Below are 65,979 nucleotides of genomic sequence, written 5' to 3'. Positions count from 1 at the left end.
AAAAAAATGTGATTAAGAATGAATTTAATGATATAATCATATAATAACAAATACTCTAATGACTTATTAATGTTATTATGAAATGACATTAAAGCAAATAAATTATTAAGTAGAAGAGTAAAAACAAATAAAGTCTTTAAATGTGAAGGTTGATATTCCCATCCTACCAAATATCTCACAGGCCCAAAGGTTGTTAACACACAGATATAGGAAGTTTATGTTTTGAACTCATATTGGTATAAATGTATTATGATTGTGAAACAAACACATTTATTAATTACTATTAATATTTTTTGGTTTGGGGTCACTCCTAGCTCAGGAGTTACTCCTGGCTCTGCACTCAGGTTCAGTTCTAGAAGGCTTGGGGGACCTAGGAGATGCCAGGAATCAAATCTGGGTTGGCTGTATGCAAAGCGATTGCCTTGCCCACTGTACTAACCCACAGTTTATTGAAACACACTTATTGAACGCAAACTTTTGTTGCAACAAAGAATGTAAGCCCCCACCACCATGTTATTCCATGGCTATGTCTGGAAATGTTTAAATGTCTTCTTCCAGTTTTTTTTTTTTTTTTTTTGGTTTTTGGGCCACACCCTGTGACGCTCAGGGGTTGCTCCTGGCTTCTTGGGGGACCATATGGGACGCCGGGGGATCGAACCGCGGCCCGTCCTAGGCTAGCGCAGGCAAGGCAGGCACCTTATCTCCAGCGCCACCGCCCGGCCCCCAGTTTTTTTTTTTTTTGGTTTTTGGGTCACACCCAGCGGTGCTCAGGGTTTACTCCTGGCTGTCTGCTCAGAAATAGCTCCTGGCAGGCACGGGGGACCATATGGGACACCGGGATTCGAACCAACCACCTTTGGTCCTGGATCGGCTGCTTGCAAGGCAAACAGCACTGTGCTATCTCTCCGGGCCCCAGTTTTTTTTTTTTTTTAAGATTTTTTTGGGGGCCACACCCGGCGGTGCTCAGGGGTTACTCCTGGCTGTCTGCTCAGAAATAGCTCCTGGCAGGCACTGGGGACCATATGGGACACCGGGTTTCGAACCAACCACTTAGTTCCTGGATCCGCTGCTTGCAAGGCAAACGCCGCTGTGCTATCTCTCCAGGCCCACCATCATATTTCTTAAACTCTGGTGAAAAAAAACCATTAAAAGTAAATGGGGGGGCCGGGCGGTGGCGCTGGAGGTAAGGTGCCTGCCTTGCCTGCGCTAGCCTAGGACGGACCGCGGTTCGATCCCCCGGTGTCCCATATGGTCTCCCAAGAAGCCAGGAGCAACTTCTGAGCGCATAGCCAGGAGTAACCCCTGAGCGTCACAGGGTGTGGCCCAAAAACCAAAAAAAAAAAAAAAAAAAAAAAAAAAAGTAAATGGGGCCAGGGCCAGAGAGATAGCACAGAGATAAGGCATTTGCCTTGCATGCAGAAGGTCAGCAGTTAGAATCCCAGCATTTCATATGGTTCCCAGAGCCTGCCAGGAGCGATTTCTGAGTGTAGAGCCAGGAGGAACCCCTGAGTGCTGCCGGGTGTGACCCGAGAACCAAAAAAAAAAAAAAAAATATATATATATATATATATATATATATATATATATATATATATATATATATATATATATATGGGGCTGGAGCAGTGGCACAAGGGGTAAGGTGTCTGCCTTGCCAGTGCTAGCCTAGGACAGGCCGAGGTTCGATCCCCCGGCATCCCATATGGTCCCCCGAGCCAGGAGCAACTTCTAAGCGCATAGCCAGGAGTAACCCTGAGCGATGCCAGGTGTGGCCCAAAAACCAAAAAACAGACAAAAAACATTTAAAGTGGGGCCGGGCGGTGGCGCTAGAGGTAAGGTGCCTGCCTTGCCTGCGCTAGCCTTGGACGGATCACGGTTGGATCCCCCGGCGTCCCATATGGTCCCATATGTTCCCCCAAGCCAGGAGCGACTTCTGAGCGCATAGCCAGGAGTAACCACTGAGCGTCACCTGGTGTGGCCCAAAAACCAAAAAAAAAAAAAAAAAAAAAAAAAAAAAAAATTTTAAGTATCTAGAGATTGTGTGATGTACTGAACACCTGCATGCAGGGAGGCCTGATTATGGGGGACCAAGGGTGCATCGAACCCCTCCACCCTCCTGGACCCCCTAGCACTGCCAGGAGCCACCAATGATCCCTCCGTGATTATGGGGGCTTCTGAGTGTCTAATGGCTCTGGCTACAGCCCGAAGTTCTTCCTCAGAATGGGGCTCTGGAGGGTTCCAGGCCGAGGCTGCCCAGGGGCTTCTGACAGGGCAGGACGGAGTCTGAGTCCACGGTGAGATCCAGGGTCTGAGTTCACAGCAGCAGCTGAGAAAGACTCTAGTGTGAGCCTGACCAGTGGGCAGGAAGCGAGTCCAGGAGACCGAGGTGGCTTCTGCGCTCCAGGGCTTCTGAGCTAATGGTCGATGACCATGGAATCATCCAGGCAAAGTTCACTGGACAAGGAGCCCCTCCTCCCTTATTCTCTGAAGAAGATTGTCTCTGTCTCTGCTGGGGACGGAAGCCGACTGGCAACATGACTCAGCTCTGCCTGGCTCCCTCCCTCACTGGCTGGGGCCCACGAATGCAAAGGAGAGGAGAGTGTGGTGGTCAGCAAGCCTAGGGCCAGGGCCCGGCCACACAGCAGCCCTGTCGGCTTCTCGCCATCAGACCCCTGGCCGGCCAGTCTGGCCCTTGCTGAGGGGGGCGTCGGAGTCTGCAGATGGAAAATGCTGGAAGGTCACCCTGAGATGAAGGAGGCTGCCTCTGCGTGGTGGTGCAGTGAACGGAGCAGAGCAGAGAGCACCTAGAAAGCTGGTCTAGGGGAAGGCCCTCCTGGGCTCCACCCCCAAGCACTACCCAGGGTCCCTGGGTTGGGAGAGATTCCTGAGAGCAGGGATCATCAGTCATCCCCGAGCGCTGCCAGGGGCAGGAGGAAAGAGCCTCTTAATCAAACCACAGGACCCAGTAGGTGGGAGGTTGGGGGAAGCCCATTGTCTGGGGGACCAGCCAGCTCTGCACACAGCCCCGGGGTCACCATGCTGGGCCCTGCAGTCTTGGGCCTCTTATGTTTTCCCCAAGTAGATGGTGGAAAGCGGAAGCCAGCCCTGGTTGGGACACTGAGAGGCCAGTGTGCCTTGTGGGGCCCTGGGGGGACACTGAGAACCCCAAGTGTCCTTGAAACTAAGGACACTTCCTACCCCCAGGCAGTGACAGGCACTGCCCAACAACACCGAGCTGGGGCCCCTCCTGAGGGAGGAAGGCAAGAAGCCTGGCTTCCCATAATTATGTCCCTGGGACTGGGAGGGGACAAGACTGGTGTGGGAGCAGGAGGGCCACCACCACCACCACCACCACCACCACCACCACCCACCATGGGGTTGCCCAGTCTGAAGCTGCAGAGGCCCCTGTTGGTGCAACTGAGTGACAGCAGTGAAGTGCCTGTAGGCAGGCAGGTCTTGACTCCTTCCCGATTTTCTCCTACCTGGCCTGTGTCTAGGAACCCCCAAAGCCTCTAAGCAAATGCTGGGCATGGGGTCAAAGTCAGGGTTCGCTTTCTTTTTTTTTCGTTTTTTTTTTTTGGGGGGGGCACACTCATTTGATGCTCAGGGATTACTCCTGGCTAAGCGCTCAGAAATTGCCCCTGGCTAGGGGGGACCATATGGGACTCCGGGGGATCGAACCACGGTCCTTCCTTGGCTAGCACTTGTAAGGCTGACACCTTACCTCTAATCTAGCACCACCTCGCCGGCCCCAAGGGTTCGCTCTCTACCCATGCCCACACTAAGCAGCCCACAGCAGAGGGCACTGAACTCACTCTGATGTGCTCTGAACAACATCCTGACACGGGGGTTCCTGCAGGGGTCAGCTGTGTCCAGTGCGCCCTGAGTCCTTCCTGGCCATGTCTGGGCAGTCCCCAAACATGGTTGGGGGAGCGGCTGAGAATGGGGCAGAGGCCAGTGCTGGGGTCAGCAGGAGGAGGGCCAGTGCCGGCTGCAGGTCCTGCTCAGGTGCTGAGCCTCATGTCACCTCTTTTTTTGTTTGTTTGTTTGTTTTTGGTTTTTGGGTCACACCCGGCAGTGCTCAGGGGTCACTCCTGGCTCTGAGCTCAGAAATCACTTCTGGCAGGCTCGGGGGACCATATGGGATGGCGGGATTCAAACCGATGACCTTCTGCATGAAAGGCAAACGCCCTACCTCCATGCTATCTCTCGGGCCCTCATGTCACCCCTTGAAACGTTGGCCAGAACGGTCACAGGGCAGAGAGCTTAAGCTCACAGGCAGGGCAGGCAGGTGGGACACTGTCCCCACATCACACCCGGGCACTGACCCAGCTTCCCTTACGTGAAAGCACCCTCATCTGGGTTCTTGCCCTGTCGCAGCTGCTTTTACCCACGCTGCCAACCCGGGACAAGAGGGGGAACCAGACTTGAAGGTGGGCCAGCAAAGGGCAGGCCTCTGATGTGCCAGGGGGGTGCTACGGGGCAGCACAGGAAGGCAGTGGGCACCATAGCAGAAGCTGGAGGCGGGCAGGTGTGCAGAGACAGAACTTGGTAGCTGAACTGGGTCCATTGAAATGTTATCAGAATTGCCAGATGGGAAAGACGAGACTCACGCCCACGGCCTCCATGCCTGGCTCAGAAGAGAGCTCCATTTTCTTTTTTTACTCCCTCTCTCCCTCCCTCCCTTCCTCCATCCTTCCCTTCTTTACTTTTCTTTCTTTCTTTTTTGTTTTGTTTTTCGGGTCACAGCTGGCAGCGTTCAGGAGTTACTCCTGGCTCTACACTCAGAAATGACTCCTGGTAGGCTCAGGGGACCATATGGGATGCCAGGAATAGAACTGGAGTCTGGGGCCAGAGAGATAGCATGGAGGTAAGGCATTTGCCTTTCATGCAGAAGGTCATTGGTTCTAATCCTGGCATCCCATATGGTTCCCTGAGCCTGCCAGGAGTGATTTCTGAGCATGGAGCCAGGAGTAACCCCTGAGCACTGCCGGGTGTGACCCAAAAACCAAAAACAAACAAACAAACAAACAAAAAACAAAAAAAAACTAGAGTCTGTCTGGAGTTGGCCGTGTGCAAGGCAAATGCCCTACCGCTGTGCTATCTTTCCAGCCTTCCTCCCTCCCTCCCTCCCTCCCTCCCTCCCTCCCTCCCTCCCTCCCTCCCTCCCTCCCTCCCTTCCTTCCTTCCTTCCTTCCTTCCTTCCTTCCTTCCTTCCTTCCTTCCTTCCTTTCCCTCCTTCCTTTCTTTCCCTCCTTCCTTTTCTTCCCCTTCCCTGCCTCCATTCCTTGTGTTCTTTCTCAATTTCTATTTAGGCACTATAAGTTATAACGCTTAATAAAGGTTCAGGCATCGAATGTTCCAGCACCACCTTCACTCCAGGGTGTCAGCGTCCCTCCACCAGTGTCTCAAGGTTCACCCTCAACCCCACGAACCCCTTGGCCAACTCAGTTGTGTAGGTGACTCTCAGGGCCTAATACCAGTGGTCATCTGTCACTCCCCCAGCGTGCTTTTGTATATTCTACGAGTGAGAGATCATCGTGCATCTGTTCACCTGACTTTACTCAGGATAATGCCCTCTAGTTGCAGCCATGTAGCAATGACCTGCATAATTTCTTCTTTTTCTTTTTCTTTTTTGCCACACCTTGCAGTGCTTAGCTGGATCTGTGCCCAGAGACGCTCAAGGGACACTCCCCAGCTTTCTTCTAATGAAAGATGCGGAGCTGAGCTCAGGTCAGCCTTGTGCAAGGCAAGCACCGTACCCACTGTTCTATCTCTCTGACCCTGTTTTCATCTTTTCTTACGGCAGAGTAGTAAGTATTACTTTGCACATACAGATTTCGGTTTCTTTATCCACTATGTCTGGTATTTGGGTTGTTTCCAGACCTCGACTATTGTGAACAATACAATAAATATAAGAATGCAAATATCTAGGGGCCAGAGCCATAGAGCAGCAGTAGGGCATTTGACTTGCACGTGGCTGACCCAGGATGGACCTGGGTTCTTTTTTTTTTTTTTGGGCCACACCCGGCAGTGCTCAGAGGTCACTCCTGGCTGTCTGCTCAGAAATAGCTCCTGGCAGGCACGGGGGACCATATGGGACACCGGGATTCGAACCAACCACCTTTGGTCCTGGATCGGCTGCTTGCATGGCAAACACCGCTGTACTATCTCTCCGGGCCCTGGACCTGGGTTCTATACCGGGCACCCACTACGGTCCCCTGAGCCTGCCAGGAGAGATTTCTGAGTGCATAGCCAGGAGTAATCTCTGCGCATCACCGGGTGTGGCCCCAAAACCAAAAACAAACAAGAAAAAGAATGCAAATATCTTCTAAATACCATTATTTGACTTTTTGAGGGTTTTTTTTTTTTTTTTTTTTGCACTATCTCTCCGGCCCTGTTGTTTGGTTTTGATGTTATCCAAAGTCTACAACCCTGCTTACCCACGTAGCTAGGTAAATGTTGGGCATGGGGTAAAAGTCGGGTAAAATTCTGGTGCTCTGGGCTAGTTATTGCCAGGATCCCTGGAAGGAGGCGTTGAACTTTGCCAGGCCAGATCATGATGGGCCTGGGAAGCAAAGGTGCTTCAGACAGGGACAGCAGACTGGATCTGGGGAGGGGCGCAGGGCAGGCCAGGTGTCCCCTGCACATGGCTGAACTATGGAGCTGCCAGAGAACCAAGAGCACATGTCCTGGCTCAGTCCAGTCTTGCAAAACTCTCTCAGGCCTTTCCCACAGCCTCAGTTACTGCAGCTGTCAGCTGTGTAGTCCTGTCCCTCCTCCATGCATATCTGCACCTCTGCCCCTTTATTCGGGGGAGGGGGTTATACCCAGCAGCGCTCAGGGGTTCCTCCTGGCTCTGTGCTCAGAAATTGCCCCTGGCAGGCTCAGGGGACCATATGGGATGCCGGGATTTGAACCGCCATTTGTCCTGTGTTGGTTGTGTGCAAGGAAAACGCCTTACTGCTGTGCTATCGCTCCAGCCCTGCACCTCTGCCCTTCTGCATGCATCCTTGCAGTCCTTCCCCTCCTTCATGCCCCAGACACCTTGTCCTGATGCTGGGACCCACTCTTTGCACTTTCTTCAAGACCCTCTGCAAAGAAGCTTTCTGACCCAGTCGAATGCCTTTCCATTTCTTTTTTTTTTTTTTTTTTTTTTTGGTTTTTGGGCCACACCCTGTGACGCTCAGGGGTTACTCCTGGCTATGCGCTCAGAAGTTGCTCCTGGCTTCTTGGGGGACCATATGGGACGTCGGGGGATCGAACCGCGGTCCGTCCTAGGCTAGCGCAGGCAAGGCAGGCACCTTACCTCCAGCGCCACCGCCCGGCCCCGCCTCTCCATTTCTTTCTGGAGCATTCTGTTGGGGTTCGGGAGGCACATTTGGCAATGCTCCGAGATCATCACTGGTAGTGCTCAGGGGACCATTTGGGATGCCAGGGATCAAACCTGGGTGGCTGCATGCATGGCAAGCTCCGTTTCCCACAATACTGTCTCTCCAGCCCCTGGAAACCATTCTGTGTGCACTCCCTGGCACCGGACTCAGAGCTGAGAAGGGACTGCCCCCTCCCCAGGATAAGCCGTGGCATGCTGCAGACCCCGAGACCCAAACAGCAATCCAGAGTGAAAGACACAGAGTGAAAGAACCAAGCATGGTTCTGCTGCTGGAGAGACAGTGCAGTGGGCAGGGCCTTGCCTGTGGCCCATCCTGGCTCGAGCTCAAGCTTCCCAGAGTCTCCTGAGCACCACCAGAGTGACCCGAGTGCAGAACCAGGAGAAAGCCCTGAGACTGCTGAACGTGGCCCCCAAAGGAAAATAAATAACTGGAGCCTCCAAACTGGATCACGGTCCCTCTGAGCCCTGCTTGCTTGCTGCGGCCAGTCACCAGCCCTGCACTAGGCCTCCACACAGCCGTGTCCTCATTTTCCTGCTCCCTGGCACATCCCTGTGGCCCTCTTGGGACAGCTCAGGCCTGGCCAGGTCCTCCTTCCTTTGTGTTCTCTGATGCCACCTACCTGACCTCATTTGATCCTGCTGTGTGTGTGTGTGTGTGTGTGTGTGTGTGTGTGTGTGTGTGTGTGCAGCTGCACCTAGGGTCTCATGTCTGCTGGGCCCCTGTGTGTGGACTGAGGGCTGGGGCCCTAAGCCTGGGAGGTGCACAGGTGGGAGGCTGAAGAAGGTGCTATGGGTCTGGAGTCTGGACCCAAAGCTGCAGCTAGAGTCCCATGTCTGCTGGGCCCCTGTGTGTATGGACTGGGGCTGGGGCCCTAAGCCTGGAGGTGCACAGGTGGGAGGCTGAAGGAGGTGCCGCGGGTCTGGACCCAAAGCTGCCCCTTGTCAGGGCCCAAATGCACCGCTGGATCCACGCGGCCTGCAGGGGTCTGGCACTGCCTGGCCGGAGGGTGACGGCTGGTCCGCCCATAGGTGCCCGTTGCAATTGCAGGAGTAATTCCTGAGCGAGCCAGGTGAGTCCCAAAGTAAGGAGGAAGAGGGAGGGAGGGAGGGAGGGCGGGGCGCAGCCACATTTCCCCCACCGCTGCCAGAGGGGCGCGCCTTTGGACCCGGGGATTCCCGGGCCCCGGAACGGAAACGTGGATGACAGCGCCGGGGGCGGGGCGGGAGCGGGGCGCGGCCGCCTATTGGCTGAGCCGGGAGCGAGGGCGGGTCTCCGCCGCCCATTGGCCGAGCCGTAGGGCGCGCTGAAGCCGCTTCCGCCCATACCCGGGCCGGGAGCGGGGGACGGGTCCCCGCCGCCCATTGGCTGAGCCGGGAGCGAGCGCGGGGCGCCGTCGTCTCCCATTGGCGGAGCCGTGCGCGAGGCGGGGCGCGGTCGCTGATTGGCCGGCGCGAGTGTGGGAACGCGCGCCCGGCCGGGTTCACACGCCCCGCTCCGCCCCGCGCGGGGCCTCCCTCCGTGGGGGACCCGTCCGAAGGGAGCCTCGCCGCCTCGCCGCTGCCCGGGGCGCCCGTCAGTGTCCGCCGGGCCCCGACGGCGGGGCGCCCCGGAAGGCGTGAGTCGCGCAAGGTGCTGGGGTGACGGGGGACACTCGGGGTGCACGCGGGGGTGCAGGGGACACGCTGGGAGGAAGAAGGGTGCCCAGACCCCTCAGCCCTGCCCGGCCGTCGAGGCTGGAGGAGGCCGAGGCCGAGCCCCGCAGACGACCGGCCGAGGGCACCTGCAGGTGGCGGGCGCGAGGTCCAGCCGCTCCTCCCCGCCGTCCTGCGCCAGTGCCCGGCCGAGGTGACCCGCTCTGGCCGCCCGCCCTGCCCAGGCCCCGGCAACGGCCCCTCCGAAGGACGCTCCCCAGCCCGACCAGGGCGGGCCCCGCTGCCCGAGCCCAGCCGCAGAGCCAGCGCCTGGCACGCCCTGGAGGCCCTGGCTGCCGCGAACCAGCCGCGCCCCGGACCGCAGCGGGGCTGGGCCCCCTTCGCACTGGCCCTGGCCCTGGCCCGGAGGCCATTTGTTTTAAGAGGCCGCGTGGACAGCTGGCGTGGTCTGGCTGGGTCTGCGGAGAGCGGGACAGAACCGACCGACTCCCCCCTGGTTCCGTCCCGGAGCAAGGATGCCCGCTCTCCCAGTCTCCCACGGCCGGCTCGTGCCAGGCTTGGCCATGGGCTGTGCCGCCCGCCCCGTGTCCCCAGCAGAGCAGGCCCTGGGCTCCGGGGTCTCGCTGGGCTCGTCGCCTCCACTGTCTACCCAGAGGAGAGGCCCGTGTCCAAGCCGGCGGCAAAGGCCTTGAGAGGAGTTTCCTCCACTCCCACCCGGACCAAGTCGGTCTGCAGCTGCCCTGGGCCTAGCGGGACTCACCGCTGTCCTCTTGAGGCTGTGCTCATGGCCTACTCATGTGGTACTCAAAGGGTACTCATGGCTGTACTCACGGTACTCAAGCCGGACTCACAGTGGCTAGCCAGGGGCCGGCTTGGGGAGCCTCTCACCAGGTATGGGAGAGCCGCTATGCCAGGCAGGCCCTGAGCATTCCATGTCCCGAACATCCACTCTGGTGCCGGGCGTGCCCTGGCTGGCGGGACTGGCCGCACCCCAGGTACCTCGACCGACGCAGTGGCGTGAGCCTGTTTCCCCAGCAGAGTCGCTTCCCTGGGCTGATGATTGCCCAGGAGGAGGGTTGGGGGTCCCCTGAGAGGCAGATTCCTGTGTGCCCTGTGCTGGCCCCTGAGCTCCCCCAGGCCTGGCCCTGCAGACCCGCAGCCCAGCCTTCCGGGCAGCACTGCAAGGAGAAGGTGCCCAGATGGATGGGAAAGCGAGGCTGGCAGGGAAGTCTAGACCTACATTTCAGCACTGGCCACCACAAAAAGGGGTCTGCCCCTTTAAGTAAGACTCTAATTGTAGGGCCGGAGAGATGGCACAGCGGTAGAATTTGCCTTGCCTATGGCTGACTCTGGAGGGACCTGGTTCGATTCCTGGCATCCCATATGGTCCCCCATCCTGCCAGGGGCGATTTCTGAGCACAGAGCCAGAAGTGACCCCTGAGCACCACTGGGTGTGGCCCAAAGACCAATAGATCAATCAATCTATAAAATTTAAAAATAAAAACTAATTGTGATTGGCTGGCTGAATCTCTAACCCCCTTCCCCAAGACTTGGGGTAGAGAAGTGTTGACAATTAAAAGAGACAGTTGAAGGAGCAATTGGATGGAACTATTTCTACCCCTGGCTTTGGCTTTTCTCCCTGATTTGGACGGGCCTTCAGCTACCTTCGACTGTTTTCTTTTGCTGTACATTGTATACCTGTTCCTTTTATCTGGTCCTCAATCTGACCTTACCTAATCCCAACCCAGCTCTCTCTCCATTCTCTCTCTCCTGGCCTAGGGGTTTGTCATAGGTCCCTGGGCTTCTCTAATAAAAAAAGATTGAGATATTTTGTCAGGGTTTTGCCTGCAAGGCCTCTGTGGACACCAGCAGCATGGGCCCATCTCTGGTAGCTCGTCTTGGACAGAGAAGGAGCAGGGGGGAGACCTTAGTGTCTTGGTGGGAGGTGCCGGGATTCTGGGGGTGGATGGGAGCCATATTGTACCAGAGAGAGAGGGTGTCCCCTCCTGGGCCCCAGGGAAAACAGCCGTGCCAGCCCCTGCCTCCACTCTTGCAAGCACCTCTGCTTTGTTCCCCAAAGAACAGGGCCCTTGTACACCCTGCCTCAGCCCCCCTGAATTCTCACACACACACACTTTTTTTGGGTCCAGCTGCCTGATGGGACCCACCAAGATCCCTGCAGGAGGTTGCAGAGTGGTATGGGAGGAGTCCCTGGGCTGGGCAGGGCGTGGGGGTGCCCCCCACAGTGTGCTGCTCTCCCCACACTGCCAGCCTGGGTCTCCTGAGCCTCCTCACTGCTGCATTGTGACCCACCCTGTGCTGTCTCCAGGCATTTGGGCGCCTGTATGGGCACCTGGGGTGTAGCTCCTCACCCTCTCACCAGGGAGCGGTCTCTTCCTTTCTGCCCCTCTAGCCCCTCCTCTTGGTCTATTGGCCCTGGGCCAGGCCCTCTCCTTCCCCTCCCCAACTATTTGAACTTGGCATTTAGCTCTTCTCTTCGGAATGAGATGGAACCCTTCTGCTGTGGGGCCTGTGAGTGTTTGTCTGTGTGTTTTTGTTTGTAGTGTGTGTGTGTGGAGGGGCTGCCTTTCACTCCCTTCGCTCCTCTGTGGCCGCCTTCCAACCTGGCACCAGGCAAGGACCCGAGTCAATAAATGTTGGCTGGATTTGCGTACACGGCCAGCTGGCCTGGCCTGTGTCTGTTATCCATCTGTAGGCCTGTGGGACCAAACCGTGACCAAAAATCAGAGGTGTAGGAATCTGGAGAAAGAATCGGTCTTCACGCTGAGGATCCAGCTGTGTGGGACCGGCATGGACTCACGGTCACTTGGGTGGGGTGGGGCTGCCATCCTCACTAGCTCGGTGGCTCCCTGTCCCTCCCTGCTGGCCCTCAGCCCAGAGTCAGTCTAGCCCACAAAGGCCCTGCGAGAGGCGGCTGTGGGACTCAGGCTGTGGCATCTCTTTGCTGGCTGTGGAGAAGCTGCAGGCAGGCCCGAGGCCTCTGCCCACAGCAGTGAAGATGGGCGCAGACACCCTCATTCTCTCTGGAGACCGTGGCTCGGTCACATCCTGCGCATGGAGCCAGACACCCAGAGCCCTTCCTCACAACCGATCGGAGACTTGGCTGTTTTAAGCTGTTGGGTCAGGAGCTGGAGCGATAGGCAGACAGGGCACTTAAAAAAACAAACTAGAGGGGCAGGAGAGATTGCATGGAGGAAAGGCATTTGCCTTTCATGCAGGACAGTGGTTCGAATCCCAGCATCCCATATGGTCCCCTGAGCCTGCCAAGAGCGATTTCTGAGCAGAGAGCCAGGAGTAATCCCTGAGTGCTGCCGGGTGTGACCCCAAAACCAAAAACCAAAAAATAAATAAATAAATAAATAACCTAGAAGATGGGGATGGAGAGATAGCATGGAGGTAAGGTGTTTGCCTTGAATGCAGAAGGTCAGTGGTTCGAATCCCGGTACCCCATATTGTCCCCCGAGCCTGCCAGGGGCGATTTCTGAGCATAGAGCCAGTAGTGACCCCTGAGTGCTGCCGGGTGTGACCCAAAAAACAAACAAACAAAAAAACCTAGAAAGATAAAATTGGGCCCGAGTAATAAGCACAGCGGTAGGGCTTTTGCCTTGCTTGTGGCCGACCTGGGACAGATCCAGGTTCGATCCGCAGCATCTCATATGGTCCTCAGAGCCTGCCAGGAGCAATTTCTGAGGGCAGAGCCAGGAGGAACCCCTGAGCACCTCTGGAAGTGGCCCCAAACAAAACAAACAAAAAAACCCTCAGCACCCCAGGAGTGTAATGCCTGAGTGTAGAGCCAGGAGTAAGTTCTGAGCACGGTTCAACGTGACTCCAAAACCAAAACCAAAAAGTGGAGTTCCAGCCACAGCAAGAGCCGAGAGACTAGCACATGCGAACGAACAGACGATGTAAAGCCCTTGATGTTCCCAGGGGCAGGGAGGGTCTGGGCGGCCAGGAATTGCCCGTGCTGGTAGGGATGAACACTTGGAACCACGTTGGAGACGTCCTGGCAGGTTCGGAGCTAGTTAAGCCACTTTAGCCTCTTTACTCCCTCTTGTTTCCCAGAAATAAAAGCAACGGGCATGTGAAGACTTAAGGCAAAAATTCCCATAGTGGGGACTAGAGCAATAGCACGGCGGTAGGGCGTTTGCCTTGCATGCAGCCGACCCAGGATGGACCTGGGATTGATTCCTGACATCCCAAGGGTTCCGGAGCCTGCCAGGAGTGATTTCTGAGTGCAGAGCCAGGAGGAACTCCTGAGCACCGCTGGGTGTGGCCCAAGAACCAAAAAAAAAATCACCATAGTAACGGTGCGTACAGTAACCCCAAAATTGAGGCCCAGAAGTCCCCTATCCGCTGAACAAACTGGAATAACCAGTAGTGGAATGTTCCACTTTTACATTCTCTGCTTTTCTCAGAGTGGTGATACTGCCCCCAAGGGGCCAAATTGGAGTGGCAGTTGCGGTGGACGACTGGGAGGAGGACAAGGACACTTCTTTTTGTTCACCTAAATGGATTCAGGGCCAGAGAGCACAGTGGGCAGGGTGCTTCTCTTGCACAAAGCTAGTACGGCTTCAGTCCCTGGCATCCCATTCAGTCAGTTCCCTGAGCACTGAAGAGTAATTCCTGAGTGCAGAGCTAGGAGCACTACCGGTGTGGCCCCCAAACCAAAAGTAGAAAGAAAGCAGGTGGATTGGGGAAGATGCTGAGTGGTGGTTTGTGTGCAAGTGAGGGGAGGAAAAGCGTTTGGGAACCTTGGTCTTTACACACAGCAGTTTAGATGAGTTTAAAATAATCATGCCAGGGCCGGAGAGATAGCATGGAGGTAAGGTGTTTGCCTTGCGTGCAGAAGGTTGGTGGTTCGAATCCCGGCATCCTATATGGTCCCCTGAGCCTGCCAGGAGCGATTTCTGAGCTTAGAGCCAGGAGTAACTCCTGAGCGCTGCCGGTGTGAGCCCAAAACAAAACTGGAACTCCAGTGTAATCTTACCTGCTAATAGACCTCCCATTTCTGGGAGGGGTCTTGAAAGGCTATAAAATGTTTTGCCTGAAGGGCAAAAGGGGATTTGCCTGAATGCCAGATGGAGAAGGAGGTGGCTAAGAAACAAGGTACTAGGGCCGGAGAGATAGCGCAGGAGGTCATCGGTTTGAATCCCGGTGTCCCATATGGTCCCCCGTGCCTGCCAGGAGCAATTTCTGAGCCTGGAGCCAGGAATAACCCCTGAGCACTGCGGGCTGAATAAGGATTCAGCATAAATGGTTATGATAGACCAACGTGGTGGCTAGGGCATGAAGAAAGCTGATAGTTCCTGACGCCTGCCTGTGTGTGAGTTTAATACCTGCTGCTCTCCTGAACCCATATACCCGCCACGTGGCCTGGGACTGCAGAGAAAGGTCTCCATCCAAGCTCATCCTAAAGGTTCTCATGCTACATAAAATAAAAATAAAATAATCATGCTGGGAACCGAAGTGATAGCACAGCAGTAGGGCATTTGCCTTGCATGCAGACAACGCAGGACGGATGTAGATTCGATCCCCGGCATCCCACATGGTGCCCCAACCCTGCCTTCTGCCTTCCAAGAGCAATTCTTTTTTTGTTTGTTTGTTTTTGGGCCACACCCTGTGACACTCAGGGGTTACTCTTGGTTCAGCCCTCAGAAATTGCTCCTGGCTTGGGGGACCATATGGGACGCCAGGGGATCGAACCCAAGTTTGTCCTAGGTTAGCGTGAGTAAGGCAAACGCTCTACCACTGTGCCACTGCTCTGGTCCCCTAAGAGCGATTTCTGAGCACAGAGCCAGGAGTAATCCCTGAGCACAGCCCGGTGTGGCTCAAATCCCCCTACCCACAAAAAATCATGCCAAGGGACCAAGGCCAGACTTTTACTGCACAAACCAGTTCTCATGCTTGATTCCATTCATACACTTCAGACAAACTGCCCAGCTGCATGAAGAAAGCCACTTGACTGGCTTTTGCGGTGGATGTCTTGTGAGGAGAGAAGGGGAGGCCAGCCAGGATCACAGGTCAGAGTGACAGGCAGGTTCACTTTAGGGCTCGGTGACAGCTCATGCGTCTGTGTACAGAGAAAACAATTTTGGGAAGGTTGGTTACATGACATCTGGCATTTTCCCACAATTGTGAAGGGGGTGGGTGAGACAAGGCAGTCAGGAAACTCCCAGAATTGTCATGGATGCCTGTACGACCCCAGTGTTTTTGAGGGCACGTCTAGCCCACTTTCCTGTCCTTGCCTGACGGCTGTTTCAAGCTTCCTTTACAGTTTATTTATTTATTTTCTTTTTTTGGTTTTTGGGCCACACCCAGCGGTGCTCAGGGATTACTCCTGGCTATCTGCTTAGAAATCGCTCCTGGCAGGCACGGGAGACCATATGGAACGCCGGGATTCGAACCAACCACCTTAGGTGCTGGGTTGGCTGCTTGCAAGGCAAATGCTGCTGTGCTATCTCTTCTGCCCCGGGAAGGTTGGTTTTATTTTTGGGTCACACCCAGTGGCACTCAGGGGTTACTCCTGGCTCTGTGCTCAGAAATCGCCCCTGGCAGGCTTGGGGAACCTTACGGGATTCTGGGAATTTGAATCACCGTCTATCCTGGATTGGCTGAATGCAAGCAAATGCCCTACGGCTGTGCTATCTCTCTGGCCTGCAGTGGAAACTTAACAGATTTAAGAATACATACATACAGGGGTCCCGGAGTGGTGGTGCTAGCGGTAAGGCATCTGCTTTGCAAGTGTTAGCTAGCCTAGGATGGACCTCGGTTCGATCCACCGACGTCCCATATGGTTCTCCAAGCTAGGAGCGATTTTTGAGGGCATAGTCAGGAGGAACCCCTGAATGTCACCGGGTATGGCTCCCCCCCCCCCGCCCCGCAAAAATAAAAAAGAATACATATAGTATTCATTTTTCCTTTTTTTTTTTTTTTGGCTTTTGGTTTTTGGGTCACACCCGGCAGTGCCCAGGGGTTCCTCCTGGCTCTACGCTCAGAAATTGCTCCTGACAGGCTCGGGGGACCATATGAGATTTGGGATTCGAACCACTGTCCTTTTGCATACAAGGCAAAGCCTTACCTCTATGCTATTTATCTGGGCCTTTTTTCCTTTTTTTTTTAATATCGCTTCTAGGCCAAAAGAAAAAAAATATATAACATCATGTTTTCTTTTTTTTTTTTTTTTTTTTGGTTTTTGGGCCACACCCGGTAACGCTCAGGGGTTACTCCTGGCTATGAGCTCAGAAGTTGCTCCTGGCTTGGGGGACCATATGGGATACCGGGGGATGGAACCGCGGTCCGTCCAAGGCTAGCGCTGGCAAGGCAGGCACCTTACCTTTAGCGCCACCGCCTGGCCCCAACATCATGTTTTCAAGGTTGTTCATAATAGTATCTTTTTCACAAATAAATTTGTTCATGATTGAGTTACAGTTATACAATGTTTAACAACTTTCACCAGTGTGTTTCCTGCCACAAATGTCAACAGTTTCCTTCTTACCCACACTCCCCTGCCTGCTTTCTGTGGCCTCTCTCTCTCTCTTCTCTCTGTCTCTTTGTCTCTCTCTGTCTCTGTCTCTGTCTGTCTCTTCTCCCCCCCCACCAATGGTGCTCAGGGATTACTTCAGGCTCTGCAGTCAGGAATAGTTCCTGTTAGGCTTGGGGGCCGTGTGGGATGCTGGGGATCGAACCTTGGTCGACTGTGTGCAAGGTAAACGCCCTCCCTGCTGTGCTATTATATCACTTTGCCCCCCCCCTCTTTTTTGACTCTGGTTTGCACTATTAATGAAGGGGTGCCAGGCACAGTATTTGACTATCAAAATAAAAAATCCATAATCCATGAAGAGCATTTGAGACAAGCAGGGAAGAACTGCTCATTGAAAAGTTCTCCATAGGGCTTTGGGACCAGTTCCTGGCTCCTGCCTGATAGAGGTCTCATGTCCTCTGGTGGCCATTGCAGGGACAGCACTCTGCTTCTCCTTCGGCCCTTCACCTCATGATCTTCCTTAGGGTGACAGAGACGATCACTTCAGGGAACCATTGGGCAATATCCGCTGACCGAGCTGTCTTCATAGCCACATGGGCTTCCCAAAGCAATGCCAGGCCAGACTCTTCCTCCTGGGTATACAGCCCTTGGTTTCCTTGTGAAAAGCAAAAGAAATCTGGGGCTGGAGCCTGGAATGCCCTGAGCACAGCCTGTTGGTAGGAAGGGAAGGAGGGAGGGAGGGAGGGAAGGAAGGACGGAAGGAAGGAAGGAAGGAAGGAAGGAAGGAAGGAAGGAAGGAAGGAAGGAAGGAAGGAAGGAAGGAGGGAGGGAGGGAGGGAGGGAGGGAGGGAGGGAGGGAGGGAAGGAAGGAAGGAAGGAAGGAAGGAAGGAAGGAAGGAAGGAAGGAAGGAAGGAAGGAAGGAAGGAAGGAAGGATTAGAGTGTTTGCAACATCACTATTTGTTGTTGGTTTTCTTGGTTTTGTTCTGTATTTGGGTCACACTCCTGGCTCTGCGCTCAGAAATCACTCCTGGTAGGCTATGGGATGCTGGGGATCGAACTCGGGTCTGTCCCTGGTTGGCTGTGTGCAAGGCGAATACCCTACTGATGCGGCATCGCTCTGGCCCCAACATCACTATTTGTAACAGCAGCAAACTGGAAAAGGCCTGAAACGAAAATGGGCATGTTTGTGCCAGGCCAGCCTGTGAAATCCTGACCCCTCTTGTGATGAGAAGCAAAGGGAGGCATGACCCTTGGCCCCTGGCTAGTTCTGGCACGGCTCTGGAAAGCTGTGGGTCAGAGATAAGGGTGGGAATTGGGATTAGCACACTCAGAGGACATTGTGTGGGTGAAGGAGATATGGACATCACAACAAGCTGAGAATTCTAGCCCTGTCCCGCCCTGAGGTTTCAGGAAGCTAACAATGGTGTCCTTGGCTGGGGGGAGGGTTCAGCCCCCTGCCCTCTTCCCTCTAGCCGGGTCACCTGCGCACAGGCATGACTAGGTGGTTCCCAAGTTCTGCAAGGCGCAGTAGAAAATTAATGGGAATGGGGGGCATGGGAACCCCAGTCTAGAGGCACCTCAGATACTATTGGCCCAGAGCTGGAGCTGGCGATGCACCGGGAAGTGCCTAGGCCATCTCCTGGACAGTCCTGTCCTGAACTCAGCGAGACACCCAATGGTCTGAGGCTCTCAGGCGGGCGACCCTGACACCTTGGATCTCAGTAGTGGGGTGAGGAGAGAGGCCACCAGGCGTGTCATGGACGAGAGGCGATCCCGGACCCGGGCTCTGGCAGGGACACCACACAGGTGCGGTTGTGGGAATGGTCACACGCGTCTACTGAGCTGAAGCCTGTGTGTGGTTCTCGGCATACAACCCCTCCCTGCTGCCAGCCGTGGGCCTCTGCCTGGCCCACTTCTTCAGGATGGCAGAGGCTGGGCTTATTGCAGTCCTCAGGCAGCAAGGCCTGTTCTCAGCAGCTGAGCTGACAGCTCAAGGCTTGGGCCTGGGGCTGTAGTGATAGCAGAGCAGTAAGGGCGGTTCTCTTGCATGAAGAAGACCCAGGACTATGGTGGTTCGAATCCAGGCATCCCACATGGTCCCCCAAGCTTGCCAGGAGCGATTTCTGAGCACAAAGCCAGAAGTAACCCCTGAGCGCTGCTGGGTGTGACTCAAGAATCAAAATGATAATATAATAATCATAATCAGGGCTTGGACCTAATGGTGCAGAGCCTTGGGGGCCATCAAGACTGCCCTGCAGAGCTCTATGGGTCTCCAGGATCACACCTGGCGGTACATGGGCCCATGTGAAGCAGGTTCAGATGCTGCCCATCGCACCACCCTGCCCTAAGTCCCTGTCCCATGCTGGGTCTCCAGACCTCTTCCAGGCCCTCCACATCTCTTGTGCATGTGCTCTTTGCCACAGCGTCTCTGACTGTCCAGCTCCTTCCGTCCTGGAAGCTCCTCCCGCCTGTGTCACTGCGGTGGCCACCGAGATCCTTTCCTGGCCCTGCGCAGGGGAGCCGAGGTCAGGGCAGATGCTGGGAGCAGCCCACGCTTGCCACCCCCACCTGCACCCCCACCAGCAACAGGGACAGTGGGTTCCTCCCAAGGACCTCCTGGAACCTTCGGAGCCTGGGCTCTGGGACTCCCTCTGCTCTCTTTAGTGCGGGCTCGAGTCCTCGGCCCCACAAGGACCAGCTACGTGGGGGCCCATGGGATGGGGCGTCAGGAGCCCCTCAGATGGGAGTCACGAGGGTCCCCAGCTCGAGACAGGCCCGTGTGCCTCACCTGCTGGCAGGCCCCCTGTAGCTTCTGACGTGCCAGAAAGGCCTTGCCTGGCGGGGCCCCCAAGGCCATCTATTTGTGGCGGGGACACGGTGCTGCAGGGACATGTGACCAGGGGTGTATTTTGAGCGGTGGGCGGAGTCTCTGCGGGAGCTGGCACCATGCTGCTCGGACGGACACCAGCACTGCTGCCCAGCTGGCCACGGAGACACAGGTAGGATGCTGTGATCCCCTCCCCCACCTAAGGGACTCCCGAAGACAGGCAGCCCCATGGGGCACTCCCCAAGGACCATATAAAAGAGGACCAGGTTCGTGGGTCAGGAATTCACGGGGCCCAGTCTCCCCAAGTCCTGGAACTGACAGAGTGAACACCAGCTCAGGGCACTGGTTTCAGCGGCACGGGCGGCTGGACAGGCCTGTTCCAGGCGCCCTGCGTGGCCTACGGGCTGTGGGAGACGAGAGGCTTTTTTCCCTTCTTTGACCTGCTGACCAGCCCCTGGCAGGCCCTGGATGACCTCTGAGCAGCCTCTGGCCAGCATGTTGGTGAACTTAAGGAAACCCAGCTGACAGAGGTCACACCCAAGGCTGGTCATCTGGGCACTGGGGCCCTTCCCCACGGCCAGCAGGGGCGCTGGGCCAAGCCAGATCTGCCTCTGGCCCTGTGAGTTTGGTGAGGGTGGCAGAGAGAGCCGGGAGGGTGGAGCCCACTCAGGCAGCACCCAGCGGTGCTGAGCTGAAGCCCAGTCTGGATCCGGGGAGCCCTTCAGGCCGCCTCGAAAGGGTCAGGGCCTCTGGGGAAGATGATGCCCTCTGGCTCCATGTGCTTCCTTCCAGGCCCAGATGGAGAGCTGGCCTGGGGCCCAGGCGGCAGGACTGCCCCAGAGTGCGGGGTGGGGCGCAGGGAGGCAGGCCCGTGAAAAGCCCCCCTGTGCCAGCTGACCGCCTGTGCTGATGGAAATGGAGAACTTCCAGTACAGCGTCCACCTCAGTGAGCAGGAATGGGCTGAGTTCTCTGCCACGGCCGCCGAGTGTGACCTCTTGCAGGCCAGCCTGGCCTCCGGGGATGACACTGACCCAGGGGACAGCAGCGGCAGCAGCCCCCCCGGGCCCCTGTCCCATCCCAAGGGACAATCTGCTCCGGCAGGAAGGAGGGGCCAGGCTGGCTTCGAGGAAGAGGACAAGGCGGTCACCCGGCAGCTGGTCAGCAGGTCTTGGCATGAGTCTGGCCCGGCCCTCGGGGCCAGTCAGCAGACACCGGGCACGTCCACAGGCTCAGAAGTCTGGCCGTCCCTCGACTCCGGCCAGAGCTCATCCTTCCCCCGGCCTCCTGGAGTCGAGATGCAGCGGCTCCTGCAGGGGCCAGCCCCCCGGGACCCTGTCCCCAGCGCCGCCGAAGAGGCTTCTCAAAGTCTGGAGGCCCCCGCCCGCAACGCTGCCCCTATTGTGGCCCCCAGTAGCCCCGGAGCCACGACCCGCAGCCCCAGCAGGAAGAAACGGCGCTCTGCGGGTGCCAAGGCCGGGGGACGCTCTGGCACCCTGGGCCCCACTCCAGTCCAGGGGGCTGATGCCGGCCCTGGGGGTCCGGGGCCCCAGGGTGAAAAACCCTTGGCTGTGGCTGCAACACGGACCCCAGGGACTAGGCAGGAAGACTCTCGTGGATCCGAGCAGGCGGCTTTGGATCCGCCTGCCTCTGCCTCTGCCTCTCCCACCAAGCAAGGTCAAGACTTGCTCACGATGACCTCTGTGGCTGAGCCTTGCACTGGGTCCTTGCTGGGCCAGGGCGGTTGCCCTGACAGCTTGGGGAATAAGTCAGACCGGCCTCTGTCTACACCCGCTTCCAAGATTCAACCCGACACACCTCTGTCTGCACCCGTCTCTAAGCCTCAGCCTGGTTCTCCTCTGTCTACCCCGGCTTCCAAGCCTCAGCCTGACTCTCCTTTGTCTGCACCTGCCCCCAAGCCTCAGTCAGACTCACCTCTGTCTACATCCACCTCCAAGATTCAATCCAACACGCCTCTGTCTACACTCGCCTCCAAGCCTCAGCCCAATTCTCCTTTGTCTACACCCGCCTCCAAGCCTCCATCGGACTCGCCTCTGTGTACACCTGCATCCAAACCTCAGTCCAACTCGCCTCTGTCTACGCCCGCCTCCAAGCCTCAGCCTGACTCTCCTTTATCTGCACCTGCCCCCAAGCCTCAGTCGGACTCTCCTCTGCCTACATCCACCTCCAAGGTACGACCCAACACGCCTCTGTCTACACCCGCCTCCAAGCCTCATCCTGATTTTCTTTTGCCTCATCCTGATTTTCTTTTGTCTGCACCTGCCTCCAAGCCTCCGTCGGACTCGCCTCTGTGTACACCGGCATCTAAACCTCAGTCCAACTCGCCTTTGTCTACACCCGCCTCCAAGATTCAACCCGACACGCCTCTGTCTATGCCCGCCTCCAAGCCTCAGTCCAACTCTCCTTTGTCTATGCCTGCGATCAAGCCTCAGTCCAACATGCCTCTGTCTACACGTGCCTCTGCATCTCAGAGTGACACGCTTCTGTCTATCCCTGCTTCCAAACCTCAGCCCAGTAATCCTCCGTCTACTCCCACCTCCAAGATTCAGGCCGAAGTGCCTCTGTGGACACCTGTCTCCAAGCCTCAGCCTGACACACCTCTGTCTACACCCACCCCCAAGCCCAGACTGGATCCAGACCTGTGCTCGCTCAGCCCAGCAGGCCAGCCAGAGCTGGGCTCAGCCCCAGTGGAGACGGCGCAGTCCTCCGAGAGCTTGCCCCCACCTGGCCCCACTGCCCCGTCCGGACAGGCTGCTCTGGGTCCGGGGCCTGTGCCCACGCAGGAGCCAGGCCCAAGTCCTGTGGTGGCTCCAGGGTGGTCCCGAGAAGAGCCCACAGGAGGACAATCAGCAGGCAGCCCCGGGCACCCCCCAGTGGGTACCTCAGCTGGCTCTGCCCAAGTCTCCAAGAGGAAGAAAGTGCGATTTTCCATGCCGACCCCCTGCCCTGAGGAGCCAGGGTCAGCAGGGGGCCCAGCAGCCCCCTCTCCTGCCTCAGTCTGGCCCTCAGCCCCCAGGACAGCGGTGGGGGCGGGCCCTGGAGCCTGGGACGCGGTGGCAGTTGGGTCTCGGCCCCCCCAGCCCCGGATCCTTAAGCACCTGCCCCCCCCTGCCCCCTTTGCCACCGCGAGCTACGGGTCTCGGAGCTCCTTTGTGGTGACCCTCCCTGAGGCCTACGAGTTCTTCTTCTGTGACACCATTGAGGAGGAGGACGAAGAGGCCGAGGAGGCCGCGGAGGCCCCAACTGAAGTCCAGTGGCCGGATGTGTGTGAATTCTTCTTCAGGGACAGCCGTGCCCAGAGGCCAGGGCACAGGGCAGGTGTCCAGGGCTCAGGCCCCGAGAAGCAGCAGGAGCCCATCACCATTCCGGAAGCCTACGAGCACTTCCTTGGAGACGGTCAGACAAGCGTGTTGGAGCCGGCTGTCCTTCAGCTGCAGGCCAGGGTCCAAGAGCCGCCCCCCCAGGTTCTGGCCCAGGAAGCGGGGCTGAATGCCCCCCGGGATCAACTGCAACTGGCGCTCAGGCAAGCAGGTGGGTGCTGCGAGGGCCCAGGGCCTGTGAGCCTGGGGACACAGTCTGCGGGCTCAGCCAGGGGCCGCTAGAGGGAGCAAGGAGGGAGGCAGGAAAGAGTGAGGGGGAAAGGCGAGGAAGTAGGGAGGGAGGAAAGGGAAGGAGAAGGAAGGGTAGAAGGAGGAAGGAGGAAAGAGGGAGGGAAGGGAGGAGGGAGAAGTAAAAGGAGGAAGGAGGGAGGAGGATGAAGGGCTCCAGTCATCCAGGAAAGGGCCCAAGTGGCAGTCCAGGCTGTTGCTGTGCCTCAGGGCCTGACTGCGCTGACCACTGCCCTATGCTCAGAGCTCAGCTCCCCAGCCCCTAGCAGGCAGTGTGGGGGCAGCACCTGTTCCCTTCCCCTGGGGTGCAGGTCAGGAATTTCATGGAGTCCACTTGCTATTTCCTCAGAGGATGTTGATAAGCCAACATCAGTGACCAGAGCTCAGAACTCGCTTCTTGTCCTAGGAGAGCCCTGGAGTCCCCTCACTCCGTTCACCGTCAGCCAGAAAGATATGTGTCTGGTGTTTGTCGCCTTCGCCTCCTGGGCTGTGAGGACGTCAGATCTGCACACCCCGGATGCCTGGAAAACAGGTGGGCCCTGGGGGGAACATGTGGGCCGTGGGGACTAGGAAACAGGTGGGTCCTGCGAACTAGCGAACAGGTGGGCCCTGGGGGTTGGGAGACAGGTGGGCCTGATGGGGGACAGGTGGGTTCTGGGGTGGGGCCCAGGTGGGCCAGCAGCCTGAGAAGGGGTGTCAGTCTCCCCCACCTGGGCCGAGCAGCTGAGGGAGCCGGACTCCTCTCCGAGAGGCTCCCCTCAACCACCCTTCTGCTGCGCCAAGCCTGGACCGTAGGGCCGAGGGGCAGGAGGCCAGGGTACCCAGGGTGCCGGGCAGCCAGAGCTCAGGCGCCTCATGTTTCCCACAGTCCTGCTGGCCAACCTCGGCACCATCTCGGCCATCCGCTACTTCCGGCGGCAGGTGAGTCGGGGCCGCCGCAGCCCCCCCGGCAGCCGGAGTCCCAGCCCCAGCTCCTAGGACGGGCCCAGCGGGAGTCGCAGCGCATGGAGCAGCATCTGGTGCCAGGACAAGATTCTGCCCGCCTTGCCAGGCACTTGCTGCCCACGGCCTCTCGGCAGGGAGGACTGACTTGGGACTCAGTTGCGTGTCCAGGCAGTGGCTCAGGCCCCACGTGTGCATCACAGTATGGATGGGGGCAGCGAGAAGCACGTGGAAGGTGAGGAAGGTGCCAGCCAGACCTGTGAGCCTGGGCCAAGCGGGCTTCACACCAGGGAACCATCGTGGCAAACCTCAGCGTCTAAACAGGCCTCCTGGGGTCACTTGGTGAGCTGGGAGGGGGCAGAGCTGGTTTCAGGGCAGCAGAAGCAACAGGGACTGCTGGGCAGGGGCTGAGTGGCTGGACTCACCATCCAGGCCACGGGTTAGGTACTGGCACCGTGTCTGAGGGTCTGAGGCAGTGGCCGCTTCGTGGGGAGCAGTGAGGGTGGAGGAGCCTGTAGTGAGGGTCTGGGACAGAAGCCTGCAGCATCTCCCTGAAGAGAGTGCTAGGTAGGAGGGAGGGAGGCAGGTCAGGACTGGGTGGAGCTTGGGATGTTGGGGATGGCCGGTGGATGGGGCAGAACAGACAGTGACACGTACAATAAACCTTTCTGCGACTTTACTTCTGTTTCCTCTCCACCTGTCCCACACAGGCCACGATGCCCCGCCTGCCCTCAGACCCTTGTACCCCTGTGCTGCTCTCACCCCAGGTGTAGCCCCTCCCCTGCTCCCTCTCCAGCAGTGGTCATGGTCCAGTTCTTCAGGGTGTCCCCCGAGGGCCGCCAGAATCTTGGGTCCTTCCCAAACCTGGGGTCTCCCACTCAGTTCTGACTCCGGGTGGGTGCTGGCAGGCGCAGCCCTCGTGGGGTTCAGATCCAGTGCAGGGGTCCCCCCTCTGTCTCGGGCACGTTGAGCCGGGGCCACTGCTGCCGGGAGGGGGACGGTGCCTTGTCCCAGAGGTGGTGGTCGTGGGTCCTGGAGGGGCGGCCATCTGGGGGAAGCGCAGAGTGAATGTTCATGTACCCACCCTGGGGACCCGTCCCGGCCCCCCGGTGGGCTGGCCACTCACCTGAGGAAGGCAGCGTGGAGGGTGGCAACCCTTCCTTCCCTCGGGGGGAGACCTGGGGAATCCAACCTCAGCCTCAGATAGAGCCCCAGGGTGGGGGATGGGCCAGCTGCCCTTCCTCTTCTCCTGCCCTGCTCCCCACCCACCTCACCCCATGACCACCTCTGCTCCCTTCGGGCCACGCTAATTGGGGTTTTGGGGGGACAGAAACAAGCTGCAACTCACGAGCTTTGGGGAATCTGGATGCGGCGGGACCCGGCCTCGAAGGGAGCCCCGGTGCCGAGGGGCTGCTCGGGACACCAGATTGCCTTTCTTGGAGGGTCCACAGCTGGGATCCGACACAGGCACAGACACGGGAACCGAAGGGAAGGAGCCGGGGGGCTCGGTCCCCAACGAGCTCTGCATGGCGCTGAGGAACTGTCAGGAGAGGACATGAGGGCTGAGGTCCTGCTGGGTTGTGGACCTGGGGCACCCCCAGAGCCTTGAGCCTGCAGCACGCGCCGAGCGATTAAAGTCGGGTGAGCCTGGAATGTGGCCAGACTGACCTCGTCCAGGCCCCGGACGTCTGTGATCTTGTGGTGGGAGGTGGCCGGGGGCGTGTAGGGGTCGGCGTAGAGCGGGGACTGTGGGGTCTCCAGAGAGGGATCCTGGGCCTCGAGGCCACTATCCACGCTCAGCTGTGGACAAGGAAGGACAGGAAGGACACAGGTTCCTGGGGCTCGCTCCTTGGATGGGGCCCTGCGGACGGAGGGCAGGCCAGCTCCCGGGCCCACCTTGGTCAGGTCCAGGTGCAGGGGGCTGACTGGGCCAGACCGCTCTCCCCGGGCCTTGCTCCTGGGGGCGTGAGCGCTGCTGCCCCTTCTCAGTTCCGCCTTGTGCCGGCTGGTGCTGCCCGGCTCCTGGGTGGTCACATCTGAAGGTCTGTCCACGTCTCCACAGTGCCCTTGGCACAGGGAGCTCCCCAACTCCCAGTCTAAGGTCCCTCATGGAGGGGCCCCGCCTGCCCAGCCCTTTCCTTGGCCTCCCTGGTACTCACGGGCAGAGCCTGTGCAGGGCAGCTCACGGGAGGTGGCATTGTGGACTCGGGGAGGGAATGAGTGTGAATGGACGGGGACGCAGGGCGCCCCGAGTCCCAGCTGGTTCTTCCATCTGAGGAGAGTGAGCCTCGGCCACTGCCCCCGACCTGGACAGCGGGTGGCCGTGTGGCCAAGTGAGCAGGACAGTGGCCCCACCCATACGTCCACCCGGGCTCATCCTCTGGTTTCTTTTTGTTTACTTTTGTTTCTGGGGTCACACCTGAAGGTGCTCAGGAGTTACTCCTGGTGGTGCTTGGGGACCCTTTGGGCTGCTGGAGGTCGAACCCAGGTTGGCTGCTTGCAAGGCAAATGCTCTCCCCGCTGTGCTATCACTCTGGCCCCTGAACTGGCCTTCTACCTGCCTAATGGCCCCGTTGTTGGGCTTGGAGCTGTGGGCAGCGTCCCTTCCCCCGCTGGTCCTCACCTGTGGGGGTGCCCGGAGTCCTGAGAAGCTCTGGGAGCCGGTCACGGCCTGCAGACACAGCAGCCAGCGGCTGTAGTCCTCGTAGGTGGCACACAGCACTCGGATGCTGTTGATGAGGTGACCTGACACACGGGCCCCCGTGAGCAGCCTGGCCGGCGGCAGCGTCTCCCCGCAGAGACATCTCCCCACCTCCTCCAGGCTCAGCCTCCCCCGTCCCAGGTCACCTTCGATCAGGAAGGAGCGGATCTGCTTGTCCTTCTCCTCCAGGTTGATGTGGATGGCGCTGAGCGGCAGCTCCCCCTGCCGGACACGGGCAAAGCAGCCCTCGCATGCACGGACGTGTACAGAACGTGTACACACCAGTGCACAGCCCCGTGCAGGGACGTGCACTCACTCATGGGCACACAATACGTGCCCACACACAAACACTCATACTCTTGTGCTCTCACCCACGAACATCCGTGTGCTCACACCTGTGGAAGTGTGTACATGGAGGGCCATACCTATGGACACTTGCAGATGTGCTCCCACCATGGACACACATATGTATGTGCTCCTACCCACACACACGATGTGTACTCACACCCATGAAGACATGCGCTCACATCCACGGACTCACAAACACCTGTGCTTACCAACATGGCACAATGCGACTACGTACATGATACACATATGGACTCACAACTCTAAACATGCATGTATGCATTCACGCCCAATGGACACACACATATTCATATCCACGTGTCACCCCTCCCGAAGCCAAATGCTAAGCTTATCTGAACGGTCAGACACTTCCGCAGCTGGGAGTGGGGGGAACAGACAGAAGTGGCAGCAAGGAGGACGCAGCAGGTAGGGTGGAGACAGGTTGGGTGCAGAGGGGCTGGTTAGCTTAGAGGCCACGTGAGGAATATGTCCATGGCGGTTAGACCCTTGGAATCAAGCTGGGTGACTCCTGAAACTCATCCGCCTGCCTGTGGATCATTTCTTCGCCCTGATGTCTACAGACGCACCAGGCCATAGGGGCTGTAGGGGCCGAGCCGGGAAAGGCTTCACCATCCATCCATCCATCCATCCATCCACCATCCACCTCTAGGACTTTATAATAAATAATTAATACAACATCCATGGCATACACACACATGTGCTCACAACCATGACTACATGTCTCACACCCCTGGACACACATGTGCTCATGCCTACGGACACACATAGCTATGTGCTCACACAAGAACGTGTTCTCACACTCATGAACACATTGCTTATACCCCCAGAACACACAATGTTTCACACCCATGGGCACATATCTATGTGCTCAGACCCTTCTCACATGTACTCAGACCCATAGACACACGTACTCACATCCACGAACACACTCAAGTACTCAAGCCCGTGGGCACACACATGTACTCACATTCACGGACACGCATATACACACATACCTATTCATAAACACGGAGGCACCTATGCGCACAGACTCAGCCAGGACATGCCCCCCAGGGGGGCCCCTATCAGAACAGGGTGGGCAGAGGGCAGCACCCTCAGGGCCATTGTCACTTGGACCGTGTCCCCGATGACTGCCCGGGGGAGGGTCCCCCGAGATGGACCACGTGGGGTTCTTCGAGATGGATCACAGGGAGGCCCCCCAAGACGGGCACCTTCTGCACCGGGGCTGGGAGCTCCTGAGCAGCCAGCGCACCTGGTGGGGGCAGCAGCTCTAGCAGCCGACAGACAGGTTGACAGACAGGTTCCTCCTGACCCGCTGCCCCACCCACCCTTGGGCGTCTCCTCCGTGTGCGACGCGGGGGCCGCCTCACCTTGAAGCAAAGTCCGTCGGGCTCCTCGGAGAAAATAGCTAGAGAGTTGGGGTACAGGAGCAGCAGCCGGTCACACGGTTCCTGGGGTGAAGAACACATGTCCCGGGTCCTGTGCGCCCGTCCTCACCCATGTCCCCATATTTGTCCCCACACCCTCATGCCCCTCCGATGCCTCCGTCCACCCCATGTCTCCCCATTCCCCAAGTGCCCCCGTGTCCCCAGGTCCCTTGTCCCGTGTTCCATTCCCCTCCCCACCCCACCCCACCCCACCCCCGCTGGTCACCTGGGACGGCAGGTGCTGCAGTTTCACCCTGGAGGCACAAATGGCACTGCCCCCGGCGTGGCGTCCAGACAGGGTCCGCATCCTGGTGAGCCTGCGCTGCAGAGTCCAGGGGAGCTCGTCCTCAGGGGGGCCCTGGCAAAGGGGGGTCAGGGGCAGGCGGAGGAGGCTGGGGGCGGAGGCTGGGGGGGCTCCCGGCACTGACCTGCGGGGGTGCCGAGTGGCAGCGCCGCAGGCCTCCCGAGAGGGCCATCTGCTTGTCCAGGTGGTAGAGCCAGCGGCTGAGCTCCTCGTGGCTGGGGCAGAGCACGAGCAGGGGTGCGGGCAGCGGGCCTGCGTAGAGGGCGGCAGGGTCAGTGGGGTCAGCGGCCACTGTATGGCCCAGAGTCCCGTGTCCTGCTGCCCAAGTGCCCATCAGAGGGAAAGCTGCTCGCAGCACACCAGGTCCAGGCAGGGGTCCCCAAGACGGTCCTCGGGTCACATGTGGCCCGACGAAGACATTTGTTTGGCCCTCCTGGTGGTTATGCTGCTGCTGCCTGTCCTGCTTAGCCACTGACTCATCCTGGCCTGCAGTGCTCATAGGGGGGATGGGTGCAACTCCCTCCTCTCTGTCTCTCGACTCCTCTCAGTCTCAGGCAGGCATCTTCAAACTACAGCCCACCGAAAGCAGGCCCGAAGCTCCCAGTGAAATTCTAATAAGTTTGCTGATTTTCTTTTTGTTGTTGTTGTTTTGTTTTTGGGTCGCACCCGGCAGTGCTCAGGGATTATTCCTGGCTCTATGCTCAGAAATCGCCCCTGGCAGGCACAGGGAACCACATGGGATGCCGAGAATCGAACCTGGGTCTGTCCTGGGTCAGCTGTGTGCAAGGCAAATGCTCTACTGCCATGCTACCGCTCCAGCTTTGTTTTTTTGTTTTAAATGTTGCATTTTTTCCCTTTTTGTTTTTCCACTTCAAAACAAGATATGTGGAGTGTGCATAGAAATTTGTCCAGTCTTTTTGTGTGTGTGTGGGGGGTTTGGGGCCACACCCGTTAATGCTCAGGGGTTACTCCTGGCTATGTGCTCAGAAATTGCTCCTGGGACTGGCGAGGTGGCGCTAGAGGTAAGGTGTCTGCCTTGCAAGCGCTAGCCAAGGAAAGGACCATGTTTTGATCCCCCGGCATCCCATATGGTCCCCCCAAGCCAGGGGCAATTTCTGAGCGCGTAACCAGGAGTAGCCCCTGAGCATCAAACGGGTATGGCCCGAAAAACCAAAAAAAAAAAAAAGAAATTGCTCCTGGCTTGGGATGCCAGGGGATGGAACCTAGGTGTCCGTCCTAGGCTAGCACAGGCAAGGTAAACGCCATACTACTCCGTGCCACCACTTTGGCCCCAGTCTTTTATTAATTAAATAAATAACTATAGCTATTTTTAACTATAGTCTGGTCCTCCAAGGGTCTGAGGGACAGTGAACTAGCAGCTCTCGTTTAAAGAAGTTGAGGACCCCTGGTCCAGCGAATCCGCACCTGTGATCTGGAAGGCTGGCTCTCCGGTCCCCTCCAGAGGACTTACGTTCAGCTCCGTCAGCGGTAACAGGCCCTGCGGGCACAGGGCACAGGGCACAGGGGAGGCTGGAGGCCTGGCAGCCGACTCTCCGTCCTCCCTTCTCACCACCCGTGTAGTCCCACCTGGAAAGTGAGGCCTTCGGAACCCACAGCCTGGAAGTACAGGTGCGCGGGGAACAGCTCCAGGTAGCAGTCACTGGCTTCCTGCGGAGAGCAGGCCGCGGTTGGGGGCGGAGGTCACGACAAGCGCCCCCGATGGTCCCAGTGCGGCTCTGTCCCCACCTGGCTGTTCTGGAACCGCAGCTGGACCTTGGCGTAGTGCACGACCTTGCCCAGTGTCCGCACGGGGACCCTCCGCCGGCTCTTCCTGAAGATGCTGAGGAACGGCTGCTCCGAGGTCTCCAGTTGGTTCTGCAGCCCCGGGATGTCCTGGAGGGAGCGAAACTCAGGGGGGGGGCCCTGCATGGGCTCCACTAGTGTCACCTTAGCCACACGTGCAGACTGAAAACACAGCTCTCACACGTGTCCAGACACACGCTCCCTGCATCCTCTGGGAGAACAGTGGGCACAAGGGCTGCCCCACAAGGTGTCAGAGTTGTAGTCCAGACCCGCACTACCTTTTTTTTGTTTATCTGCTTGGTTGTTTTTTGGGTTCTACCTGGTGGTGCGCAGGGGTTACTCCTGGCTCTGTGCTCAGAAATCACTCCTGGCTTGGGGGGATCATATGGGACGCCGGGGGATCGAACCGCGGTCCTTCCTAGGCTAGTGCGGAATGGGCAGATACCTTACCGCTTGCGCCACCGCTTCGGCCCACGCCTCGGCGGCACTTCCTGAGCTGCTGCCCCCCCCCCCCGCCTGGTCCTGGACCTCTGAGACTGACCAGCCAGAGCAGTTTGAGTGGAAGATGCTCAGTGTCCTCAAGAAACAGGCTGAAACCCAGACCCACCATGGACACACTCAACACTGCCTGTCCGGCTGCCAGCATGGCAGGCCTGGTTGGTCACCGCCTGCCCAACATGGCAGGTCTGGGGTGGCCGAGGGGTATTCTACCCACCCCATTGCCAGGGCCCTCCCCTCCCAGCTTGGCTCAGCTGCACGCCGGCATTCTCAACCCTTTGGTCCTTGCAGGGTCCCTGGCCCTCCACGCCACTTCCCTCCTCGGCTCTGGCCCCATCTGCTAGCCTGGCTTGGCCCCTGTGTGGTTCTGCAGGGCAGCACCAGGAGAGTCAGGAGTAACCCCTGAATACCACCAGGTGGCCAAAAAGACCCCCCTCCAATTTTTTTTAAAAAAGGACTGAACTTGGGGCCAGAGAGAGTACAGTGGTAGGGTGTTTGCGTTGTATGCGGCTGACCCAGGATGGATGCGGGTCCAATTCCCTGCATCCCATATGGTCCCCTGAGCCTGCCAGGAGTGATTTCTGAGTGCAGAGGCAGAAGTAACCCCTGAGTGCCTCCGGGTGTGGGCCAAAAACAAACAAAACAAAACAAAATGAAAAAAAGGACTGAGCTTACAGCTTTCAGGGATCCATTGCCTCCGGTTCTGAGTCCCCTGGAGCCCTCCCGAAGTGGGCTCCCATCTGTGGACTGGGCGGCGGTGAGGACAGGCTGAACTGGGAAGGGCCCGTGGGAGCGGCAGAGGCCATGCCTGGCCACTTTAGCTGCCTCTTGGGCAAGTCCAGGAATGTGAGCAGCCTGATCTGAGGCTTCCCTGCCTCTGCTTCTGGGTGGGGCCTCCTGCACCCACACCCAAGTGGCCAGTCACGCCAAGACAGGAAAGAGAAATAGGCCTCAAAACCCTTGGGTGCAACCGGGCTTGAAGCTGCTCTCTGAGAACAAGACACAGAGGGGCTTAAGAGATAGCACAGTGGTAGTGCGTTTGCTTGCACGCGGTCGACCCAGGACCATGGTTCGATTCCTGGCATCCCATATGGTCCCCCAAGCCTACCAGGAGGGATTTTTTTTGTTTGTTTTTGGGTCACAGCAGGCAGCACTCAGGGGTTAGTCCTGGCTCCATACTCAGAAATCGCTCCTTGGCAGACTCAGGGGACCACATGGGATGCCAGGATTCGAACCACAGACCTTCTGCATGAAAAGCAAACGCCTTATCTCCATGCCCCCAGGAGCAATTTCTGAGCACAAAGGCAGGAGTAACCCCTGAGCTCCACTGAGTGTGACTCAAAAACAAAAACAAACAAACAAGAACTGCCCCAGACACTAGAACACAGACCCCCCCCCCTGGAGCTCCAGGAGCGGACCTGGAGGGTCCCTCACTGCAGGGGACCCCGCGGGTGTGGGTCTGGATGGAGGAACCTGGAATCTGAGATGGACAGAGGTGCGCTGACCACTTTCCAGGGAAACAGCTTTTGAAGATGGCGCTGTGTTGATGGTGCCCTGGACCCGGGGTGTGCTGGTAGCTGGCCCCAGTCTCGAAGTTGGCCCTGGAAGGCCTTGACAGACGGGCTCAGAGGACCCTATGAGACGCCCTGTTCTCAAACTCTGCCAGTCACAAACGTTCCTTCCCCCACCAGGGCCTGGAGATAGCACAGTGGGGAGGGTGCTCGTCTTGCGTGCCACAGACCCAGTTCCATCCCCGGCACCCCAAAAGGTGCCTGAGCACTACCGGGAGTTACCCCTGAGTGCAGAGCTAGGAGTAACCCCCAAGCACCTTCAGGAGTGGGCCCCACAAAAAGCATTCTCTCAGAGAACGCTGGGGTGGTAAGAAGTTGGGGCCACTTCTCCAGATATGGGGCTCCCTGCCGAGACTAGGAAGAGGCCTGGCCCCCTGCGCTCCACAGCTGGGCAGGGCGGCTCTGGGGGGGGGGGGGATGTTCTTGCCATGTTGCTGTGGCTGTGGAGGGGTAAAGAGTGAGGGAGAAGTGCTGAGAGGATTCCAAGGGGAAACGGAGGGCCGACATCCATCTGAGTTCACAGACTGATGCAGCCTGACTGACAGGAGGCCCGTGGCTGTTCCTGTGGGGCCTGCCTGGACACGCTGCGATGACCTGGCTCCAGGGCACCACAGGCCCCAGTGTGGACCCCGGGGCACAGGCCCTCCATGGGGACCCTAGGGCACGGCAGCTCCTGCATTCTGTCCCCGCCCATGCCCTGCCAAGCCCTGACTCAGACCTGGGCCAGTTTCGTTCGGATGATGAATTGGGCGGGGCAGTTGCTTCCTCACCTTGGACTAGACTTGAAGCCTGGCAGGGCAGCCCCTGGAGCTGAGTGACACCCCCCTGCCCTGCTCCGCCCCGAGCCCCACTCAGCAAGGACCGGCTCACCGTCCCCGGGATGTAGCAGAAGATCTTGTCGGCGGCTGTGTCCCCGTCGGGGCTGGCCTCCTTGCCCAACAGGCCAGCCAGCTTCCTGGCGCTGTCCTCCCTGGGGACAAGGGAAGGCGCTCAGCCTGGCCCCCAGTGGTAGGGCGAGGATGACCCCCACCTCCCCGCCCCACGCTCCCTCACCTGACTCCCTTCAGGGAGGGCTTCCTGGAGAAGGAGGCCCGGAGCCTCCGAGGGGCCTGAGGGACACAGTGGCTGTTCCCCATGGTTGGAGGTGCAGGCAGCCGCAGAGCAGCTGACGTCTGGGTCCTGCTTTTTGCTGCACCTCCAGCCGGCAGGCAGACAGGCAGGACAGGAGTGCCGTGGTGCTTCAGGGATGGGCACGACGGAGGAGGAGCCAGGGCGGGACTGTGCTCTGGGCCATCCCCACCTGCCTCAGTGCCAGCCGGCCTGTCCTGTCCTACTCGGCTGTGGCTGGTTGCTTCCATACCCCCAGTGAACACACATCCTGTTTCTAGTGACACTCGCCTGAGTCACCTGTGACCTAAGGGCCACGTCTGCTCCTGGCGGTAGGAACAGGCCGGGAGCACAGCACAAGGGGAGCCGGAATCCCCTCCCGGGTCCTCCCCTGCCGGGTTGCTTGGGGTCCCCGAGGCTCAGGAGGCCGGGCAGGGCCTTACCACCACGCTGTGCTCACGGCTGTCCCACGCGGGACCAGCCATGCTCCGACTCCGAGCCGTACCCCAGCCCTTCCCAGCCCGAGTGGGACCCCGAGGGGCGGACGGATGCTGAGCCTCAGGTCCCCACAGCCCAACAAAACACATTTATTGAGTTGGCACATAATGCTGTGTGGGGCCAGGACACGCGGAGGCGCCTGACTGACACAGGACCCGGGGGTGGAGGATGCCAGGGTTGGAAACCGTTCTGCAAGTGGACTCGGGGTGCGTGTGCGCCTGCCGGGGAAGGCGACAGACAGGTGGGCAAAGCGCAGAAAGCCATGACTCCTTCCCAGCAGGCAGCCTGTCCCGGCCAGTCTGAGGAGGGCTGGGCCCTGGCGACACCAGTCTGGCCCGCTGCCCCCTTCCATGCCAGCTTGGTTCCTGGGACCCAGGACCCCTCCCCTGGCGCTTCAGCACTCCTCGGCGTCCGGCGACGACGAAATAAATAACCGCACGTGTCAATAAATAAAGGACACACGAGACACGAACGAGTGGACGCGGAGACATGGACAGACGGCGCAGAGCGTCCCGGGGGGCCACCCTGCAGGCTTAAGGCATGTGGAGGCAGTGGGCGCCCCCCGAGGCCGCGTCATAAGCTGGTGGACGACACGGACAGCGTGGGTGACGAGGGTGGCGGGAAGTTGAGCAGCTCGAGCACGGCCACGCCCACGCTGCTGCGCCTGGTGAACATGCAGGAGGCGGCCACCCACTTGTTGGTCCTGGGGTTGTACTTCTCGATGGAGTTGAGGCTAGAGCTGCCGTCGTTTCCGCCCACTGCATACAGCCATCCATCCATAGCCACCAGGTCGTGGGTGCTCCTGGAGATGGGACAGCCAGTTGGGACCAAGTTGGGGACTGGGCGGCAGGGAGGGAGGGTACGGGTAGTGGGCCAGGCTGGATGCAGCCCAGGGGAACCCAGCCCCACCTGCGGATGTTCATGGGCGCCACACTCTCCCAGGAGCCAGCCTTGGGGCTATATCTCTCCACAGAGTTGAGGCAGCTTGTACCGTCATTACCCCCGGCCACGTAGAGGACCCCCTCCAGCACGGCCACCCCCGCCGAGCTGCGTCGGCTCAGCATGGAGGCCACAGGCGTCCACGCATTCACCTGCAGGGTGGGAGGGATGGAGAGAGAGGGGCCAACATCACCGACATCACTGGGATCCCCGGCTCCGGGACAGACGGGGCTAGTGTGGTGGATGGGGAGGTCTTTAGCCCGAGAGACACTTGGGACAAGCGGAGCAGTTTCCAACCTGGGGCTCGTACTTCTCCACGGTGGCCAGGTGTGATGAGCTGTCATAGCCGCCCACGGCGTACAGGGTCCCATCTGCAGGAGCAACCCACGCGCCTTGTTGTGTGTGAGGTTTTGGGGCGGGCAGGCCGGGGGGGGGGCATGAGGAGAAAGTCCCGGTAACCCACCCAGCGTGGCCACGCGCACGTATCGTCTTCGGGTGCTCATGGCCGCGACGGACGTCCAGGTTCCCGTCAGCGGGTCGTAACGTTCAGCGCTGTGAACACCAGAGTGGCTGCTGACCTGGAGCAATGGCGGGGAGACCCAGAGGCTGGGTCTCAGCCTCCCGCTGGGGGAACGTACATCCTGGGCCAAGCAGTCACACCCTTGGACCCAGTCCCACTAGAACAGTCGGGCACAGGCCAGAGGTGCCCGGACAATTCTGCAGCGAGAAAAACGGGAACTGGAGCGGCTCAGAAGAGTGGCCAAGGGAGCTTCGAGTCCAGTGAGGCCTCCCTGCCACTTCCCTGAGCTGCCAAGTCACCCAAGGATGCCAGCCCCCACCCCACTCCTACCTGTTGAGGCAGGAGGCCCCGTCGTAGCCACCGGCTGCATACAGGAGCCCGTGCAGGGCGGCCACCCCCAGGCAGCTGCGCCTCGTGCCCAGAGACACCTCAGGCTGCCAGGTGTTGGCCACGGGGTCATAGGACTCGACGGTGGCCAGGTCCGAGGTGCCGTCGTAACTGCGAGAGCGTCCACCGGGTCAGGGCTGACCAGAGGGCACACGCGTCCCTGCCCAGGCACACCTCGATGCTGACGCTTACCCGCCCACTGCGTAGAGCCGGTTGCCCACAGCTGCCACGCCCACCCGTGCCCGGCGAGTGGACATGGAGGCTACCACGTGCCAGCGGTCAGTGCGCGTGTCATAGGCTTCACAGTCCCCGTGGATGGCGAACAGGCTGCCTCCACCTGAGGAAGGAGAGGAAGCAAAGGACAGCAGCGAGGAGGAGGGTCAGGGGTCCTGGTGACACAGGAAGTCAGGCATAGGAAGTACAGGAGTGCAGGAAGTGAGAGGGTGCAGAAGTGAGGGTGAGTGGGGTAGGGACAGGAGTCGTGGGATACAGGAAGTGAGGATGGAAGGGTACAGGAAGCAAGAGGGTGAATGCCAGAATCCAGGGGTGAGAGCAGGAAGTGAGGGGTATACAGGAAGAGAGGGAGCAGCAGAAAGTGAACAGGAACTGGGGTGGTACAGGACATGAAGGGATGCAGGAAGTGAGCAGGGTCTGAGTGGTGCGGGAAGTGAGTGGGGACTGGGGTGGTGCAAGAAGTGGGGTGTACAGAAGTGAGGGGATATGGAAGTGAGTGGGAACTTGGGTGATGCTGGAAGTGAGGGGGATGCGGGAATCCCTACCCACAGCGAAGAGCACAGGGCCGGCCCCCTCGCAGCGCCGGGGCCGAGTGCGGCTGGTGCCCAGAACGCCCCTCTGCTCGGGCAGCAGGTGGAACTTGAGGGCCTCGATGAGCAGGTCCTTGCAGTCGGGGTGGTGGCGCACCAGGCTCTCGGCGTCCACGTGGCCCAGCAGGAAGTCCCGGCTGAGCAGGGGCAGCCGCACGCACTTCATCAGCTGGGGGGGACACGCTGCACAGTTAGCCTGGCCGGCGAGCCCAGTGCACGCCTGCTCGCCGGAATCTTCCAGAAACTGGTCCGGGCAGGACCCCCTCAGCCCCTGCGGCCCCGGGGCCCTGCCTCACCCGGGGCACGTACGGCCTCCGCGTGTCCACGTCGTGCTTGACCCAGCTCAGCACGGCCCGGTACACGTCCTCCTCGGAAGGCACGTTCAGGCTGTCACTAGAGACCAGTTCCAGCACCTGGGGGCGGGGACCCTGAGACCTGAGGCCTGGGGAACCAAGTGAGCGGTGCCTGGGAGGGAGAGTCAATGGGGACCCCGGGATCCTAGGAGGAGGGGGTCGCACAGACTCCACAGAACCGAGCCACAGCCCAGCCCTGTCTGGAGGACGTGGCTGCATGGTCACCGGTGGGTCGGGAGCTCAAGGGGTGCAGGGAGTGAGGGTTGGTCATAAGGAAGCAAGCGGACAGGAGGGCCCAGGACGGGCCAGGAATGAGCTGCTGCAGGGAGGGGGACGAGCACGGACAGACTTCGGGCTGACACGACTGAGGCAGGGGTCCGGGCGGGGTGGGGGTCAGGCTGGGGCGGGGTTACCTGCTTCAGCGGCAACAGCATGAACTCCTCGGTCTTGGCCACGTCCACGAAGTGCTGCAGCACGTACCTGTGGGCCGCCTTGAGCAGGTCGCTGCAGGAGTGTGTGTCGGCGAAGCCCCGGATGCCCAGGCAGTTGGAGGGGTCGAGCTGGCTCAGCAGGAACTTGCAGCAGGCATCGCGGACCCCGTTCAGCTGCAGGAGGCTGGCAGCCGGGAGCAGCGTCTGCGGGGGGGCGCGGGGAAGGGAGAGAGGCGCGAGTGGGCTGCCGGGCCGGAGGAGCGGAGCTGCTCCAGAGCCGAGAGCTGACCATCGGGCCCCTCACCTCACCTGCACGTTGCCTTCCCCCACCACGATCTCGGCCGTGTAGGCGAACTGCACCAGCTGGTCCAGGGCCTGAGGGTCGATGTCGTGCAGGGTGATGTGCGTCTGCCGACTCTCGCTCATCTCGTCTGCGGGGAAGAGCAGGTCAGGCCTGCAGCGAGGCGGTCACCGGGCTCCCCCTCTGAGCCACCGGGCCCAACCCCCCACGGGCTGGAAGGCACTTGCTCGTGAACATGGCGTGGAAGTAGGGGCTGCAGGAGGCCAGCACGACCTTGTGGGCCCGGATCTCCTTGGTGGCCACGTGCAGCACGATGTCACACAGCAGCCCGCGCTGACGCATGCGGCTCATGGCCACGAAGGCGTCGTGGTAGTGCCGCTTGGAGTTGTGGGACACGGTGTGGCCCTCCCGGGTCAGCAACTGCATCGTGCCCTCCATGGGGGCCGGGGGCCAGGCCTGCCGGGGCCGGGGACGCTCCGCCTCGGTCCTGCAGAGAGAGGGGGTGCGGGGTCAGTTCTCACGCTTGGAGACTTCCTGTCTGGCTAGCTGGCTCCCTCCTGACACCCTCCCAGCCACCCTCCACCTTCTGCCCAGGGCCGGTGGTGTCCACCCTGGACAGTGCCGTCCTCTTGCCTGGCATCCTCAGCTGACACCGAGCACGGGAGGCGGCCACAAGGGGAGGCGGCAGGCCCGGACCAAGCAGCGTGACCTCAGCTGACCCTGCCCTGATGCCCACCCCCTGTTCTCCAGCGTGACCTCGACTGACCCTGCCCTGACGCCCACCTCTGTGTCTCCAGCATGACCTCGGCTGCCCCTGCTCAGATGCCCACCCCCTGTTCTCCAGAGGCCCAGGATGCTGCCTGCACCCTGGGGGCTCGAGGGGCAGCCGGGCAGCCTGAGCCTGGGCTGGGGCACCTGAGGGTCCTCTGCGGGGTCACCCCGCTCCTCCCGGGGTTCGGGCCCACTCACGCCGGCGGTGGCTGTGGCTGCGGCAGCGGCGGCGGCGGCAGAGGCGCCTCGGACCCAGGCCCAGGGCTGCTGCGCTCCGGGCTCTGCGTCCTGCCAGCCGGGCGCTCGCTGCGCGGCTGCATGAGCTCGGCCACCGGGCCCGCCGCCCAGCCGCGGAGGACGCACGGGCAGTGGGAGCCGCGGGTGGACGGACGGGCCGAGGGACGGCTTGATGGACTGTTGGGGCGGAGGGCGGCGGGAGGACAGCTCGGAGGAGGTGGCAGTCCGTAGCCCTGTGCCCCTCTCTGCAGCGGCCCCTGGAGGTCCCGCAGCAGCAGTTTCTCGGCGCCGCCTGCCCCCGTTTCTCACTCTAGCGCACCCCTGTTTGTCTTGGGGTCCTGGCGAGGCCCTGGGCGGCTGGAGGGGTCCCCACTAAGCCACCTTGCTGCACCTGCTCCACAAAGTCATAAGACCTCTGGTGATGAGCACAGGGAGGTGGCTGGCCTTCCTCGGTGAGCTGGGCAGAGAGGAGGGCACCGAAACTCCCACCCTCTGCGCCCACTGCCAGCAGAGAAAAGGACCATGGACGGTGGACGGTGGACGGGTGTGGTCTGGGCTGAGTCCCGAGGTTGGCGGAGCAGCCAGGGAAAGCACAGAGCTGGTCCTTGGGGGGAACCAGCTTCCGACAGGAGCTTATTCTGTCTACTCCACCACACAGGGCAGTGCCAGGGGCTGCCCAGCGAGGGCAGAGGGCTCCAGGCTCCCTAGTAGTGATCTGCCTAGGCTGGCCCGGCCCTCCAGACAGTGGCTGGGTGTTTGGAGAGTCGCCCTCCTGATACCCTAATTTCTTTGGTTTTCCTGGCTTTGGTTTTGGGGTGAGTGGCAGCGACTCCTCGTTCTGTGCTCAGGGAATACTCCCGATGGTGCTGGGGGGGGGGGGGACCATATGGGATGCTGGGCATAGTACTGTGCAAGGCAAGAGCCCTGACAGTGTACAGTTTCTGCAGTTTGTCCCAGACCTTTGCTGTCTAACGCTGGATGTGCACGGCCATGACACTGTCCTGTCCCCAGACTTTCACTGTCTAAGGCTGGACGTGTATGGTCCCATTTCTGCATTCTGTCCCAGACCTTCACTTGCCTAATGCTGGACGTGTGTGGCCATGCCTCTGTCCTGTCTATGTGGGTTGTCCCCAGCCTTCACTTTCTAATGTTGGATGTGCATGGCCATGATGCTGTCCTGTTTCTGCATTCTGTCCCAGACCTTCGCTGTCTAACTTTGGACATGCATGGCTATGCTGCTGTCCTGCCTCTGTGGCCTGTCCCAACTGTTGAACTGTGCATGCAAACTCTGATGACTCTCTTGCTGGTGCCTGATGGGTGCGGCCTCCCAGCCTTCATCCTTCCCAAGCAGATCCTGTCATCACTGCCTCTTACTCCTGCCACTGTCCCAGAGGACACGGTGGTGCTCATGGCCCAGCACTCTCGCAGGGTTGGAATTTCTGCAGCCCCTTCCTTCCTTCCTTCCTTCCTTCCTTCCTTCCTTCCTTCCTTCCTTCCTTCCTTCCTTCCTTCCTTCCTTCTTTCCTCCCTCCCTCCCTCTCTGTCTCTTGGTCACACCTGGCAGCATTCAGGGGTCACTCCTGGCTTTGCACTGAGAAGTCGCTTCTGGCAGGCTCAGGGAACCACACGGGACACCGGGATTCGAACCACCGTCCTTCTGCATGCCAGGCAAACGCCCTACCTCCACGCTATGTCTCCGGTCCCAGCTTTCTCTTTTTGTTTGTCTGTCTGTTTCAAAATACATCTAATAAAAGTAATTCAGTGTTACCTAGTTTACATGTGCAGAATGTTTACAGATCGCTTCCACAGCGTTTCCTCCATGTTTACTCTTTGCCCTATTTGCCTTTTGGACTCTTTCTTCAGTAGTGAAGTGCTGTCCAGCGTATTCTGCTGCTACAAAACTAACTTCCGCGTTCTCAGGCCTAGTTCGCTTCCTCTCTGTGGCCACAGCAGGGTCAGATTTCTCCTCCACTGCTTCCCTGGACGATCGAGCTCCAACACTCGCCCGCCCGCCCGCCGGCCCGGGCACGCTCGTCGGCGGCGAACCCGAGAGACGACGCGCGCGTGGGCGGGGCCGCCCGGGCGTGGACCGCGCAGGGGCGGGGCGAGAGGCGGGGCCTCCTGGGCGGAAGTGCGGGCGCGCGGGGCCTGCCGGGACCGGAAGCGGGGCGCACGCCGGCCCGGGCGCAAGATGGCGGCCGCGCGGAGCCGGAGCAGGCGAGTGGGCGGCGGGCGGCGGGCGGCGGGCGGCGGGCCGGGGCTGGGGCTGCCCCGGGTCTCCCGCCGCTGAAGCCCGCGGTCTGCACGCAGGCGCCTGGCCGAGCTGTCGGTGGACGAGTTCCTGGCGTCGGGCTTCGACTCCGAGTCGGGGGAAGAGCAAGAACAGGAGCCGGAGCCGGAGCAGGAGCAGGAGCAGGAGCAGCCGCGCATGCGCGTTGGGGCCCGGCCGGCCAGGTGAGCCCGGGGCCGGGGCTCGCCCGGAGACAGGCGCTCAGACAGGCCCCTTCCAGGGGGTGAGGGCGGGGAGGTGGGCCCAACCCCGAGCTGCCGCGCGGAGGCGGCCTGCAGTGCAGGGAGAAGCCTCACCTCGCCTCCTTTCCAACTCCGTCCCTGTCCCTCGGCTGACGGCGCGTCCAGCGGCGTGCACAAAGGCCGTGCCTCTGAGCACCGGGACCAGCTTTCCCGACTCAAGGACAAAGACCCCGAGTTCTACAAGTTCCTGCAAGAGAATGACCAGAGCCTGCTGGACTTCAGCGACTCGGACAGCTCCGACGGGGAAGAGGGGCAGCTCCACACCCTGCCGGACACGCTGGAAGTGAGACCCGAGGGGAGCCCCTCACACACACACACACACACCCCTGTGGTCTCCACTCTGCTCCAGCACTGCTCTCTATCTGGCACAGGAGGCGAGTGAGGAGGAGGAAGAAGATGACAATGAGGATGAGGTCTCTGGAGGCACAAAGAGGAAGACGGAGGACTCTGTTCCCGTGACCCTTGGCATGGTCGAGAGATGGAAGCGGATGGCCAAGGTGAGGGCCTAGGTGGAATCCCATAGTGTGTGTGTGTGTGTGTGTGTGTGTGTGTGTGTGTCGCTCTGGCATTCTTCACTGCTGGTCCCAGAACACGTCTGTGTGTGTGTCTGTTGGTCGCTCTGGCATTCTTCACTGCTGATTCCAGAACCCTGCTCTCCTCTTTCTCAAGACATCAGAACTGATGGTTTCCTCTTCCTCCAGCTTACAGGCATCTCTCGGCCCCAGCTGGGCTCTGGCTTAGAGAGCGTGGCATGTTGGGTCCTTCCTGTCAAGAGTGACAGCCAGGTTCCTGATGCCTGATCTTGTTCTCCACCACGCAGGCTGACTGCCTTTCCCTTCTCTACCCTTTAGCAACACCTCACTCCACGGCTGCTGCACCAGGTCGTGCAGGCATTCCGAGCCGCTGTTGCCACCACCCAAGGAGACCAGGATAGTGCCGAGGCCAACCGGTTTCAGGTCACTGACAGTGCTGGTGAGCCAAAGGCCAGGGATGCGGGGTCAGGCCCTTTGGTTCCAGGTCGCCAATAGTGCGGTGAGGGTGAACCAGGGCCAGGGACCTGGAGCCAGCTTCTTGGTTCCGTCTCCTGCCTCTTATGGCAGCTGCATCCCCTTGTTCTAGTGTTCAATGCGCTGGTCACCTTCTGCGTCAGAGACCTTTTAGCTTGCCTCCAGAAGTTACTCTTCAGGAAAGTCCCAGACAGAGGTGGCAGGTGAGAATGCCGAGTGCTCTCAAGTAGTGTTTGATGAGGGCAGAGCTGGGATTTAGGTCAGTTGAGGTGCCTTGGGATGGTGGGTAAGAGTATACTTGGCCCACCCCCAGCCCTGCACGGTTCCTGATAGCCCTGGGTGTGGCCCCAATCCGTGGACTCAACATCTCTGTTTCTGATTGGGATTCTGCACGGCTCTAGGCTCAGAAGGGCCAATGAGAAAATCAGCTGCTCTGCTGGGGGTGGCCCATTGGAGCCTCTAGTTTGGATCCCGTAGGGGAGGAACCCAGTCTAGATTTACAGGGGTTCTTGCTTGCGTCCTTTAAAGGCAGAGAAATGGGGAGACCCTGGACCTGCCTCCTGCCAACCCACGTTCATGGCACAGGTCCGGGTGGGTGGGTTCTCTGTAGGGCTCCGCCGCCATCCAGCAGCCCACTGTGGGGGAAGCTCCGGCTGGACATCAAGGCTTATCTGAGCTCTGTCCTGCAGGTACAATTCTGCTTTTGGCCTCTGGGGTCCCCTGGGCTACCCTGGGGAGGGGGCTGACCCAGCTGTCAGGGCTCCTGCCCCTTTCTGGGGAGGGGATGGAGGCAACGATGCTGCTGAGGGTCTCCCTCTTCTCACAGTTGGTCAGGGGCCCCGTTTACCTGCTTCTTAGCACCTCACTGTCCTCTGCTTCCCCAGCTGGTGGCGTGTGTGGCTGAGTCCACCGTAGCAGCGGCCATTCTCCGCCATGTCAGCCACTTGGTGCCGTACTTCTTGACCTTCCCCAAGCAGTGTCGCTTGCTGCTCAAGGTGGGCACCCACCACCGCACACAGCACTCCTGACCTGGCCCACCATGGATCAGAGCCGGGACAGCGTCTTGCTCATGTCCCCGGCCTCAGGCAGCCTGGCCCATCCTGCAAGAGGCTGTCGCCACAGCTCCCTCAGTTTGGGCTTGTTTAAGGCCCCATCTGGTGGGGGTGGGGGTTTCTTGGGTCGGTCCTTGGGGGTAGTTCTGGTGGTAGTTGGGGGCTGGGAGGAACCCCACGTGCAGCATTAATGCTTTGCCCCTGTGCCTCCCCAACCCCAGCTTTCTGCAGTCTGGTTTCTGGGGACTGCTCCGAGCACAGGGGAGACCAGGCGTGGGTCCCAATGGGACTCTCAAGCTGAGACTTGGCCCTCTGAGGCGCTTGGGCACCAGGGTGGGAAGTGCAAGCCCAGCCCTGACCCTTGGCCTTTGCAGAGGATGGTGGTTCTGTGGAGCACAGGGGAGGAGACCCTGCGAGTCCTCGCCTTCCTGGTGCTCCTCCGAGTCTGCCGGCACAAGGACACCTTCCTGAGCCCCGTCCTCAAGGTATTAGGCGTTTTTCCAGGCAGCACAGCAGTTGTGCTGGGGTCTGGGTAGGCCTGAGGGTAGTGGGTTGGGGTGGGACCCCTGCTGCCCAGTGTCCTCAGGGCCACCTATGGTCAATCGAGGGCGGCAAGGCCACTGTACTGGCTGCTCTCCTGCCCATCCCATAGCCACCCACACCATTGTTTCCTGCCCCCACTCTGCACCCCTAGCTCTACCCTGGTCAGTGGGTAACACAGCTTCAGGAGAGCAGGGCATCAGGGCCCGTGACAGGTGTGGCTGTTGTTTGGTTTCTGTTAGCCGATGGCAGCTCTGAGGGAAAGACCCAGGGGCGATGGGAGCCCAGGCCCCGGATCTCAGCGGTGACTCTGGGCCTTTCCGTAGCAAATGTACATCATGTACGTGAGGAACTGCAAATTCACCTCCCCCAGCGCCCTGCCCCTCATCAACTTCATGCAGCGCACGCTGACCGAGCTGCTGGCCCTGGACCCCGGCGTCGCCTACCAGCACGCTTTCCTCTATATCCGCCAGCTGGCCATCCACCTGCGCAGTGCCATGGCCTCGTCCAAGAAGGTGTGTGCCGGAGGGTCCTTGTTTTGGGGGCGGCTCCAAATTGTTGAAGCTGTTGCCCCCCCCCCCAAGTCCCCCTGCAGCCAGAGTGGGCAGGAGGGCAGGGTCTGGCCCTGTGCTCACTCAGGCATGATGGGCTTTCGTCCTGCCCAGGAGACGTACCAGTCTGTGTACAACTGGCAGTTCGTTCACTGCCTATACCTGTGGTGCCGTGTACTTGGCACCATGTGCCCCAGCGAGGCCCTCCAGCCGCTGATCTACCCCCTTACGCAGGTCATCATCGGCTGCATCAAGTGAGTGGGCCAGGGGGCGGGCGGCGCCTAGGTTAGGGGGTCCCTGCAAGGCCCACTTCTCCAGGTGGGCTGAGGTGATAGGTTGGGGGCTGTGTCACTGGGGAGAGTGTCCGGGGCTCACATGTGCGCACAGGCCGCCTTGGGTTCGAGGCTGAAGTAGGTAGGCATGCAGTATTGGTCCTCTTGCACTCCATGGTTGGCCACTAGGGGGCAGCCCTAACCTTCTGAAAGTGCTGGGCGGAAGAACAAGCTGAGACGAAGTAGGGAAAGTTGGTGTGTGTGCCTGGTCATTCCTTCCCCAGACACGGGAGCAGGTTCTTTAGTTTTGGGGCCACACCCGGTGATGCTCAGGGGTTACTCCTGGCTCTGCGCTTAGAAATCACCCCTGGCAGGCTCAGGGGACCATATGGGGTGCTGTAGATTGAACCCAAATCCGTCCTGGGCTGGCTACATGTAAGGCAAATGCCCTGCTGCTGTGCTATCACTCTGGCCCCATGGGAGCAGGTTCTTAAGGCTGTGTGGGGCAGGGGAGGGCTGCGGCTATGCTTAGCCCAGGGGCGTCCAGCCTGAGGCTCGCTCTCGTCCCCGTGTCCAGGCTGGTTCCCACGGCTCGCTTCTACCCCTTGCGCTTCCACTGTGTGCGGGCGCTGACGCTGCTGTCGGAGAGCACCGGCACCTTCATCCCCGTACTGCCCTTCGTCCTTGAGGTGAGTCGGGGCCTGTTTCCCGCGGAGAGGCCACCCGGAGACCCACTGGGATGGGGACAGGGATGCGGACACAGTCAACGAGGCCTGGAGCTGTGAGAGGGTTCTCCGGGACCTACCTGCCCGCCCAGCCTGTCTGTCCCCTTGCAGACAGACTTGTGTGGGACATCACTGCCTGAGACGGGGTCAGGCCTGGGCTGATTGCGGCCTGTGCAGGAGTAGACTCTTTCTGTTTCCTGACAGGATCTTCCCAGGTCCAGTAGTGGGCAGGGGCAGGGACAGGGGCAACGGCGACATGAGTCTGACCAGATCGGGGCAGGTTTTCCAGCAGGTCGACTTTAACCGGCGGCCTGGACGTATGAGCTCCAGGCCCATCAACTTCTCCGTGGTCCTGAAGCTGTCCAAGGTCAACTTACAGGAAAAGGCTTACCGGGTGAGGCTCCACACAGGGGCTTGGGGATGTCTCAGCCTGGCCACTGGCCATGGTGGGGAGTGGTGGGTTCCTGTCGTTGGGAGGAGAGGCCCTTCCCTTCACTGGCCCTGACCGCCCTCCTCGCGCCACAGGACGGCCTCTTGGAGCAGCTCTGTGACCTCACCCTGGAATACTTGCACAGCCAGGCCCACAGCATTGCGTTTCCTGAGCTGGTGCTGCCGGCCGTCCTGCAGGTAGGTGGCCCACCCGTCTCCCTCCCCATGCTGTGAGCAGGTCGTCTAGATCCCTGGTGGGGTCCAGAGTGCAGCTCTCAGCTCAGGGCCTTCCTGGTCCCCTTGGTGCTGGGAGTGATGCAGGACTGGCCTGATCTCAGCACAGGGTTGTAGAGTTGGGGCTGCCTTGGTGACTCCCCGGACCCAGGACTGGCCAGCTCTTCCCCATCTCGGCTCAGGGACCAACCCAGCCATGAGGCCTTTCCTGGTCTAGGTCTGTGGCGGCCACTGAGTAGGCAGTCTACCACAAACCTGAGGTCAGGGTCAGAGCTGCTCCCTGCTCTGCCTTGAGGTCCCTGAGGGGCCGTGTGGTGGTGAGAATTGTGTGGGCCACCCATTCATCTTGGACTCCCCAGCCCTAAGGCTGCAGCTCCTGTCCTTGTAGACTACATCAGGGTCTGATGGACGAGACGCAGGGCCCTCCCACCATTGCAGGCCAGCGCGGACCTTCTGGCCTTTGTTGGGCTATCGCTCTGGTGGTCTCTTCCTCCTCTCTGAGGCCACCACTGGATCCTCCATTGAGGTGGTCAGCAGTTTCCCCATGTTTGGCTGAAGCGATGAATAGAGGGGAGTATGTTTGTCTTGCATGTAGCCAAACTGGATGCTATTCCTGACACCCCGTATGGTCCCCCAAACCTACTAGTAGGTTCCCCCCCCCCCGCCCCCCCGCCTGTTGGCTCAGTGATTACTCCTGGCTCTGCGCTCAGAAATCGCTCCTGGCTTGGGGGACCATATGGGACGCTGAAGGATCGAACCACGGTCCGACCTAGGTTAGCGTGTGCAAGGCAAACACCCTACTGCTTGCACCATTGCTCTGGCTTCCCTCAGTAGGGTTTTCTGAGTGCAGAACGAGGAGTAAACTGAGCACTCCCAGGTGTGGCCCAAAAGCCAAACTGAGAAGCAGCCTCCTATGTCCCAAAGATCTGTGTGTCCCACGGTGGGCCTAGGGCACTGCTGTCTCTTCCGGCCCCTTTCAGCCGACTCAGCCTGGGGGTGGGAGCCAGATTGAGGCCTCTCCTTGCGTCATGGTGCCACGCTCAGCTGTGCCCCACGGGTCTCTGCCTGCCTGTCCCCCTGGGTGCTGCACCCTAAGAGGTTCTGTTAGCAGCCTTGTTGCCCCCCCCCCCCACACAGTTCAAGTCCTTCCTCCGCGAGTGCAAGGTGGCCAACTACTGCCGCCAGGTGCGCCAGCTGCTGGAGAAGGTGCAGGAGAACTCCGAGCACATCAGTAGCGCCCGCCACCAGGTCTCCTTCGCCGTGTCTGCCCGGAATGTGGTGGTCAGTCTGCGTCCAGCCGGGGCTGGGGCTGGGGTTGGGGTTGGGGGTATGGGTGCCTGATGAGGGGTGGGGTGTGACCCTCCACTCTCACCCCAGGATTCCTGGGAGAAGCAGACCCGAGAGGCAGGCACTCCGCTCACCAGGTACTACAGCCAGTGGCGGAAGCTGAGGGACCGGGAGATCCAGCTGGAGATCAGCGGCAAAGAGCGGGTACAGAGGGCTGGGTAGGGCTGTCCTAGGGTGGCCAGGGCGTCACCCCAGCTGTCACCTGCCCAGGGGCTGTGGCTGCTCTCTTGACCCCAGAGGAGGGGCCTAAGGGGGCCTGATGGGATCCACTGTCCTCCAGCCTTCTGGGGCCTAGACACATGCTGACTCATGTCTGCCCTTGCCTGCTGCGTCGCCAGTGACTGTGGGTGTCTCATTACTTTGTGGCCTGCCTGTGTGCGGGCTTTCTGGGGAAATGGCCCAGCAGGGAGCTGGGGGGGGCACACGGGGGATGAATTTGGGGATCTTGCTGCCAATCCGCCCATGAGGCCAAGCGACTCCTGCTCCCTCCCGGGCCTCTTAGCTGGAAGACTTGAACTTCCCGGAGATAAAGCGGCGGAAGCTGGAGGACAGGAAGGAAGAGGACAGGGTGGCCTTCAAGGACCTCTTCGAGCTGGACAGCGACGAGGACCCCAGCGAGACGGGTGTGTGGGGTCTGTGCGCTTGCATCCCATCTGGGCATGGGGCCGGCAGGCATCCTGAGGTGCCCGCTCCCGCCTTGAAGCTGATTTGATGCACGTGTGGTGGGCGGGCTCTTCGCCGGTGGGGTGCAGGGCTCCGAACCCACTTTCCGCCTTTGGTGCTTGTTCCTCAGAGACGTCCGGGTGCCTGAGAGCGGAGAGGGAGGAGGAGGAGGAGGAGGAGGAGGGGGAAGACGATGATGATGAAGCTGACAGCGGCAGTGAGGGCAGCGCTGAGGGTGAGTGTCCTGGGACTCGTGGGGCAGCTGGGCCAGCTTGGGGGGGACGACCGGGCGCCTCAGGGCAGGGCTCTCCCGGCTCTCCAGGGATGCCAGGCCAGCTGCTCCATCCCCCTCAGCAGCAGCAGCTCCGGTAAATTAATTAGCGCTGTGATTAATTAGTGATGAGTCACCTCGGGCCAGCTTCTTCCCAACAAGGCAGGATTCACGGGGGCTTTCTCTCCGCAGATGGAGGCCCAGACGCAGAGGCGGGGCTGCTGCCCGGGGAGCTGTGGGACCTGGCGCAGGGTCCTGAGGACGAGCTGCAGGACCTAGAACTGTCTGAGGAGGAGGACTGAGGCCGCCCTGCTCCCCCTCCCCACCGGCCTTCTTGCTCCTCGCACCCAGTTTCCCGGCCGCCATGGCAGCGCAGACCAACCCGTGGAGGGAACGAAGGCCAGGAGATGCGCAGGATTTATTTTTTTTAATTTTTTTACAATATGAAAAGACCAGAAAGTACCGAGCGCTGTGCTGATACCTGGTGTGGCGGCCGTGGGGAGGGAAGTGGGTTGCTGCCTTGTCGCCTGGGTCCAGGTCTCCACAAGCAGTTCCCACTCAAGTCTGCGGGCACGAGTGCCCTTATCTTTGGTTTGTCTGCAGTGCCTCTGCCCCCCTGCCCAGGGCTCCCCTGTGCCATTGAGTGCCATTGTGTCGCCTCAACTCCAGAGCAGCAGCTGTATGTGTGTGTGGAGGGGAGAGTGGGCGTCACCACCACCTAGCACAGAGGCTGGGCTGGGTCCGCAGGCGCCGGGAGCAGGGACAGGGTCCCGTTCTGTTGCTTGGGCGAGGCTTGGCCCGCAGGTGTGTGCCCGGCCCCGGAGGGTGAGGTGGCCGCTGCTGGGGACGGCGGCTGTTCGGCCGAGCCGAGTCCCCGCTGGGGAAGGTGGAGTGCGGGCGTGGGCGGCTGCAGCGGCAGGGCCACAGGGAAGCTGGCCATGTAGAAGACGCGGCCCAGCCGCTTGGCCACCTGTGGAGACGTGGGCCCAGGCTGGTGAAGGGCCTGTGAGTGTGTTGGGGGAGCCCAGCCCCACCCCCCACCGCAGGGCTCACCTGGGCCCGGATCTTGAGCGCAGGCCCCAGCTTGAGTCCCATGGTGGTTAGGAGGTGCTCCTCCGTCAGCAGGGGCAGCGTCTGCCCATCGATTCCCTGTTCCCTGAAGACCTGGGGGCGGGGCCACATGGTGCCAGGGCTGTCGGTTCTGCCAGGCTTGCAGGCAGGCTTTTCCGGAGGAAACTCAGGCCAGTAGGCCATCAGTTTGCAAGTGGGAGCCCGTCTCCGTCCCGCCCCCTGCCCTCCCCCAGTAAAGACCGGTGGCTGCATGGAATGGAAGCCCCAGGCGCTGCAGATCTGGATGCTTGTGCCCGGAGCCTCCAGAAACATGACTTGGCTTCTGCTAGAAGCCACAGGCAGGGGGCACGGGCGGACGCCGGTCCCCATCACTGATTCGGGAGAGGCGGCAGGGGGGCCCTCTCACCGGTGCGTACTCGCCGCAGCCAGCCAGGCCCCCCACAAAGCTGCAGACGTCGTCCACGGTCCACTTGCTGATGTCCTCGGGGCCCGCGGCCACGTCTCCGTCCATCAAGAGGCCCCCCATGGCGCCTGGGGGAGGCGGGTGTCACCGGGGCCGCCCCGCCGCGCCCCCGCCCCGCCGCCGCCCTCGGAGCCCACCTGCGTGCACGTAGGGGCTGGCGGCGAAGGGCAGGCCGAGCGGCAGCGGCGGGGGCAGCAGGGGCGCGGCGAGGAGCGCCTTCCCCTCGGGGCCGGGCCCTCCGCCGGCCGGGGCGCGGCTGTCCTCGCCGTCCGCGTCCTTCGGGGACTGGGCGGCGGCGGCGGCGGCGGCGGGGCGCAGCAGCAGGGCGGCGGCTCGGGCCCTCGGCTCGGGCGCCTCGGCCGGCAGCTCCAACCTGGGGGCGCGGGGCTCAGCGGCGGGCGCGTCCCCGGCCCCCTCCCCGCCCCCGGGCCCCGCACCTACCGGGCCAGGCTCTGCTTCCGCAGGAGCTCCTGCTGCCGGGCCAGCGCGTCGGCCGGGGCGGGCACGGGCACGGGCCCCGGGAGGCCGAAGCCTGCGGGCGACACGCACGGGCGGTGGCGGGCAGGGGCGCGGGGCGGCGGCGGCGGGCGGGCGGGCGCGGGGCGGGGCGCGGACTCACCGGGGCCCAGCGCGGGGGGCGCCGCCAGGAAGGGCGGCCGGAGCGGCGGGCCCAGGGCCACGTGCGGCGGCGGCAGCAGGGGCGGCGGCGGCGGCAGGTCCCTGCGGGAGGCGGCGGTGGGCGCGGGCGGCGGGCGGGCGGGCCCCGCTGATGGCCGGCCCGGGCCGCCCGCCCGCCCCGCCCCGCCGACGGCGCCAAGGAATCGCGGAGGCGGCCACGACCGCGGGCGCCTGTCATGACCGCGGCCCCGAGGCGGCGGCAGCTGCTGCGCGCCGCGGCGTGCGGGCCCCCCAAGCCCCGTCCCTCGGCCGCTGCGCCCGACGGTACCTGTCGGGGAAGGCCGGGCCCTGCTTGCGCCGCGGGGGCAGGTGCGCGTCCAGGCCGCCGGGGATCCTCGCCGCGGGGCCCGGGGCCGGGCTGGGGGGGGGCGGCCTCCTGCCGGGCCCTCAGGACGTCTGGGCGGGAGGACGAGGCGGGAGCCTGAGCTCCGGAGCTCGGGGCGCACCCGGGGTTCCCTGGGCCTCTCCCCGACCCTGAAGCGCCCCAAGGCCCCCCCACTCCCTGGCCCAGTCGCCCGCGACCCCACGTTCCCATGTCCACTCACCCCAATCCCACTTGCCCGCCCCCAGTCCCTGCCTGGCGCCCCCTCCACCGGCCCCAAGTGCCCACCTCCAAGTCCATCGCCCCACCCTCTCGCCTCCCGGTCCCCGGGCCCTTGACCTCCTGCCCTCACCCCAGTCCACGTGCACCCCAAGTTCCCTAGGCCGTTCGTCCCCACCCCCTCTAGTCCACTGGGGGCCCCCCTTCCCCATCCCCTCCCCTCCCCTCCACCCCCGCCTGGTCCCTCGCCTCGCCACCACCAGACCAGGCAAGGGCGCATTAGGTCAGGCCGGGCAGGGTCTGCGGGGTCTCCGAGAACCAGGCGGCGTGGCCTGGCACGCAGGCATGCCCAGTGGCCCTGGGGCTGGCGGCACCTCCGGCTCCGGTGAGGAGAGCCCAGGAGCCGCACGACCCCCCACCGCGCCCGCAAGGGACAGCTGGCCCCGGGCACGCTCCCAGCCCAGCCTCGGCTGCCCGGGTCCCCGCGCCCGGCCGGGCCGCCTCCGCCTCCGCCCCCGCCCCGCCGCCTGCTTATAAATTAATCACCCAGGAGCGAGCGAGCGAGCGGAGCGGAGCGGAGGTGGGTCCTGCCCCGGGCCCGGTGCCAGCGCGCAGCCCGGCCCAGCGCAGCGCAGCCGGCGCGGCCGCCTGCGTCGATCCCAGCGGGCCCCGGCCCCCGCGCGCCCCGGGCCTCGGCTCCGCGCCTCGGTTATTTACAGCCGCGGCTGCGGGGGCGAGGGCTTGGGGGGGCCCTTGATTGACAGCCCGGCTCCCCGCGCCGCTCCCCAAGGCCCGCACCCCGCCCCCGCGCAGGCCAGCGGAGCCGGGCCCCAGGCAGGGCAGGGAAAGCAATTAAAAAGGAAGATTTCTAAATTATTAACATTCGGTGAATTATTCAGGCTCTCCTCTCAGTGCCTGAGCCGCCTTGGGGGACAGAGCCTGTGTGTGGGGGAGAGGAAGCCCTGCCCCTGCCCAGCACCCCCTGTCCCCTGCCCGGCACTGGCTCCTGGAGGCCTGGGGGCAGCTGCAGCCCTGCACCGGGGCCCCGAGAGGGTGGGTGGCCAGGTGGCCAGGCCTGCCACACCGGGCACGGAGCCTGCCTGAATACCAGCACATACATCGCCCACGGTGAACCCTCTTCCATGACCGGCCCTGGAAGCACCGGCCTAGCCACACAGCCGGAGTGGACGTCTGGGCATGCAGACCCGGGGCAGAGCGCTGGCTGGTGAAACAGCCCAGAGGGCAAGGGCTTCAAAGGGGTCTGGACACAGGGCAAGGTCACCCCAGAGCATGGGATGGGCCCTACCGTGACCCGGGAAGCCCAGGTGGTACAGACGCTGGGAGTCCTCGAAGGTGCCTGCCTCACTCAGGGCAGACACGAGCTGGTGGTAGTGTCCCTCCGGGGCCATGCCAGCCCCCAGCTCCGGCAGCAGCAGAGTCTCTGTGTGGGGGGTGGGCAGGTGGTGACGGAGTGGAAAGAAGGGTGCCCCAGACCCGTCCCCAAACCTCAGTTAGGCTCCCACCTCTGGGGGACTCGCTTCTGGCTCTCTTCTCCAAGGGGCAGCTGCTGCTGCTGACCGGGGAGCGGCCCAGACTCTTGCCCAGCAGGTCACCTGGGGGAGGGGACAGAAGGCTGGGAGGGTGGACACACAGCCCAGAGACTGTGGGGTTGGCAGGTGAGGAGCTAAGTTCTGGTGGCGCCCACAGCCTCGGGATGCCCAGAGGCACCGTTGTCTGCACCCAGCACCTTCCTCAGCCCAAAGAAGCAACGTCCAGTCCAGCCAGAACTGCCTTGTCTCCTAGCACGGCTGGGCCAGGGTTAGTTAGGAACCAGGACTCTTGCCAGGAAGGGCTGCAGGCAGCCCAGACTGCCTCTGGGTCAGGGCATCTACCACCTCTGCCTATGCTAGGCCACGTGCGTGAGTCACAGCCCCAGAAGGCCTGAGCCACCCACTCACCCACCCATCCAGCTGCTTCAGCTCCCAGGTGCACTGGCCCTTCAGATGTGTCTCCCAGCCACATGGGTCCTCTGACTACTCTGCCTGCCCAGCTGACCCTGGAGCCAGCCTCACCCCAGCCCAGCCCTGGCACCCCAAGTCCCAGCTATCTCCTGAGCCACTGGCTGGCAGTGGGGCTGTGGGTCCTCCAGCTGGCAGGATGGGGACAGTCCCGCCCTTGGAGCGCCATCGGACGCATGGGCGAAGGTCTGCTCCTCCTGCCAGGGCCTGCCCTGACCCAGCGGTGAGGGGGTCCCCAGAAGGCCCAGAGCCTAATTCCTTTTCTTATTCCCTTAATCTGTCATTTTTATCAGGCTGGGGAAGTGCGGCGGCAGCCACAGCGGCGATCAATCTCCACTTTAGAGCTGACAGAATGGTGCTAATAACTTATTGATCTCAGCCACCTCGCTGCCACTGGCCTGGCAGGCCCTGCCCTGAAGAAGCGGGTCCTACCTCAGTGACCTGGCTGACAGGGAGTGGACATATTGGCGGGAGGCCCAGACCCCACCACGGCAGGTGCCCCGTGGCTGCAGAGACCCAAGTGGTCCAGGCCAGAAGGCTCTTTGGACAGGCCCACGTTTTGTGCTCAGGTTTCTGCCTGCGTGCCCACAAATGCACGCACGCACAAATATACACATGCACATGCAACTGTGTGCACACACGTACCCACAAGGATACACGTATGTACACACACAAGTCCTAACGAGCGCTCACACTCTTTAGGACTGGAAGAGAAGCTGAACTCTCCTGCCCCAAAGCTGGCTCCTTTTTCCGCACCAGGGACCTCCTTCCTATCTTGGCCTACGGGGTGCCTCAGGGGTAGAAGAGGGGTCCCCTAGTGAGCCTGCGGGGCTACCCTGGGGGTTCCCTTATCTGATAACAAGGAGGGTCTCCTCCCTCAGACTGACCCGGGCAGTCCAGAAGCAGACAAGTAACTGATGTTACAGCCCTGGGACTCCCCACAGTCCAGGGAGGGGCTCAGAGGCTGAGACAGCTCCAGGGGGAAGCCGAAGGAGGGACCAAAGACAAATGGCCCGAGGGCCCACAGGCATTCATGGGGAGCTACGGGGGTCCCCCCACCCACCCACCCAACACCAGCTCTGTGCAGCCCCCCCGGGGAGCAGGGCACACACGTCTGTACACACAGGGCCTCTGTGAGGAGGCCTCAGTGGCGCGGCGGTGGGAGGGGCCCGCCTGCCGCCCAGACAGAATATCTCAATCACCCGTGGACTCCCGCGGCCCTGCGGATCGATGGGCAATTAGATTTTATCAGGCGCCTGCTCAGCCACCACCTCCACCGACGCAGCACGAAGCGCAGCCCCCCCTGGCCTGCCCGGGCAAGGGCACTAACGGGGCCCAGGGTCCCCAGGCAGCTGGCTCTGACGGCCAGGCGGGGCCCCTTCCTTCCCTCAAGGGGGCAGGGCCGACGGGCATCTCGGTGGGCGGCCCTGCGGACTTGGCAGGAGTGTGCAGATGGAATGTTTTTGCACCAGGACGAAGCTGCGGCTGCGGCTGCGGCACTGGGGTCTCGACTGCTCCGAGCCCACCCTGGCACCCCCAGCAGCAGCCGCGCCGGAGCCAGTGCCTCCGCCTCCTGTCTGCCCGGCCAGGATTAACACAATTACCGTCACAGGCAGCCCCGGGGGACAGCCGGCCTGCCACCTCCCCTCCTCCACGGGCTGCCCTGGCCGCCTGCCAAGGAGACTGGGGGTGGCTGGCGGCGCGCAGAGTGGCTGCAGAGGCCCAGAGGGCAGCCCGGGCTCTAACTCACCGGAGGCTCCCAGGCCAATCTCCACGCCGCCCCTCTGGAACTCACAGCGGCTCCGGTGGTGCTGCTGCTCCGGCATCACCAGGTGGCGGCTTCGGTGCAGGCTGGATAGGAGGGCGGGGAGGTCGCTGTCCTGGCTGCGGGGAAGAAAGACGGGAAGGTGAACCTGCCAGGTGCCCATGGGTGCAGAAGTATCCTTCAGCAGGTGGCCCGGAGGTTCTCGGGACTGATCCTGGGGCTACTCCAGGTGAAGCTTCTGGTGGTCGCCTGGAACCACTAGGTTCCACCAAGAGTCTGACAGGTTCAGTCTTTTTTTGGGAGGGGGGTTCTGGGTCACACCCGGCTGCGCTAAGGGATGCTCCTGGCAGGCTCAGGGACCATATGGGATACTGGGAATTGAACCCGGGTCCGTCCCGGGTCAGTTGTACACAAGGCAAATGCCCTACCACTGTGCTATCTCTCCAGCCCTCAGGTTCAGTCTTGACCTCAGACCCACCCCACCCTCAAGGGGTGCATGTCGCCCTGGCTCAGACTTGCTACCAGGGATACGGCACCCCAAGAATCACAAAATGTCCACCGGACATTTACCCTCACCTGAACTCCCACCAGCCATTCAGTGTTTGAACTGACCTGGCAATGACCTTGGCCCCTAGTTTCTTCACATAAGGAAATCAAGACAGAGTCCCAGAGCAAGAAGATGCTCTGAACACAAGAAGGTTCCCACACAGCCGCTCACACAGTCCCTGCACACGCAAAGGGACACACACCAACCTACATGTACATGCACACACAACGATGACACATCCACAGCACACATAGACATCCACAGCACATAGGCACCCACACAGTACTACAAACACACACACACAAACACACACACACACACACACACACACACAGCTCAGCCCCCTACTGTCTTTACAGTAGGTGAAGTTTCTCAGCCCCAGGGCAGGCAGTGTAAGACTCACCTCATGTCTGTTTTCCCTCCTGGACCCCTCTGCAAAGTCAGCTCAACCCACCTCATAGGACCAGGATGGAAAGAGGGAGCCAGTGTCCTTGAGATTGTGTGCAGACAGTCCCTGTCCCTGTCCCAGTTTGCTGGGAGGGTTGTGGGGTTCCCCCAACCCCGTGGTTGTGCCCTTCCCTAGCCCACCTGGAACGGAGCCCTCCTGGCTGGGCTGCTTCAAGAACCTTCCAGAGCCCCCGGGAGCTCAGTGAGCCAGAATCTCGCCCGCGAGCCCTCGGCCCCCCCACCTGGCTGACTGGAGCTAATCTAGGGTCGCCCTAAGCAGTTCAGCCCCTGGCAGCCGGATGCCGTCCCCTGCTGCCCCCTGGCCTCTCCCTGGAGGGAAGCAGGCGGACGGGAGGGCAGCGGGTGGCCTAAGTCCTTTATGGGATTACTGGCAGACGCCCTGATCTGCTCATCTAACAAGGGGTGCAGGAGAGCTGCTTTCCTCAGCACCATCGGGAGGGTTCCTTGCCCTGCAATCATTCCTCCCAGCACCCCCGGACTCCCGTAGGGGTGAACAGCCTTGGAGTGAAGGAGCAGGCAGGGACGGAGCCCCAGGTTTCTTCCCATGAAGCTTGGACTCACGTGTCCCGCCCACCAGAAGTTCAGACACTGTGTTCGTGAGAGGGGACATTTTTTGTTTGTTTTGTTTTGGGGGGCATGTCCGGCAGCACTCAGAGGTTGCTCCTGGCTCTGTGCTCAGAAATGACTCCTAGAGGGCACAAGACAGCTGGCCAGACCTGGCCTAACAGAGCCATCAAGGTCACAGGAGGGAGTGTGAGGCCCTGGGGAGGGCATCCCAGCGTAAGGTTCAGCACACAGGCACCCCAGAAGGCTCAAGCAGGACCCAAGACTCCAGGGCTGGCCCCTCAGACCCAGGACTCTGTGTCCCCAGCTGCACAGGTGCCCCAGCAACCATCATGCTGTCTGGCTCAGGGGCTGTGGGAAGGTAGGAGTAAGAAGACAGGGACTCTTAGGGGTCCTGGTCAGCCATAAGAGAGGCCTGTCTATTTAAGGGTTAAGACTTCAGAGGCGCCCCTTATAACTGCTGCTGGGGGGACCTGTGGCCTAGGGGTATATAAACCCCAGGCTGAAGTGTGTGTGTGTGTGTGTGTGTGTGTGTGTGTCTCGTTTGAAGGGGGTTGCTGCCCTGCAGTATTGTTCCGGTGGATTGCTCCTAAGGGATGGTTAGTTGCTGTAGCTGCTGAAATGCTGGAGAAACTGTTTGCCGAACTCAGGGCTCTTGCTGCCTTTTGCTGCCTGTTACTGTTTCCCTTTGTCTGGTTATCCTTGCTATGGCCCCAACTTTGGCCCTTTCTCTCTCTTCTCCCCTCTCCCTAAAGGGACTGACTATAAGGCCCCTGAGCTCCCTGCTTTGCTTCTCCCTTGATTAAACCCAGTTTCTTTTCCTTCCTTCCTTCCTTCCTTCCTTCCTTCCTTCCTTCCTTCCTTCCTTCCTTCCTTCCTTCCTTCCTTCCTTCCTTCCTCCTCCTTCCTTCCTTCCTTCCTTCCTTCCTTCCTTCCTTCCTTCCTTCCTTCCTTCCTTCCTTCCTTCCTTCCTTCCTTCCTTCCTTCCTTCCTTCCTTCCTTCCTTCCTTCCTTCCTTCCTTCCTTCCTTCCTACCCAGCAGCACTCAGGAGCTTCTCTTGAATCTATGCTCAGAAATCACTCCTGGCAGGTTCGGGGGACCATAAGGGATGCCAGGATCATAAGGGATACCAGGATTTGAACCACTGTCCTTCTGCATGTAAGGCAAACACCCTACCTCCATGCTATCTCTCCTGCCCCTAAACTCAGTTTCTAACCCCCCCCCTTTTTTTTTTTTTTGGTTTTTGGGCCACACCCTGCGATGCTCAGGGGTTACTCCTGGCTGTCTGCTTAAAAATAGCTCCTGGCAGGCACGGGGGACCATATGGGACACCGGGATTCGAACCAACCACCTTTGGTCCTGGATTGGCTGCTTGCAAGGCAAACGCTGCTGTGCTATCTCTCCGGGCCCTCTAACCTGTTCTTATTGGGGTTTTCTTTGGCTCTGAAGCGCAGGGATGGTGAAACTGGCAGATTGGGGCTCCCAGCCAGCAGGGCCCCTGTAGTCGGGCAGGTGGAGAAGTGGGGGACAGATGGGCAGGGGGAGTGGGATGGACAGACACAGGGTTCCCTGGGCAGCAGAGAGGTCCACGTTGACAGAGAGGGGCGCAGACAAGCAGATGGGTGCCTAGTGTTTGGAAGAGAAATGTAGAGGGACCAATAGCCAGCCAAGAGATGGAGGAAGGACAGAAAGCAGGGCCTGAGGTGGAGAGTGTCACTTCAGGACGGGACAGCTGGTCAGTTTTTCTGGCTCAGATGTGACACCCACTTACCCCTATCCACTCATATTCAGTAACACCCAGAAAATCATCCCAGTCCCTTTGAGGGCCCCGCAGGCCCTAAGATGCCCTTCTAACCTTGCACTCTTAGCCACACCTCTGCAGGGGCTCCTGCATTTGGACCCTTTCCTGCTCCCCATGCAGAGTAGGGGTGACAGGGTCAGTAAGGGTAGTGGTAGGAGGCAGGCCTGGGTTCCCTACAGCTCTGATGACCTGCAGCTTCCCAAGTCAGAAAGACTCAGAGACTCATAAAATGTCAGTGTTCAGTTGTGGGGCTGGAGCAATAGCAGAGGGGAGAGCGTTTGCCTTGCATGCGGCCAATCCAGGTCAATCTCCAGCATCCCATAGGGTCCCCCGAGCTTGTGAGGAGTAACCCCTGGGTGTTTCTGGGTGTGACCCCCCCAGAAAAAAAGTTCAATTGAGCCAGCAACTTCAAAGGGAAGTAGAGAGGCCAAGCAATAAAAAGGCGGTAAGGTGTTTGCCTTACACTTGGCCAACACAGTATGGACCCCAGTTCGAATCCCGTCATCTAAATGGTCCCCCAAGCCTGCCAGGAGCAATTTCTGAGGGCAGAGCCAGGAGCAAACCCTGAGCATCGCCGGGTATGACCCAAAAACAAAAAGAAACAAAAAAAGTAGAAATATGTTTACAGATGCTTTCATTGTAATTCGATTCCAGAATTCAGACATTCTCAGAGACTCGAATAATAACTAATAGATGGTAAATAATCATACGTCTGGTGTGGCCAGGCTGGGAATGGTGAGGGAGCCTCTCCTGTGACTCCCCAGAAGCCTTGATCCCACCAGCAGAAAAGCATCGTTTGGATCCAGCTGATGGGCTGACAGCCCGCTGTTCCTCTGGGTCTTCCCACACACCTCACTGCTCAGGGTGCCTCTTCTCCCAACAGACACAATAGATCGGATTCACAGCCCCTGCTCTCCGTTCTTCTAGCCCAAGTCACCCTGTGCCATGGACGGGGCCTCCAGAGGGCCTTTTGAAACACTCCTGACCACTCCCCTTTGGATCTGTCAGGCGGAGGGTCCCTGTTCCTCGGGGCAAACGTCCAGATTCCAAGGCCGATTTGCTGAGTTGCCCAGCCTCGCTCTCCTCCCTGCCCACTTTTGCCACTAAAATCCTCCATGTCAGTCACGCCCCCATCACTGTCCCAACCTCCTGGAGAGTCTCTGAGTAGGAGAGAAAAGCCCACAGTCTCAGAGTTGGGTGGACAGACTCAGACGCCCAGTGCCAAGTCCCCTGTGGAAGGCTGTCCGTGTCCCCAGAGCCCACACCGCTGTGGCCAAGACGTGGCACGGTGCCAGTCGGACCGCAGAAGGGGAGAAGGAGGGAGGAGGGGGCGGAAGGCTCTGGTTAAGCAGGTGCTGAGTGCCTGTGTGGGCAGAGGCCTACCTGCAGGAGGTCTCGCGGAAGGAAATGTTCACATCCCAGTGGGTGTGGACCCTGCGGGGACAGAAGCAGGAGGGTCAGTGCCGGGCCCCTAGAGGACAGAATTGAGGCTGTTTGTGATCTCCTAAGGGGACCCACCTGACTGGGGCTCAGTCTCCTCGGAACCCAAATTTGGGCTCTCTCGAGCTGCTCTGAGGGCTGGGAGCAGGTTGGGAAGGGCCCTCTGGCTCCCGCCAGCCCATGTGTGTGTGCAGACCCTATTCCCGCTGTGGTGACCCCTTGTCCCTCAAGTAATGACTGTGGAGTGGAGGGAAGCGGGCCAGGGCACACAGGGGCAGCATGGATGAATCCTCTTTGACAGGTAGAGCCAGGCTGGCCACCAACCCCACCCGGCACAAGAACTCTGCTGCCCAGCAACATCCTGGCACTGGCCTGTTCTGATGGCCTCTGCCTGTCCCTCAGAGTCCTTGTCTTAGGTCATGCCGGTAACAGCTGTATCCTCCAAGATAGGACAAGGTAAATGGCAGCAACTCTCACACCCAGGGCACTACTGCATAGCCCCGTGTTGAGGTTAGCAGACCCCCATCTTGATGTCTCTGCAGTCCCTGCACCCTCCACGGTCTGCGGGACACGCACCTTCTCTTCATGATCCGGACACGGGAGTTCTCCTGCTTCAAGCCCAGCTGCCCGCAGGCCGGACCACTGCCGTCACTGTCGCCATCACTCGGGGTCAGCTCCTTTTTCAGGGACCGAGCAGGAGGCAGCACGACTGTCCTCTTATCTGCCAGCCGACCCCGGTTCTGGGCAGGGGACATGGGGAGGGTCAGGCTGAGGCAGCATCTCAGCATCTCGCCTGTCCCTGGTGGAATCCCAGAAGGAGTTAAGACACACACACACCACACCAGGCAGCTGGACACCCACCAGAACTGCCCTTTCCTTATCCAGAACCACACCTGGCTGGAGGCCACGGCCAGAGCAAGAGGTCTCAGTCCAGCCGTGGGGGAGGCTGAGGGTCTCTAGCTCAGCCTGAGTGGGGCCACCACGGGCTCCACGGGGAGCCTGCGTCTGAGGGACCTGCATTTATGTGCACAGATAACTGCCCTCTTCTATGCTGGGTGCTGGGCAGCAGCTACTGACTCCTGAGGACCCAGGCACTAGCCAGAGTTCCGAGCAGCCTTCACCCTTTGTCCTTAGGGCTTGTCGCCTGGAGCAGACACCCATGTTTCCACAGACCCATTTTCATCTCCCAGTGCAGGCTGAGTGTGGAGAGCACAGACAGGCAGCAGAGAGCCGTGTCTTCTGCTCACCACACAGGGCTCACATGAACCTGTGCAGCCCACAGGCGACTCCTCCTGGCTCTCAGCCCTGGGCCTCCCTTAAGAGAGAGGAAGATGGTCGCAGGTCCTTTTGGTCTCTGAGCAGGCTATTGGCCTGGGACCGTCTACTTTCTCTCAGAGCCCCTTCCTCCCTGCCCAGGGAATGACCCTTTTCCCAACCTGCGGGACTACCAGCACAGACAGTGCCCTGACAAGGAGGTGCTCGGGCCCATCTGCCACAGCCCACGGCACAAGCGGAATTTCCTGTGTCCTGGCTGCATGGGTGCGAGGGCTGGGCAGTGCTGCAGGGGAGCAGAGGGCTCATGGCGGGTGACCACCTACCCCAGCCCTGGACTCCTTGGCCTCAGCTGTCTACACCCTCCGTCCCCTTCAGAAGAGGAGACACATCTCCACATCTCATCTTGGGCAGTGGAGTCACGACAGCCCCTCTGGTCCACACACCCTCTGGGGTGTGTGGGGCTCCTGGGGAGGGATGAGGTGCTGGAGCAGGCCCCCAGGACGGGGTGCACACAGCCACAGGTGCCTTGGGTACTGGTGTGAGCAGCACACAGAGTGGGAGCAGGGTGGGGGCTGCCTGGGGTAGGGGTGGGTCTACATTTGACATGGGCACCTCCGATTCGGCCTTCTCAGTGGTGCGTGAGACTGAGAAGTGTGCATGCACCTGGAGTGTGTGGGGGAGCTGTGAGGTGGGCAGGTCTGGCTGCTCTCATGCAAGGCATGGACCTGGGAGCCCACACAAGAGGCATCTTTGAGCTGGGCTTCACTCCTTCCTCTCTGACTCTGACCCTGGAAGACCTAGAGGGACCGGCATTGGTCTTGGGCTGCCTGTTCTTCCCGTACTTTGGCGACCCCCTCAGTGCCAGCCAGGAGAGGCCAGGCTCTGGCTTCCCGGGCAGAAATCCCAGACCAACCCGGGGGCTCAGAAGCTCCCTTTCCACCTCCTGGTGAAGGGAAGTGGGAGCTGGGCCTATTGGTCCAGCCAGGCTGGTGGGTGGCAGCTGGGTGCTGCTTGTGAAAAGCTGTCAGTTCTGTGAGTGTGTGAGAAGCTCTCCGCTGTGTGAGTATGTGTGTAAAGATGTCAGCTGTGGATGAGTGTATAATGTCAGCTGCGTGTGTAAAAAGCTGCAGTTGTGTGTGTGCGAAAAGCTGCCAGTTGTGTCTGAGTGTGTGTGAAAAGCTGCAGCTGTGTGTGTAAAAAGTGATCAGCTGTGTGTATGTGTGAAAAGCTGTCAGCTGTGTGTGTATAAAGTGTTAACTGTATGTATGTGTGTAAAATGTTAGCTGTGTAAAAACTGTCAAGTATATATGTGAGTGTGAAAAGCTGTCAGCTGTGTGTGTGAGAAAAGATGTTAGCTCTGTGCGTGTGTGCGTGTGTGCGTGTGTGCGTGTGTGCGTGTGTGTGTGTGTGTGTGAGAGAGAGAGAGAGAGAGAGAGAGAGAGAGAGAGAGAGAGAGAGAGAGAGAGAAGCTGTCAGCAATGTGGAGTACACAAAGATGAGATGTGACTGCATCACCTTCCCTTGACATCCCCTTTCTCCCCACAGGTGTGCCTAGAGTCTCAGCTAGCTCAGGTCCCCTGCCTCGAATAGCTCAGGACACGGCGCCAAGGTGACTGTCCTGTGTCCTCCTCTCCCGTCACACCCCGGACCACAGGAAGCCGGGTGCTCCCGGGCTCAGTCCTTCTCCAAGAAATCTATTTCTTTTTCAAATCAATCCTCCAGCCACACTGCCAGAGGACATCAATAGCTGAGGCGGCGGAGCTTCCGAGGAGGGCACAGCCTGGTGTGGTGAAGCAGGGTGGGAGTCCGCCAGGCTGCCCGCCCGCCTGCCCACATGGTAGACTTTTAACTCCGGTTTCTCTGCTACTAGACGGTCAGCCACACACAGACCCCGGGGGCCAGGCTTCAGCACCTGATCATTCAAGCCAGGAACAGTATCACCAGGTCCTGCCCCTCTCCCAAGCTGGGCCACGGGGACCTGCAGGCTGGTAAGGCAACCCTGGGCTACTGAGTAGCCTTGCCCGGGGTCCAAGCAGGCAGCTCCCGGAGTCTGAAGGAGAGGAGTCGAGGGGAAGGAAGGTAGTCTGGACTAGCTTCCTCTCCAGAGGGGCCTCGGGGTGCTGCATTTCCCACAGATGCATCTTCCTTGTTTCCTTGTTTCCCCCCATTCTGGGGACTCACCCCATCTGCATACGGACAGGGTCGCGCAAACACCGCACAAGCTCATGCAAGGAGAAAGAAGAAGTGCCCCCAGACCCGCTCTGCTCCCCACATCTCACCACCGGGCACGAAATCCGGCAGCCCGGACAGTCGCAGATCGGAGGGTGCACCTGCAGAATGCCTTTGGACATGAGCGTCTTGAGACTTTTCCCTGCGAGGCGGAGGAGGAGGAGGAGGCCGAGCTGGAGCCGTGAGGGAGGGACTCGGGCCCACCGAGAGCCGGTGCCAGGGGGCGCGCTCCGGAGGGGGCCGCCGGCGGCAGGTGGAGAAACACTTCGCACACGGCCCGCCGGGCGCCGTCGCCGCCCGCCGCCGGGGCAGGGATCTGCAGGGCCGGGGGACGCCGGGTCCCGGCGCCCTCCCCAGCCCGCGCCCAGCGGCGCGCCCGGCGCTCCGCCTCCGCGCGCCCCACCCTCGGGGAGGGCCGGGCGGGCTCCAAGCGGGCGGGGGCGCGCGCCCCGAGCTGCCAGCGGGGGTCCCCAAAGCCCCTCTCTCCCCGCCGCCACCCGGCTCCGCCGCGCCCCGGGGAGCCCGCCCGCGCGCGCCGCCTCGGGTCCCGGAGCCCGACCTCGGTGCCGGATGCTGCGCTTCCAGTCCTTGGCCGTCTCGCGGCCGCTGACGAACTGGAACTCGTTGGGCGTGAGCCACTCGCCGCGGTGGCGGATGGACGGCCCCTTGCTGCCCTGGCACAGCTTGCGCACGTAGAGCAGCGCGCGGTTGGCGCCGCACTCCACCTCGATGCACGGCTCGCCGCGGTCCAGCAGCGGCTGGAAGTCGGGCGCGGCGGCCGGGGGCAGCGCCAGGCGGGCGGCGCGCGGGGCCAGCAGCGCCTCGAGGCCGGCGGGCAGCGCGGCGGCGCCGGGCGGCGGGGCCAGGTAGCCGGGCGGCGGCGGCAGCGCGGCCAGCGCCGGGGGGAAGGCGGCCAGCGCAGCGCCAGGTCCTCGCGGCCCGGCAGCTCCTTCTTCACCGCCGGCATGGCGCGCGGACCCCGGGGCGCCCGGACCCCGCCGCGCCGCCCGCACGGACCCCCTCGGGCTCCGGCTCCGACTCGGACGCGGACGCGGACCCGGGCGCGGACGCGGACGCGGACGAGGACGCGGACGGGCGCCCCGGGCATGCCGCTGCCCGCCGGCCCGGACCCCGACCGCCGCGCCGACCCGCCCGGCCGCCGCTCCGGCTGCCCGAGGCCGCGCGCCAAGAGTGCGCGCCGGGGCCACCTGCGCCCGCGCCCCCCGGGGCGGCCCCGCCGCTCCGCTGTCCAGCCGCTGCCCGGCCGGGAGCCCCGCGCCCCGCCCCGCCCGCCGCCGGGCCCGCCCCCCGCTTGGAGCCCGCCCGGCCCGCCGGGACTCGGGAGACTCCGGCCCGCCGCCGCCGCCGCCGCCACAACTTGGCCCATTTAAACGGCCCCGGCGCGGCGGGCGGGCGGCCATGGGCTCCGGCAAGGGGGCCGTGACAGCCGACTGGAGGCGGCCGGCGAGCGGGGCAGCCGGCCGGGGCAGGGCAGTGCCCGCGGCCCGGTTCCCGAGGGAGGGATGAGGGGAGGCTTGGGCTGTCGGGGGCCAGCGGGTGACACAGGCAGGGACGGCCACTGGGGGCTTCTCAGGGTGTGCGTCCTGGACCCCGCTGGGCGTGCCGCCCCAGGAGTTGTACCCACCCAAGGCTGGGACTGGGCTTCTTTGGGGCCGGCGCGGACCACCCACTCTCCCATCCACCCACCCGAGTCAGCTTCCAAGGCTGCTCTGCTCTCAGGGCCGGCCTGAGGGCGAGGTCAAGGCAACCCAGGGTGTGTGTATGGATGTGGGGATGTGTGTATGGGTGACTGACGGAGAGTTTGTCCCTCAGCAGCAATGACTCCTTCTGCCTCGGTTGCCCGCTGCTCCTGGCATCTTCGTGCTGTGGATGAAGGGCTGCTCCTCTGAGGCCACGGACCCATCTTCTGAGTCAAGACTGTCCGAGCCCGGTTCTCGCCTCTCCAATGAGGTTAGAGAGACACGTTTCTGCTCCCCCGGGGAGGCACATCTGGGAAGGGGGACCCCTGGTCCTCCACGTCATCCTGGAATCAAACCAAGCCAGACCTCCGAACAGGCCAGCTGGGGAGAGCAGCAGGAAGAAGCAGGATGTCCAGTGGCCTTGCTGGCTGACAGACCAGCTGGTCTCTCTCTCTCTCTGTGTCTTTGTGGTCCAGCTACAAAGGAGCTGCCCCAGCCCCAGCCCCAGTACCCAGGCCTCTGGATTCTGGCATTCCCAAGGGGCTTTCCCAGCCAGGGTCTGGGGTGGGAGCGAGGGCCCACACCACTCACCAGCTTCCCGATGGAAACCTGGCTGATCCCTGCTAACCAGCAGGCTGTCCTGCCCACTCCACTTCAGCTGTCTTTTCAGCAGCTCCAAGTCTGGGCCTGGACTCTTGCAGGATGTGTCTGGAAAATCCTATAGCCAGACCTCGTGTCCTCTCTCTGTCCCCTGCAGGGTCACTCCTTGTGCACTAAGCAGTTGGAGTCTGGGGGTGGGGGGAAGAATATAG

General features: G+C 60.9%; 5 protein-coding genes across 6 annotated transcripts; 2 read left to right on the top strand and 3 right to left on the bottom strand.

Annotated features, from left to right (window-relative positions):
- The first annotated feature begins 20,291 nt into the window (after positions 1-20,291).
- On the top strand, positions 20,292-23,981 carry PERM1 (PPARGC1 and ESRR induced regulator, muscle 1). Its single transcript, XM_049774547.1, has 3 exons — positions 20,292-22,926; positions 23,410-23,535; positions 23,872-23,981. Exons 1-3 carry the CDS (start codon positions 20,292-20,294, stop codon positions 23,979-23,981), a joined length of 2,871 nt encoding a protein of 956 aa, XP_049630504.1.
- Positions 23,982-24,606: 625 nt separating this feature from the next.
- Positions 24,607-34,252, bottom strand: PLEKHN1 (pleckstrin homology domain containing N1). Of its 2 annotated transcripts, XM_049774509.1 has the most exons (16): positions 33,669-34,252; positions 33,486-33,585; positions 30,490-30,636; positions 30,331-30,411; positions 30,169-30,241; positions 28,868-28,995; positions 28,666-28,797; positions 28,383-28,463; positions 26,793-26,868; positions 26,569-26,690; positions 26,105-26,251; positions 25,842-25,967; positions 25,614-25,745; positions 25,294-25,485; positions 25,072-25,123; positions 24,607-24,993 (listed from the first exon to the last, which is right to left on the bottom strand). In XM_049774509.1, exons 1-16 carry the CDS (start codon positions 33,971-33,973, stop codon positions 24,872-24,874), a joined length of 2,016 nt encoding a protein of 671 aa, XP_049630466.1. In that variant the 5' UTR covers positions 33,974-34,252; the 3' UTR covers positions 24,607-24,871. The 2 variants fall into 2 exon arrangements, with proteins under 2 accessions (XP_049630466.1, XP_049630465.1); XM_049774508.1 differs by having other exon boundaries at positions 25,614-25,967; positions 28,666-28,761.
- A 33-nt stretch (positions 34,253-34,285) lies between these two features.
- On the bottom strand, positions 34,286-39,143 carry KLHL17 (kelch like family member 17). Its single transcript, XM_049774513.1, has 12 exons — positions 38,945-39,143; positions 38,203-38,462; positions 37,984-38,105; positions 37,657-37,878; positions 37,187-37,303; positions 36,846-37,059; positions 36,259-36,403; positions 36,010-36,177; positions 35,623-35,711; positions 35,457-35,530; positions 35,130-35,311; positions 34,286-35,022 (listed from the first exon to the last, which is right to left on the bottom strand). The coding sequence occupies exons 1-12, from the start codon at positions 39,064-39,066 to the stop codon at positions 34,794-34,796; spliced, it is 1,944 nt and encodes a 647-aa protein (XP_049630470.1). The 5' UTR covers positions 39,067-39,143; the 3' UTR covers positions 34,286-34,793.
- A 1,995-nt stretch (positions 39,144-41,138) lies between these two features.
- NOC2L (NOC2 like nucleolar associated transcriptional repressor) lies at positions 41,139-48,922 on the top strand. The gene is made up of 19 exons (XM_049774507.1): positions 41,139-41,200; positions 41,294-41,437; positions 41,621-41,798; positions 41,890-42,012; positions 42,367-42,487; positions 42,635-42,725; positions 43,133-43,211; positions 43,407-43,517; positions 43,949-44,059; positions 44,441-44,629; positions 44,780-44,919; positions 45,515-45,626; positions 45,943-46,056; positions 46,188-46,289; positions 47,463-47,606; positions 47,703-47,816; positions 48,175-48,295; positions 48,466-48,570; positions 48,799-48,922. The coding sequence occupies exons 1-19, from the start codon at positions 41,175-41,177 to the stop codon at positions 48,906-48,908; spliced, it is 2,235 nt and encodes a 744-aa protein (XP_049630464.1). The 5' UTR covers positions 41,139-41,174; the 3' UTR covers positions 48,909-48,922.
- A 101-nt stretch (positions 48,923-49,023) lies between these two features.
- On the bottom strand, positions 49,024-64,434 carry SAMD11 (sterile alpha motif domain containing 11). The gene is given in 16 exon segments (XM_049774545.1): positions 49,024-49,576; positions 49,660-49,770; positions 50,084-50,208; positions 50,278-50,513; positions 50,582-50,672; positions 50,760-51,214; positions 51,699-51,829; positions 51,906-52,084; positions 52,531-52,800; positions 52,883-52,972; positions 55,128-55,261; positions 59,907-59,957; positions 60,540-60,703; positions 63,518-63,609; positions 64,027-64,389; positions 64,392-64,434. Coding segments are annotated over 16 exon segments (2,787 nt in total). The 3' UTR covers positions 49,024-49,324.
- Positions 64,435-65,979: the final 1,545 nt, after the last annotated feature.

This window comes from Suncus etruscus, chromosome 6, assembly GCF_024139225.1.
Source record: "Suncus etruscus isolate mSunEtr1 chromosome 6, mSunEtr1.pri.cur, whole genome shotgun sequence".
Taxonomy (NCBI): Eukaryota; Metazoa; Chordata; class Mammalia; order Eulipotyphla; family Soricidae; genus Suncus; species Suncus etruscus.
The sequence above is the reverse complement of the archived record's forward strand: the minus strand, read 5'-3'. Positions and strand labels throughout refer to the sequence as shown.

Bases quoted from the DNA above. Each gene is read 5' to 3' on its own strand.
- PERM1 (XM_049774547.1), top strand. From the start codon at position 20,292: ATGGAGAACTTCCAGTACAGCGTCCACCTCAGTGAGCAGGAATGGGCT. The intron at 22,927-23,409 runs GTGGGTGCTGCG...TTCTTGTCCTAG, and splicing joins ACTGGCGCTCAGGCAAGCAG to GAGAGCCCTGGAGTCCCCTC. The intron at 23,536-23,871 runs GTGGGCCCTGGG...TGTTTCCCACAG, and splicing joins CCCGGATGCCTGGAAAACAG to TCCTGCTGGCCAACCTCGGC.
- PLEKHN1 (XM_049774508.1), bottom strand. From the start codon at position 33,973: ATGGAAGCAACCAGCCACAGCCGAGTAGGACAGGACAGGCCGGCTGGC. The intron at 28,996-30,168 runs GTGCGGATTCGC...CCCTCTACGCAG, and splicing joins GCCAGCCTTCCAGATCACAG to GCCCGCTGCCCGCACCCCTG. The intron at 26,869-28,382 runs GTGAGGCGGCCC...CGTGTCCGGCAG, and splicing joins CCGACGGACTTTGCTTCAAG to GGGGAGCTGCCGCTCAGCGC.
- KLHL17 (XM_049774513.1), bottom strand. From the start codon at position 39,066: ATGCAGCCGCGCAGCGAGCGCCCGGCTGGCAGGACGCAGAGCCCGGAG. The intron at 38,106-38,202 runs GCAAGTGCCTTC...TCTTCCCCGCAG, and splicing joins CTTCCACGCCATGTTCACGA to ACGAGATGAGCGAGAGTCGG. The intron at 35,712-36,009 runs GTAGGAGTGGGG...TGGTGTTCACAG, and splicing joins GGGGCCTCCTGCCTCAACAG to CGCTGAACGTTACGACCCGC.
- NOC2L (XM_049774507.1), top strand. From the start codon at position 41,175: ATGGCGGCCGCGCGGAGCCGGAGCAG. The intron at 44,060-44,440 runs GTATTAGGCGTT...GCCTTTCCGTAG, and splicing joins TCCTGAGCCCCGTCCTCAAG to CAAATGTACATCATGTACGT. The intron at 47,817-48,174 runs GTACAGAGGGCT...CGGGCCTCTTAG, and splicing joins AGATCAGCGGCAAAGAGCGG to CTGGAAGACTTGAACTTCCC.